This window comes from Nuphar pumila, chromosome 13 (assembly GCF_984573655.1).
Source record: "Nuphar pumila chromosome 13, dmNupPumi1.hap1.1, whole genome shotgun sequence".
Classification (NCBI taxonomy): Eukaryota; Viridiplantae; Streptophyta; class Magnoliopsida; order Nymphaeales; family Nymphaeaceae; genus Nuphar; species Nuphar pumila.
The window spans coordinates 5,968,352-6,029,576 of NC_143261.1; the positions used below are offsets into that span (position 1 = coordinate 5,968,352).

Below are 61,225 nucleotides of genomic sequence, written 5' to 3' on the forward strand. Positions count from 1 at the left end.
TTCACCTCCACCTCGAGTATCGTAGCCTGTTGTCCCTTAAGTTGCATTAGAGGGGGACGGGTTCACATTTGACCCTTGACAGAACCGTTGAAACGTATTCATGTCAACACATATTCCATGGGGTTGGTGTAGACGATTGTTCAAATTTGACAAGCTAGCTCGCTCACATTTGACGAGCAACGTCACCCCATCTTTCAAAAAGTGACTCTCAACCCATCTTTCAGGGTGTGACAATTTTTAGTGTAACTTATAATTAACTTTTAAATAACATTTTCTCAAATACATGTCATTTCTTGAAGTAAATATAACATACCACAATTCAAACCAAATTATCAAGTTAGATTTGAGTCAATACCCATAAAATTCATGTTATTCATCTTATATGTATCATACATCCTATCATATTTGTCATACTTACAAATTTTAAGCATGAATAACAAAATTTTTAGCATGCAAAGCAAGCATTCACATGAAAAGTATCCAACACATTATAACATGCATTAACTCCGTTCTATTCCAAATATGTCCCCAGGCATTTTTAGGATTATAGGTTTAACTTAACTATGACCTTTCATGCATATGCTATGCTTGCATACATATTTTGTTAAACTTGCAAATGCCTAACATGCTTTTCATAAAAATTTTACATTATACCATGCTTTAAAAAAAACATTTTAAATATAAATAAAACTTATTGCATGCTTAAACAGTAATTATAAAACCCATAGTTACAAAAAAATCACAATCATGGATCCTATTTCTTAGATCCAGAAATCCCCAATCCTAGATTTATTCTGGCCGAGATATATATATCCTAAAATATTAAAACATTATACCCAAGTTTAAACATGAACTAGAGTACTCTAAACCATCTGCAGAATTTCCTCTGTTTTAGATCATAAATTCCCTACAAATTTTAGCAGAGCTTACCCTATATCAAGTCATAAATTCTATACAAATTTTGCCAGGACTTGCTTTATATCAAGTCATAAATTCTCTGCAAATTTTTCAAGAACTTACTATATATCAAGCCATAAATTCTATGCAAATTTTGCCAAAACTTACTTTATATCGTCATAAATTCTCTACAAATTTTGTAAGAACTTTATACAAGTCATAAATTCTCTATAAATTTTGTTAGAAATTATTCTATATCAAGTCATACATTCTCTGCAAATTTTGCCAGAGTTTGCCTTAAGCGACCATACTAAAGAAATCATGCTAGAATCTAGTAAGTTTTGAGGGATCATACCTTATACACACCTCAGATTCATCGAAACTCCCTTTGTAGTTGGCTAAAACTCTCACACTAATCGGGTATGGCTAGGAATTAAAGGCCAAAGGAACTAAACTAACCTCCCTTTGGGTTTTCCAAGGGAGGAGGAGAAGAGAATGAGAGCTTAAGAGGAAGAGAGAGATAGGGAGAGTTAGAGAGAGAAGAGGGAGAGAGAAAGGGGAACTGTGTAGAGAAAGAGGCGAGAGGGGGGTATTTATAGGTAAGGGGGTGGGTTGCCCCCCTTGGTGTCGCCTAAGGAGGGAGGGTGAGAAAGGAGTGGTTGGATGACATCCTCTCATTTGTTCATTTAGGGAAATTTCATTTATCCCCTTTTTATTTTTTTGTATTTCAAAATAACCCCCTTAAAATTCCTTTTTTACCCTTCATCTATTTTATTATTTACTAACATGTCCTTGGTTTGGATTTGTTTGGATTAAGATTCAGATCTAACAAAAGATTCATATCCAACAAAAGATTCATATCCAACAAAAGATTCATATCCAGATTTTATTTGGATCAAATTTCTTTGGGTTTGGATCACTCCATAGATCCAATCTAAAATTATATCTTTGATAAATTTTTATTCTATAAAAAATGAGGTTATTACAAGCCTAGCCTACTGAGACTACCTAACCCAGCCTAGGATCCAGATCACCCGACATACCCCTTTTGGAGCTCGAACCTAGATCAAGTGTTGTTCGTGCTCCCCAAATCTAAAAATCTCATACCTGAGTGTTGGTCTGGACAAGAAACCTACCAAAGCCCTACCTACACTCTGTCTCAAAGCCATCAGAGAACCATCGTACCTATGTGAAGATGATGCCATACGAAAATGAGTGTAAAAGTTAAACGGACCCTCGAGTCTGAAAAATGTATTTTCTAGATCTCTAATCTGTTTATTTCAATTTTATTTAATCTTTTGATTGGTGCTTATACATATTTTTATTGTATTAACATACCTGAATCTGTGATGGTACGATTCAAACTACGGAGATCAAAAAACATGTTTTGACTTTACCTTTCTCTTGGACAAATGACGATGAAGACTTGCAAATGGTATCCCTATATATTTCAAAAAAAAATCGTGAACCTAGGTAAGTTATTCTTCCCAATATTACAAAATTTTTATCAACAATTTATAACAGCGAAATTATCTGGCCGTTAAATATTATTGTTAAAATACTTTAACAACTATTTTAACGGGTAGAAGATCTCACTGTTATAGATCAATAATGATGAGAGTTATATAGTCGTTAGACATATGTATAACGTTGAAATTCTTTGTCATTAAATATTATCGTTAAAATACTTTAATGGAAATAATTAACAACCACAAAATCTCGTTGTTATAGATCAATAAAGGCGAGATATGGATCATGTTGTTATAGAGTTTTACTTTATAGCGACGACAGTTATGTCATCGTTATACAGTCGTATTTAAAAAGAGCCTGGTGGCCTTCTCTCTCTCTCTCTCTCTCTCTCTCTCTCTCTCTCTGTCTCTCTCTCTCTCTCTCTCTCTCTCTCTCTCTCTCTCTCTCTCTCTCATTGTTGTATGTTATGTTTGAAGTGTGTTAAATGTTTAAGGATGTATGTTTGAAGTTAAATATTTGATGATGTATATTTAAAGTTTGAATGTCATTTAGTCCAAATTTGAAGTTGAATATTTGAGGATGTATGTTTGAAGTATATATTTGAAGTGTATTTGAAGTTTTTGTTGAATGTATGTTTAAGTTGCAAGTTTTTTTATGTAAAAAAAATTAATTTATTTTTAGTTTTCAATTTTCAAGTTTATAGCCTATAACGGGGACATTTCTTTCTCGCTATTATAGGCGAGATCCTTGTCTCATCGTTATAGCCAGCCTATAACGATGAGTCAATTCTCCATGCTATAGCCTACAACGATGAGTTAATGCTCGCCATTATAACGGTGAGCCAGAGATCTCGCCGTTATAGAGTATCTCACTGTTAAAACAACATTGTTGTTATAAGCTACCTCATCGCTATTAGTATTTTAAATTCCGATGAGATTCTTCGTTGGTATTGGTTCACCCTTTAATAGCGACCTATAAATAGTTTTTGGTCAACAAAGGACATTTTTTGTGGTGACTTATTGGTGAGAATTCTAGTCATTATGGGCCAATAGCGGCAAGAAATAGAGCAATAACGGCGAGAAAAATCGCCGCTATTGACCCTCATCCTTGTAATGTACCCATCTAGCAGCCAAGGCCCACCCCTCTACACCAACCCTTCTTGGGGCCATTTTCAGTCAGTTTCCAGATTAAAAATGGTTTTTCATTTATTTTTCTCTTTCTTTTTATTTTCATTTTTCACTTTTTTTGTCATCCTTCATTAGTACCAAATATACTTGTGCGACATAGCCATCACTTTTGAGCGTGTTCATTACTTCAGTTAGTTGAATGTTGTTAAAATACATTTTAAAGGGCTTAACGTTTTGTTGTGCTTGTGTGTATGCTTCTAATCTAAATGCTTTTAGAGAGAGAGAGAGAGAGGACTGTGAATGACCTATGGATTTACTCGTTATAACTTAATAGCAAGATATGCCATAATTCACAAGCTATTGTGCATCCCCCAGCGTATGATTGGTACCAACAGGAATCTAATAATGGAGCTCCTTCTTTCCAAGCCAAGTTTTAGTCTGAGCAATGCCAGAGTTCTTTTGAGAAGCGCCAAGTTTCGAATAAGTAAAATTGTGATACTTTGGCAAGTATGTGTCATCTATTTGTACCAAGTACCATAATCTATGGATATCCTATCTCTGAAATAACTGTGCGTGTATATGCATGAGAGAGAGTGTGTGTGATGATGAATTTATTGTGCGTTCTACAACTTTGAAATATATGCCAATGTTGATAAAAATTGTAGGGGAGGAAGATTCGACTTACCCGGAATTGCAAAATCTTTTTGAAAGCCTTTTATAGGCTGTGGGGATGCTTGTTTCAAGTCATAACCATCCTTTTTTCAAGAAAAAGATAAAGCAAAGGCCAGTTTTTTTTTTTTTTATCTCCGTAGATCGAAGCGCTACACCACAGATTCATATATGCAAATAAAGATAAAACGCGTATAAATATTTGATGATCTGACTATATGAAAAAAAAAAAAAAGGTAAAGGATTTGAAAAGTATTTTTTTTTTTAACTTGAGAATCTATTTCGCCCTTTTGAGGCTTCCTTTCGATTGAGCAATACCTCTACGTATGTTTGATAACTCTTTCCATAGCTTTGGCAGCACCTCCGGGTAAGTATGACAGTTTAGGGATCGAGCAGAGAGAGGGTCAGAGTAAAGGTAGGGCTAGGATAAACGTTCTCTCTAGGGCTAGCACTCAGACTAAAGATTTTTAGATCTTATTAGACTGTAAGGATGAACTCCTATTTATAAGAATTCAGGCTTTTTCTTGACTTTAATATAAAACCTAAATGAATTTATTCTTATCTTGATGGGGATCATAAGACTTATCCAGGAAGAGTCCCACATGAAATGCACATGATGAGTATGAGTTCAACTGGGACATGCCTCTTCCTTAGGCTTATCCACACATCAAATGAGACCTAATGACAAAGCTAGTTTGCCATCTCAGGCCAGACCGCGCAATGGTCTGTCATCCCAAGGTAGGACGACAAAGCTGGTTTGTCATCCAATAGATAGGACCGCAAACTAAGTTGTCGTCCCATATAAAATGGGATTCTTTTTTTAGTTCTTTCCCCAAATTCCTATGTTTGTCATCCTTAAGGATTTTGTAGAAAATTTTGGGTGTCTACAGCCAATAGCATAGTCATGGTAATATTAGACACAAGAATGTTATGAGAGAGAGAGAGAGGTTGCTCATTTGAATATATTGTGAAGAAATATTCAGATTCAGAACATGTTGAAATGGATCCTGGCCAAACATATACACATGTTAAGATGGATCCTAACGCACATGTTCAGGTGGATCTTCATACTAAAAATATGAATCGCAATCAGGACTCCTATCCGGATGACTATAATAAACAATTCACTCCTATACATAAGGCAATTGAAGAAAAGAATGACCCATCATTCAAGAAGACTTGTAAAAAAAAAGTTTGTAATCACAAGGAGTCTAATTGTATTTGGGTTTCTTTGTAAATGAAGAAACCTCAAAAACGTATCTCTTGGGTTCATCAATAAAAAGGAGAAAAACCCTCTCTCTCGAACGTGAATACAGAGAGAGAGAGACCCCACAGTGGACGTATGTCATATCTTGACCGAACCTCGGTTTTTTTTGTGTGTGTGCTTGTGTGGGAGTGAGTTTTTCCTGGGTTCCACGAATTTACATATATATGTCTTTCACAACCTTGAATTATAGTAGATAAGAGGGGTGTTATTGGGTAGGAAATGTTAAATAGCAAGAAGTTTGCACTTTTAAAATGCCCCAAGTTTGACATTTTTTATCTATTCTGCTGGATCAAGTGCTTTCTCTTTCAGCATTAAAAATGAAAGAAACCGACCATCTAACAAAAAACATTAATAAATTTGACTCAAATTGATATCTCATTTCTTTTTCATCGTACAAGTGACTGCACCATCGACAAGATCGCATGTGTTGGATTAGCCCGTGGTTTATGCAGCTGACCATTTAAACTAGCAAAGATTGATGTCACGCATTTATGTACAGGCACAAAATATAATGTACTGCAGAACTTGTGAAACATCAACCACTACTTTTATATGGTTAATAAGGTTTGATTGGCAATCTCTCTCTCTCTCTCATCAGAATATATATATATATATATATATATATACATATATATATATATATATATATATATATATATATATATATATGCAAAGAACTTATTAAAGTTGAGTATGTTGGTCATACATGACCGAGAATGGCCATGTTTAGCGCGGGTTCATGAGTTGAGGAGAGAGGTGGGACCACTCTCTCTACAATGCATGAACCAACCAGTAGTGGGGTTTATCCAAATGAAGAACATTTGAACATCTTTATTTGGATAAACATGACTAGAGGCAGCAGAGAAGAGAAAATCAGTAGATCTCTTGATGATGGGTAACGGCTACCCAGGGGGTGTGTTACCACTAGCAAACTCTCCTTTATTAAAGGAGAGGATCTCACATACGAAGATCCATCCAAATCAGAAGTGAGAAACCCCCCTAAAGATAGCCTGTTCCAATCATATACCTCTCTGCTCCTCATTTCTTCATTTGTGCACATCAGGTTCCCACATCCTTTCAGTGGTATCAGAGCCCAAGTTTGTGGTGTGCGCAGTTCTGTCCTCAAATCATTGTTCAAAGTTGTCGATCGTCGCTCAGAGTTGCAGAACGTCACTCAGAATTGCCTATCATCGATCTCCCAAACTCACAGGAAATCGAAACAAGAAAGCAACTTAATTGGTCAGTATTTATTTTTTTGTTTCTGTTTTGAAGATATTGCTTGATAATATGCCTCTCTCTCACCAAAAATTTTTATGAGCAGAGGAAATTCTTTTTTCTCACTTGATTTGTGGCTGCCGGTTTACAGTAGCAGAGGGAAACATCCCTCTCATCAAGTGGCTCCTGTACATACGTCCACTGTGGGGTCTCTCTCAGTCGGTCTTCGACAAGGGATCGACGCCCCTGATGCTACCTTTGACTAGGACAATCAAGAAAAAAAACTCTTATTATTATTATTATTTTTTTTGCTGTAACAGGAAAAAAAAGTTTGTAGGAATCCGATGGCCTACTAAGTTAGGAATTGATTGTCTTCCATTTTTTTATTTGCATGACAAATGTTGGACATATTTTTATCATACTTTAGCAACATAAAATCCTTAAAACAAGAAATTTGCCTAGTAGGATTTGTGCTACTGAGTTAGCCAAAACTGATAAATTGGATAGAATCAGTTTTTATATTTAGAAGAGGAGGATTCTTCTTGTTTTGACTTTAGAGGGCATCGATAATACCCTAACTACTGAAATGAAAGATCCTGGTGACAAAGCTACAGAAGCAGATAAAAATGCTTATCTTATGTATAAAAAGATAACATGTTTGTCAGAACTATTATGCTCACCTACATTGATGATGATCTCATTAGGGTGTTCGAAGATTACCCTACAACAAAGTCAATGTTTGCTGTTATTCTGAAAAAATATGATACTACCTCTGAAACACGCATTCAATTGCTCTTTGAGCAATATAATTCATGTAGGATGCAAGAAAATGATAATGTAGTTAACCATGTAAATAAAATGTTAGTAATGGCAAAGGACTTAGCAATCGTTGGGAATGTGATTCCTGATCGTATGCAGTTATCCACTATTCTGCATAGTCTCTCACTTTTATGAAAGATTGTACAAATTGCTCTAAGATTGAACTCTAAAAACCTGATACTAAAAAAGTTGCATGCTCAACTTAAAATTGAGCAGCAACATATGCAGCAAGACAAGAAAAGTGAATTACATTTCGTTAAAGATGCTCCAAACAATAGTCATAGCCCTTCTAGGCGCCCACATTTTAAAAGAAAGTTTTTTAAAAGTAATAGCAAATTTGATAAGAAAAAATGTTCAACATTCTGCAAGTTGCAGGCAGCCGCCTCCCAAGTGAAGTGCTTCATGTGTGAAAAACCTGAACACTTTAAGAAAGATTGCTGGAGTCAAACGAATAACAACAATAACAAGAACAATAAAAATAATAAGCAAAAGGAGAGACGTGATATAATCTGTGTGATATCAAAATGTTCATATGTAGACCATGCAATTTCTAGATGGTGGGTGGACTCTAGGGCGACACGTCATATAGCCATGAGCAAAAAAGAAACGGTAGACATTATCGAGTATAAACCCGAGAAACATCGGGTGTATATGAAAAACAACACCTACCCTAATGTTTGAAACTTCATGGAACAATGTTCTGTTATCAAATGTTTTGTTTGTACCGTCCATGAGACAAAACCTAATGTATGTTCTAGCATTGGTGGCTAAGGGTTTTGAAGTTAGGTTTTTACCTAGAAAGATTACTATAGGAAAACATAGTTAAGTTCTTTTTTATAAGGTTTTTGATAAACATGGTTTGTTTAAAATTTTTTATTCTGAGATGAATAAAATTTCATATATTTTTGCTTATATTAACAATATCTTTAATGTGGATGTGAATGTATGGCATCAAAGACTCAGACATATTAATTTAAAGAAAATAAAGAAACTTGTTGAATTAAATATAATACCCGACTTTGATGAATCTTCTTTTCATAGATGTGAACCTTATATTTATAGTAAAATGACAAGAAAATAATTTTTACATAATATAATTAAAGCATCTGAATTATTAAAAATCATTCACACTGATATTTGCGGTTCCTTCAGAACTCAAACTCATAAAGGAATGCAATATTATATATCTTTTATTGATGACTTTTTAAGATATAGCTATGTATATCTTATAACATATAAGTATGAAGCATTAAAAAAAATTAAAGAATATCGTAAAGAAGTTAAAAATCAATTTGGTAGAAAAATTAAAGTTTTATGGTCCAATCGAGGAGAAGAATATACCTCAAATGAATTTTTTGAATATTATAAAGCTAATGAGATCATACCTCAAACTACTACTCCAGGCACTCCTCAACAAAATGGTGTGGATGAAAGATACAATAGGACCCTTCTTGACATAGTTAGATGCATATTATCTAATGCTTCATTACCCAAAGTATTTTGGGAAGAAGGGATACATACAACAACATATGTTTTAAATAGAGTTCCTTGTAAGGCTATTGTCATTACACCAAAGAAAACCTAACATAAGTCACATTCATAAATGGGGTTCAGTAGCTCATATAAAGGTTATAGAGTGATCAAGAGATAAACTCGATACAATATCTATAAGGTGTATCTTTATTGGATATCCTAAATGATCCAAAGGTTATAGATTTTACCATCCAGATAAGGGTTTAATCGAAAATAGAGATGTTATATTCATAGAAGATTAAAATAAATAGAGATGATCCTCTTGATTTATATTATGACTCGCAAGAACGTTTAAGTAATGATTAACCATCTGCTAGTTCTTCGTCTTCTTCACATCAGACTTAAGTTGACCACAAGAGGTCTAGAGTTCTTCCGCCATACTTGGATGACTATTATGTCTACCTGTCGAAGGAACTGTGTTATGTATTAGACCTTAATGACATGAAAGATAACTTATCATATAATGAGATAATAAGATCACGTGAATTAACAGACTGGAAAAAAGCCATGGACGAGGAAATTAAGTCCATTAAAAAAAACTAAGTTTGAGAATTGACTAATCTACCTGAGAAAAAAAGACATTGGATGTAAATGAATTTTAAAAAAAAAATCAAGTTTGATGGTAGTATTGATAAATTTAAAGCAAGGTTGGTAGCTAAAGAATTTTCTCATAAAGAAGGGTTGGACTATGTTGATACATATTCACTTATAAAACGTGCCTTGATAAAGATAATTATCGCTATTGTAGCACATTGCGACCTAGATCTACATCAAATGGATGTTAAAATCATATTCCTTAATGGCAAGTTTAAGGAAACATTTTCATGAAACAACTTGAAGGCTATATTATTAAAGGCCAAGAAGATAAAGTATATTGGTTAAAAAAATCTCTATACGAACTCAAACAATCACCACGTCAGTGGTACTTAAAGTTTTATAAGGCAATTACGTCATTAGGGTTTATTCAAATAAATTTGACCATTGTGTTTATGTTTGAAAATGTGAGCAAATTTGTTATCCTTTCACTATATGTGGATAACATTATTTTGATTGTAAACGACAATGATATGATTGTAAAAACCAAATCATGGTTAAATTCTCAATTCGAGATAAAAGACATAAGAGAGGCATCATATGTTCTTGAAATTAAAATCACTCAAGATAGAAATTCTAAACTTTTAAGCTTGAGTTAAGAAAGGTATATAAATCATATACTTAAGAAATTTAAATTGAGTGATTGCAAGCCTGTTAGAACGCCTGTAGTAAAAGGTATCAAATTGAGTAAGAATGATAGTCCTGATGATGGACAAGAAAAACTAAATGTCGCTTATGTACAAGTTGTTGGAAGCTTGATATATGATATGCTATGTACAAGGCCTAATATCAGTTTTGTTGTTAGCCGTGTTAGTCACTACCAAAGTAATCCTAGTTGGTCTCACTAACAAGTAGTGAAAATAATATTTTGATATTTAAAAGAAACTATAAACTTAAAATTATATTTTCAGGGTGATCTGAATATTCTGATGTTGACTTTGCAGGCAGCAGAGATAATAGTAAATCCACTTCTGGATATATTTTTCTCTTCAGATGAGGAGCAATTTCTTGGGCAAATAAGAAACAAGATTGCACAGCTCAGCATACTCAGAAAGCAAAATATAATGTATGCAAGGTTGCTGCCACATTCGTTGTTTGGATAAGCCGCTTCATTAATGATTTAAAGTAAAATATAACCAACAAGTCAGTTCTAATTTATTGTGATAATCAAGCTGTCATCTTTCTTACGAAGAGTAAAGCAGACAATTCTAAAAGTAAACATATAACGGTAAAATATCATTATATTCATAACATGATTGAAAAGAATGAAATCAAAGTCAGTTACTTACCTACATCTGATATGATTGTTGATCCCTTAGCAAAGGACATATCGAAGAAAATATTCTCAAAATATATATCTTGTATGAAATTAAGATATGTCTGACAAGACATATGGCTAGATGAGTAACCAAAATATATAACTCATTCTAAAAACATTAATGCAAGTGAAATACTACAATAGTGGAAAAGCAAAATCCTGCATCATGATTATTTTCACATGGCCAAGTGAAAGATGTTGGTCATACATGACCGAAAATGGTCATGTTTCACGTATGGATTCATGCGTTGAGGAGAGAGGTGAGCCCACTCTCTCTACAATGCATGAACTGCCCATTAGTAGGGTTTATCTAAATGAAGCACATTTGAACGCACAATATATGTCTTCTTTCTTTGCCCTGTTTTGCAGAACTAAAAACCAATGTATGATTTGCTGATTTTTTTGTAATTTTTTTATGCCATTTTTCATCCATTGGAATGAAAAACCTTTTAAAACTAGCATTCAGTATTTAATTTTGTGTTGTTTATAGTATTGCCAACCATAGCTCAGAAGATTATGTGCCCAACATATTTAAGGGCTTAGCTAGTTAGCTTCAAAAAATACTCTTCATTGAGTCTACCAAGCTAAGCAAGCACACGAATTGAAATTTTGACGAGGAGAAAATTTTAAAACCAAATCATATCAAATTTAATTACAAATAACGCAAGCACACGAATTGAAATTTGATAAGGAGAAAATGTTAAAACCAAATCATATCAAATTTAATTAAAAATAATTAGAGCATAAAAGGCTCAATAGAACATGTTCCTTGATCACCTTGGTCGGAAATAAAGAACCCACTCGCTTTGCTTCAAAAAGTTAACTGGTTAAAACTTAAAACTCAACCAATTCCATGTTACACCATCTCTCCACCTCCAAACTATGGTTTCCTGCTAGAATAAAGTCATCCTTTTGATCCACATCTCAACATCAAAGATACTCAAGATTTCTGGTGGGCCCAAACACAGTGAGAGCATTCCTTTAAGCATGTACGCATGCAAGAATATCATTGGCTGCCAAGATTTTAAGATTTAGGTTGCACTTTGCTTTCCCTTTGTGCTTTAACAGACAAAGCAACCAAGAAAAATTTTAAATGGTATACACATTCGTGCTCAAACAGGACCTTTTTCCTCCTTATATCAGAGGTTAATCAGGTCTGGTTGTTAGAAGAAAAAAAGTCACATGTTGGGTGCTTGTATTCAATACAGGTTCCGAGGTTTGATAGGTTCACACAAACAGATGGGATAGAAAGTTCATGAAAGGACAGTTCTGTCACTCTCACTCAGTGAACCCCAAGACAGGTAATCAAATACATAGGCATCCGGTTTAAGAACCATGTAAACCAGAAACTGAATCCTTCTAACTATAAATGCCAACAAAGATTGAGAACAATATGAATCACATTACTAAGCATTGAAACCCTTTTAAGTTATTCATTTAACCTTACCCACTCACCCACGCCCACACCTGGAGGTGCTACTCTCGCTAATGTCTTTGAGCACAGATACTTGGGGTCAAATGAGATGGCTGGTTTGTTAGGATGTATTGGTTAGGTTGCACTATCATAAGTGAGGGGTCTCACTGGGGGTTGTCCCCCAGCCCGCCTATTCCAACCAAAAAAAAGTGTAGTTCATGCAACCATGGCTTTGGAAAATTGTGCAAAGCAAGAAACTTCTTTAAGTATAAACATGGACCTATAAATGCCAAATCTCTTTGCTTGTTGAAGCAGCATAGCTGCAGTATGTGATGATTCTCTGAACATGGAAGGAATGGGATCCGACTGTCCGGTGCAGCAAAAAGTAAACATGTTTGAGTGCATGACTAACCTGGTATGAATGATGCACATTCATACCACACAGTGGTCACTGAAGAACACGCATCGCAATAGCGTTATTGAGACAAAAGTTCCTATTCTTTGTACGGAGAGCATTCATCGCCTGCAATTGTGTTGGGAACTGGATGAGAGCCAATCGTATAGGATCAGGAAAACCAGCCCTACGCACATAACAACCATCAAAGTGAGTATTATAACCATTTTGAGGATTCCAGTGCTATACAACTAGCCTAACCTCATAATCATCTGTATGCTGGAGGCATCGTAGTTGCAGCCAGAGAGAAAACGCTCAACATCCTCAGGAAATGCATTGCGAGGAATGCCTTCTAAAACAACCTGAAAGGAATGCAAAATGATTTTCATGCAGATGATAATACTAAAGAATCTATAATGTGAACCTAAGCTTTCATTCACCTACTCTAGGAATATCAACAAGGTACTAGAAATTCTCAAGTACGAACCTGGGTTACAGCAAGTATATCAAGAAAGGCTTTTAGAAGGAACTGGTAAAGACAGACATTTCATCCTGCTCTCTCACGCATGGACACAACAAAAACCTTATAAATTTAAAGAAGAGCACAAAGAAAGGCCCATTTGATAGGATATCACTAAAACTACAATAAAAATTTAAATAAAGCAGTTAGAGTAGAAATCCTAAATCTCCTTCAAGAAAAGATAATGCCTCAATTCTTCTTGAGGCCACTTTATTGATGCACAGGTATATCTCACATGGAGCAAATGTGTAGGCTACAGATACATTGGTAATGTTCCAGTATATTCCAGGCCAAATATCCACCAAACAGATATGAATCACCAGTTCCAAATCATGATTTGTTCTTCCCTTTGACACTGATCCGTGATGAAAAAAGCCTTTGAGTTATCCATTCAGCAACAACCATGTGGCCCACTCAAGCTTAAATAGAAAAGGTGTAGCAAAATTGTGCAAGTAGTAAGTGACCCCTATCACGATGCATCTTCATGCATGATGCACTTGCAAGGCTGCAGGCCCTTCTTTTTAAGACACCAAAATAGGTGGCTTCTGACTGAAAATAATCAATGGGATAACATGTTTCCTACGCAAGTTCTGTATTCTGAATATCAATCACCACTTCTAGCCATATTTCAAAGAGGGTGAGATTTGTGGTGAAAAAGCATGTTTCTTTGCCAATGCATTTTCTTCATGAGATTCATGCATGGAGCTAATATTGCTAATGAGCATCTAGTATTGTTAATGAGTCTCCTAGTTCCTGATCAATCATTAACCTTAGATCTGAAAGAGGTCTGGCGGTTATGATTGCTGGCCACAATAAAAAACTCAGGGAGGCAAGCAAATCGTGGTTCCTCAGATGTCTAATTATCCCAGAAAACCATCTTCATCAAAGTTTCTATGTTGTAAGCCTTAAAAACTTTGATAAACCCTTTTCATAGACAGAAACCAAGTTTCCATTTGTTATTCCTGTGGAAGAAGACTACTGATGACATAATTGGTTAGTAGGACATGCCAACCACAAAACTATTCTGCTTAAAGCATAACTACTGCATAACAATGAGGGACTGATTTCCATTCTCATTCAAAACACTAATCAGGAGCTAACTACCGTTCTCCAATCAATCAAATATGTATAGTGAATAGGGCAAGTGCCCAAGAAGGTGAATAAAAGTTGCATAATAGATGTTTCATTTTCCTTTGTATGTGGAGCAGTGACCATATAAGATGCAAGGCTAAAACAACTGACTTTACTAGGGTAACTTTATCAAGTAGAGTGGAAATTGGATCGGGGAGCACAACAAAGACTGATAGGCATGAGAGAAGGACTGACCTGCCAGAAATCTAACCTGTCTCTTAGTCGAGCCCATCTATGTGGTTACCTATGTCACAGAAATACGGCATTTTTGCCAAAGTACCCAAGATGAATAGATTCGGTTCAGATATGGGTATGGATATGAGCCAGATATGGTAGGATGAAGCATGGTTGCCAGTTGAGGAAGCGGGAGCGGGAAGCGATACGGGAAGCGGGAGCGGGAAGCGAGGCACTTTCAAAATTTTAGGAAGCGGGGAAGCGTGGGACCACTTAGGACCGATTCGGGAAGTGTCTCGGAAGCGACCTAGGAAGTGTCTCGGAAGCGACCTAGGAAGCGTCTCGAAAGCGAGGGGGAAGCGAAAAAAATAAAAATAAAAAATAAAAAATACAAAAAAATTGAAAAAAACAGGGGAAGCGAGGGGGAAGCGTGGGGGAAGCGAGGGGGAAGCGAGGAGGAAGCGTGGGGGAAGCGAGGGGGAAGTGTGATGGGAAGCGTGTCCCCCATTAAAGGGAAACGCGTCCCCCATTAAAGGGAAACGTGCTTCCCAAAAAAGGGGGACGCTTCCCCCCACGCTTCGGAAGCGCGACGTTTCGCGCTTCCCCTTTTAGCTAGGCGCTTCCGGTAACCCTGGGATGAAGTCAAAATAGTATCAAATACAATTTTGACTGTATCATATAAATTTTCCAACCCAAAGAAAATAAAATTACTACTCTTGAGGACAATTTTGACCTTTAAGTCAAAATTATGGCTAAATGTCATGTTCACAATAAAAGGTTTAAATTTTAAGGTTATGCCACATGGAAAACATGCAAACAATATGCTTGTCAACTCCATGCCACATGGGCAATAAGCAAAGAATATGCGTTTTAACTACATGCCACATGCACAACATACAAACTATATGCTTTTCAACTCTATGCCATGTGCAACATGCAAATAATATGCTTTTGAAACTCCATGCTAGCCCAAGTCACACGGGCAGCATGGATCACAACATACTTACCAGGAATGGATACAGGAAGCGATGAGGGAAGTGAAAGCACAGAAGCAAGTGTTAGAAAGTATGAAGTGAAAAGTTGCATTCATTTTGGCAGTGTTATGAGTATCGTATCATATCATATGATACAATACGACATATTGCAGTATCGCTGGTCCATGTGATACGATACATCCCCCTGAATCTTTAATGTGATGCAATACGATATTCAGCTATTTTAAATTTTATTTTATTTTTGTATTATGTGATTGTTATAATTCATTAATTTGTTTACTCAAAACCTTTTTTTGTTTGTTATCTAATGTGACTTTAATAGTAAACCTTTTGTTTTTGTTAGTTGTTAGCTTGTTACGATATCGATTCACATGTTATAATAGTACATGTGTATTTAATTGTTCATAATGCTTAAATTTGATTTTTTTTATTTTATTCTATGATTTTTTATTTTAGAAGTTTTTTCTGTTTTTTTGTATATTTTTTATTTTTGTGATTTTTAAATAGGATTTTTTCCATATGATATGATACACCTGTATTGCCAGTCCTTCCTATACGATAATTACAACATTGCATTTTGGAAGCGATTGTGGAAGCATATGAGAAACGAAAAAGGAAACATGTGGGAGGGGATAGGAAATGAACATGGAAACACATGAAAACAGATAAGAATTAAGAAGCAATGTAGAATCAATCGAAGAAGCACACATAAGACTTGGTATAATAAAATATAATAAATATAAATATGAAAAGCATGAAAAACAAGGGGAAAGAGAGGAGGAAGCAATAAAAAGTGGATGGGAAGCAAGGTGAGAAGAAAGTGTAAAGCATGTTTCCTTTAACATAGGAAGTGTTCTTCCCATAATTGTGCTTTTCATTAGAATTACCGAAAACTTCTTAGACAGGTGGGAAGCCCGCTTCTCAGAAACTCACTTCGGAAGCACGATACACCTCGCTTCTGAAACTTGATGAGAATCTCGATTCTCCCACGCTTCTCCTATGCTTTTCACATGCTTCATCTATTCTTATATGTTTTCTCATTCTACTTTTCATGTTTTTTAGGTGTTTCCTTTCACACTTATCTCTCACTTCCATGTGCTTTCTTTAAATTGGCGGTCATCATTTTTAGATTTTTTTAAAAATTTAATTCTTACACTAAAATTCATGAAATTTAAGAATACTCGCTTTTTTTAGTTTTTATTTGTGTTTAATTTTTATTTTCATTCAATTCTTATATTGTTTTTTTTTATTCCTCGCTTCCCGCTTCCTATACATTTTAAAATGCATTGTTTCTCACTTTTGTTTCCCATATCGTTTCCCGCTTTTGCTTCCTAGTCTGGCAATCTTATTTTCCACATGAAGCTTCCAGGAACTATCGATTGCACTGCCCTGAGCCATTGCCAAAGGCTCCTTTTAATAGAGTAACAAATGAACCTTCTTCTACCATTCTCATTGATATGGGACCAACACTTTATTGGTAGTAGTACCAAAGAATTTATGTTGAAAATCTTGTTGTGTACCATTATTACATTTGTTAACTTTGCTAGTCTACTATTACTGTCAAAACTAACCCAATAATCAGCTACGTGTAAGTGCGACACGGTAAATTCAAAAAACATGGGTGCCACGATGCGTGTGTGTGTGTGTATATATATATATATCATAGTCACTTGTATTGTTAAAGGTAATTTCTCGGTGAGGGTATTTCTTAGAGAGATTTTCAAAAGCTGATAAATCTCGAAAAAAATGTGGGAGTTTAAAATTTTGAAAAAAAATATAAACAACAACAAAAAAGCTAAGAAAATAATAAGTTTTGCATTATTTTTCTTTCAAAAATATAAAGAAACATGTCTTAAAGGTTTTAAAATATAAAAAAACAAAAAAAATAAGAAATGCAAACTTAAAATTAAAAAAAAATCTCAAAAAATATCGTGATATTAGCGCGATAATATAGTGATATTTTGTTTCTAGCGATATTTTGAAAATATCGTGATATATTCATGATTGTGCCCCCCTCCCTCGACTGACTGCACCTCCTCGTTGTTGGAACAGGAGATGTGGTTGCTTGATCATGTTGGGTATGTGATCCAGATCCAATCCAAAGTCTAGATTTATGTTTAAGTTTTTTTCTTTATTGCCCTCTTATTGTATATGACTGTTGTATTCTATTAAGGAAAAATTTGTAACATTGCAAGTTGTAACTGTATCTGTTATATAGAGGAGAAAAGACTCACGAGTTTCCTGATTTGAGGGAATCACGAGACTGCAGTCCATATTCCATCTCCACCAGTCCTGCAAAAATCACATGGTATCAGAGCAACAAGGGATCTTCCTGTGCTCGTCGAGATCGATCTGAAATGTTAGCCTCTTCCTATTTGTTTCATCTACTTTTCCAGATCTGATCATGTCAGGTCTTCTTCCAGATCTGTAAGGTTAGCCTCTTCCTATCTATTTCTTCTTCTTTCATCTACCTTTCCAGATCTGATCACGTCAGGTCTTTCATCCCTTATTTCTTGAACATATTCCTCAAATCAGATCACATCAGATCTGATTTGGTTTCTTGATCGTTTCTTGGCCTAAAGATCTGATTAATCTTGTTCTCTTCCTATTAATCTCTTTACCTCCTCGGTCAGACCACATTTGATCTGATCTTTCTGTTATTCTATTTATACAGTCTCCACCCTTAATCCTTTAGATTCCTCTGCATTTGGGTTTGATTTGTCTTTCAAGAAATCTGGTGTCTGATAGTTTGCATACATGATCTTGATACAATTTATTTGGAGCCCAAGTTTGCTGCTGTAGTCGCTGTTATTTATTATCAGCCACAAAAAACATGGTTGAATATTCTAAAACTATTGGCAGTGTATATTGCCCTTTAAAATATGGATGCAAACTCTTCTCAATCCATCGTCTTCGAAATTTCTTAATCAGCTTGTATCCGAAAAATTGACCAACTCCAATTTTCTGATGTGGAAACGTCATTTGGAGTCATGATCTCTCGGGTCATCTCGATGGGTCAGTTTCGATTCCTCCAGTATACCTTATGCAAGACCAATAGAATGGGGTTGTACTGTCCACCACCACTGTCAGAAATCCAGAGTATGTTTCTTAAATGAGAAGGGATCAAGTCTTAGTTGCATACATTACACCTACATTGTCTCAAATAACAAAGTGTAGAACACTTACAAGTCCAATAGTGAACAAAAACAAGAGAAAACAAGCACTTTAAGTGCACACACAAATCCACAAAGGGATAATGACAAAAGACAAACAAAAAGTAAATATTATTGAGAATATGAGAGAAATGAATGAATACAAATGAAGGGGGAACACCCCTATTTATAAACAAGAAAAGAGAGAGGAGGCCCTTGGGAGCTCCCCACTCTTAGAGTCGTTGGGGAGCTCCCAACGGTCATATTTATGACCGTTGGGCCCTATGACCATTGGGGCCCCAACGACTCCAAGAGTGGGGACCCAAGGCTCAAAAAGGAAGAAATAAAAAAAGAGAAAAAAAAGAAAAGAAAAATAAAAAAAGAGAAAAAGTTGTTTTTAATAAACTCTAAGTACAAGTAAAAAGACCAAAATGCTCCTATCGGGCAATACAAAAGAAATATGTATATATATATATATATATATATATATATATATATATATATATATTAACACTCCCTCTCAAACTTTACGGGGAAAGAACCGAAAGTTTGCTAAGGAGAAAGAGAAAACGAGGAGTAGGAAGAGCTTTGGGGAAGAAGTCGGCCAATTGATACTCTGAGGTGACATATGGTAATGTAATAGTTCCTTTTAAATATTCATCATGAACATAATGACAATCCATCTCAATATGCTTAGTGCGCTCATAGAAAGTATGATTGTTTGCAATATAAATTATACTTTTATTGTCACAGCACATCTTTGATAGTGTTGAGATAATGATACCCATATCATTGAGAAGACTTTTAAGCCATACAATCTCTATTGTCGTTGTAGCCATTGCTCGATATTCAGCTTCAATTGAGGATAGAGATATTTTTTGTTGTTCCTTGCAACTCCAAGAAATCAGCGAATCTCCTAAAAACATACAAAAACCAATAGTTGAGATTCTATCATTTGGATTACCTCCCCAATCAGCATCAATATAAGCAGTAAAATCAAAAGATGGAAGAGAGGATAAGAAAAGCCCTTTTGAAATGGTGTTTTTAATATATCGCACAATCTTCATTACTATTACCATGCGTATTATAGTAAGGGCATGTTGAAACTGGCTAACCGTATGAACAACATGAGCAAAATCAAGTCGAGTGAACATCAGATCTGATTTGTTTTCATGGTATCAGAGCCATGATCGTTTGATTGTGGAAGAAGGTGCCCCAGCGTGAATAAGTGTGAATCGATATTGTTGCTTTGTTCTTGGATCATTTTTTCTGCTGATTCAAGATCAGCGAGTGTGTTGTGTTGTTCTCAGCATGAATCGTGCTTTCTGATTCAAGGTGGATCATGTTTTCAAGATCAGCGTGTGCGCTGTGTTGTTCTCAGTGTGAATCATGTGTGTTGATTCAAGGTGGATCGTTGTTGCTGATTCAAGATCAGTTGTGTTGTGTTCTATGTCACATGGGTGCGGATGCGGCACTTTCAAAAAACTTGGGTGCGGGGCTGCAGCAAAAATATAAAAAATTATATATATAAAGTCCAAAAAGTTGGAAAGACCCAATTAATTGACGATATGAAGTACGATCTTCAAGCAGTACACTATCTTTGAGTCTTAATTTAGCATTTATGACTTCTGGAGTCTCCACCTTATTTTCATCTAAAACTCCCGAATATATGTCTGCAGCTAATTTCATTTGAGAGAGAATATATCCTCTAGGGGAGTAGGCCACTTCAATGCCTAAAAAATATCTCAATAAGCCCAAGTCAGACATATCAAAAGTTTTCTTTAAGATTGATTTAATTTCAATAACTCCTTTATCGTTTCCTGTGATAATCATATCATCAACATATAGAAGAAAAATCACAATAGAAGTACTTATTTTCTTGACAAAAAGAGCAATGTTAGAAATAAATCCTAAATTAATCAAAACATTACTAAATTTGTCTTACAAAGCCTTAGGAGCTTGTTTAAGAACATATAAGGCCTTTTTTAGTTTTAAAACTTTTTTATTTAAATTCACCCCTAGAGGAGGTTCCATGTAAACTTTCTCACCAAGTTCTCCATTCAAAAAAACATTTTTAACATCTAATCGAAAAATAGGCCATTTTTTAATAGACGCAATAGCAATGAGAGCTCGAATACTTGTCATTCGTGCTACCGGGGCAAAGGTTTCCTCATAATCTATTCCATATTCTTGAGCATACCCTTTAGCAACTAACCTTGCTTTATATCTTTCTAATGATCCATCGCTTTTGGTTTTTATTTTAAATACCCATTTACATCCTATAGGTTTTTTGCCTAGGGGAGGATCAACTATTTCTCATGTGGTGGCTTTCTTAAGAGCATAAAGTTCAAATTCCATAGCTTCATTCTAATAAGAGTATTGTTTGGCATCATTATAATAAAATGGCTCATAATAAGAGTGAAAAGGTATTAAACATGCTCTAAAGTTCGGAGAGAATGAGTCATATGATACAAATCTACTTGGTGCACTAGAGATACGATTTGATTTTCTAGGTCGGGATTCTTCTAAAGATATGTTTTGGGAGAACTTGTCAAGGCAGAAGGATGATTACCTTCACCCTGTCTAGTATACACATGTGTATCATTTGATATATGTTCATTCAAGTTTTCATGTTGATCAATATCCTTATCATCAAGTGAATGCTCACTTTTAGAGTCATTATCAAAAGATTCAAATACCTCAATAGATTTAGATTCATCATTTTGTGGTAATAAATCAAATAGAAATGAATAATCAATGTTTTCTCTTGGTTCTTTACTATCAAACCCATTTTCATTTTCAAGAAAAGTGACGCTTTTAAAATATAAAGTTTGTTATTTATTAGATCAAAACATCGGTATCCTTTTTTATTTTCTCTATAGCCTAAGAAAACACACTCAATAGCTTTTGGAGATAGTTTATCATTTCTATGAGTAAGAACATAACACATACAACCAAAGATTCTTAGTCTTTTAAAATTGGGAGTCATTTTAAAAAGTTTTTCAAATGGAGAAACATTGTTTAATGAGGAGTTTTATTAATTAAGTTGAGGTTAGAATGGCTTCGGCCCAAAACTTTTTTGGAACATCCTTGGAAATTAAAAGAGTCCTAGTGGTTTCTATTATATGTTCATGCTTTCTTTTCGCTAACCTATTTTGTTGCGGAGTTCTAGGACAAGACCTTTAATGATAAATTTCATTTTGTTTTAAGCCATTTTGAAAATCATTAGACATGTATTCTCCTCCCGGATCCAATCAAAGAATAGAAAGGTTGCTTAGGAAATGATTTTTAATCATTATATGAAATCCTTTAAAAAAAGAAAACGCATCGGATTTATGATTTAGAAAATAAATCCATGTGTATCTAGTAAAATCATCAACAAAAATAACATAATATGAGTAACCTCCTTTTGATATGATAAGTGAGGGACCCCATACATCCGAACGTACTAATTCAAAAGGTCGTGTAGAAAGAAAAGTTATTTGAGGAAAGGGAATTGTTTCATTTTTCCAAAAATGCAATCTTTACAAGCTGTCTTTTTCATTACATGCATTTCTTGAAAAGGAAAAAAGAGACATTTTTGAAAAGTTAGGATGTCCAAGTCTCTTATGCTAAATATCAATACTTTTGACATTTACAAAATTACAAAATGACAGACAAAAAGTCCATAAAATAAAGATCGTCTCTCCTATGGCCTTGCTCAATCAGTTTACCTAACTGAAGATTTTGCACGATGCAATCTTTAGGTGAAAAAAAACTTTGCAACCGTGATCGAAAATTTGAAAAACAAAAAAAACATTTAAATTTAGTTTTGGAATCACCCTTATTTTTGGAATCAAAAAATTTTGAGAATGTTTTGAATCAAGTGTTTCAATACTTTCTATTTTTAAAGAAGTTTCATCGGTCGTTGAAACATAAGTTGAGAAAGAATGAGAATAAACTTTGGAAAGAACATTCTTATGAGGTGTCATATGAAAGGAAGCACCTGAATCAAGAATCCACATACCTGGAGGAAATGAGGACGATGCAATGGCGGCACCCAAAGTGGAGGATGATTTGAGAAGTTGTTGAAGTGCCTCTGATATTTGATTAAGCATGTCTTTAATATCTCTTCCATTTTTGCTTGTTTCTTCTTTCTTAGGTGTGATTTTATCAACGAAAGCAACTTTGACTTTAAGCTTAGGGCATACCAGCCTAATGTGTCCCGGTTTATTACAATGATGGCAAGTGACACCTTTCCTATATCCACTATTATAGTTGGGCTCACTACCATAGTTATCAAGTTTTACAAAGTGAGGTGGCTTATAGGTTTTTACATTGGAACCCGGCCTAGTAACAACCAAAATATCATCATTCTTATGGGTCATGCCAAAACGGGTTTCTTCTGGGATACCTCGACAAGAGCATCTTCAATAGGCATAGCTTTGGTCCTATGAAGGAGAGAAGCCCTCACTTGTTCAAATTTCAGTCTTAGACCATGAAGGAACTGAAAAAAGTATTCTTTCTCAATTTGCTATCTTCTCATTTCAATATCTTTGGAAGCCACCCATTTAAGCTCAAGAAGAGCTAATTCATTCCAAAGAGGGGATAAAATATTAAAGTAATCGCGGGACACACATGTCCTCTTGCTTAGTTGATCTAATTTTATCTTGACAAAAATATTATCCAGCAAGATCCTTTTGGGTATACATACCTTTAAGAAAGAACTAAACTTCATTGACTCTTCTGAATTTAGCAATGTTGGCACATATTTTTATGTCAACATTGTTCATAAACCATGCCAAAAATTTGGCATGGTTACTTTCCAAATCCTCTACCTTTATTTGATGATCATTAATGGCTTTAAGACGATCATCCCCAATGAGAATTTTTTTGACACCTTATTCTACTTTGGTGAGCTTCAATGATGATTCAAAAGAGGCTCTCATCACAAAACCCCAAAGTTTATTTCCTCTAAAATGATTTTCCATAGCCGAAGCCTACATCAAGTAGTTTGATTCATTAAATTTGAAGGAGAGCTTCACTCTTTATTAATGCTCCATGACGATAAGAAAAAGATTGAGACAAAGAAAGTGATAGCACCTTTGTCACGATCTTTAAACACTACAAGAAATGCTTCCAAGATCAAGAGAACCCAAATGGCTCTGATACCATGTAATAAAGTAAGTGGAATCACAAATAACAAAGTGTAGAACACTTACAAGTCCAATAGTGGACAAAAACAAAGAGAGAAAACAAGCACTTCAAGTGCACACACAAATCCACAAAGGAATAATGCCAAAAGCAAACAAAAAGTAAATATTATTGAGAATATAAGAGGAAGGAATGAATACAAATGAAAGGGGAACACCCCTATTTATATACAAGAAAAGAGAGAGGAGGCCCTTGGGAGCTTCCCACTCTTAGAGTCGTTGGGGAGCTCCTAACAGTCATATTTATGACAGTTGGGGCCCCAAGGCTCAAAAAGGAAGAAATAAAAAAAAGATAAAAAAAGAAAAAAATATAAAAAAGAAGGAAAAAAAGTTGTTTCTAATAAACAACTCTAAGTACAAGTAAAAAGACCAAAATGCCCCTATCAGGCAATACAAAAGAAATACAAATATATATATATATATATATATATATATTAACATTTCTTGCAATACCTGACGATTGTATTGCTGGGCAACTATGGTCACACTTAGTGCATGCCTACTCGCAGATTTCAAAATCCAGAATTATGTTGCTGAAAAAGGAGTTTCATAGCCTCAAGAGAGGGACCATGAGTATCATGGAATATATGAATAAAGTAAAGTCCGTTACAGATCAGCTTGCTCTAGTTGGTTCAAAAATTCAGGAGAATGAGATTGTGTAGCAGATTCTTCTCGGGTTGGGACCTGAATACCATGTGTTGTCCACTACTTTACAAAATCTCCCTGCTTTTCCTTCTCTCAATGATACAAAGGAAAAACTTCTCAATTATGAGAATACCCTTAAAAGCTTGGTAGAAGAGACAAATGCAGGAGACTCACATGAGGTATTCTCTATTGGTATGAGTCGTGGTAGGGAGAGAGGAAACCAAAGGGGTGGAAGAGGATGTGGTAGTGGAGGAAATCAGGAAGGCCGTGGATTATTTTCCTTACCAAATACTCTTCCAATCAACCAAGGCAGAGGATTGCTACATTTGTAAGAAATCTGGACATATTAAAACAAACTGTTGGTTTAAGAATGATCTTATAATCCACAAGTGCCTTCTCAGAACAAAAATCAGAATAAGACTCATAATTCAGGACAGCAAATTGGTGAAGGACAAAATTCAGGAGGGCAAGGCTCAGTAAACAAACAATTATTATTGGCAGCTCTCTCAGGCCTTAATCTCAAACAAAACGATTAAGGGGTATGATACATAGATTCAGGTGTTGCTAGCCACATAACTGGAGATAAAGGTAAGATAAAATTGATTTCTTATTCTGGTAATTCAAATATCATAACTGGTGATGGAACTCGCCATCCCATCTTACATATTGGAAGTGCTTCAATCCCTCGGTCAAACTTTGTTCCCCTTTATCTCTTTAATGTGTTCTTAGTCCTAAATATCAAGAAGAATTTAGTTGCTTTTTCCAAATTAGTTAATGACTAAAATTCATCCGCTGTATTTACACTTTCCTTTGTTTATGTCAAGGACATTCACATGAAGAAGACATTCACTGAGGGAGAACGTGTGGAAAACATGTACGTTTCCAGAGAGGATCCATCCCAGAAGCCTGTCACTCGTGTTCCAAAGCCTGAGTTGGAGTCCAAGATGTCTTGTCTTTTGAATGTGTCCGATGAAAATAAGTCAATTGTATGGCATAGTTGCTTGGTCATTGTAGTCGTTCCTTTGTCGAAACGTTAATCTCTAATGGTCTAATTCCTAAGTCTAGTTTGAGTTCTGAAACAAGTAATGTCATTTATCCTAGTTGTCAATTATTAAAGTCATGTACTTTCTCTTAATGTTTTGAATAAAAAGGCTTCAAAACTTTTTGAGATTGTCTATTCTGATGTTTAAGGCCCTACACCCATTGAATAACATTCTTACATGCTACATTTACAAGAAGAAAGGACATGTAAAAGCAAAGTGTTGGTTCAAAGATGATTCGAGGTACAATCCTGAAGCTAAAGGCAAAGATTTACCTAAGGATCAAGGGCAAACTGACAAGGAGCTTTTGTTGGCTGCCCTTTCCGAACTCAGTTTCAAGCAAAATGATCAGGGTGTTTGGTACGTTGATTCAAGAGCTGCCAACCATGTCACAGGTGACACAGGTAAATTCTTCAAACAGATTCCTTATTCTGATAAAAATAACATTGTTACTGAAGATGATAGATGTCACCTCATTACACACTTTGGAGATATTGTCTTTCATTTGTCTAAGTCACATTTTGTCCAGTTGTCTGATGTATTGTGTTCCCTTAATATCAAAAGGAATATAGTCTTTATTTTTAAGCTTGTTGATGATACCAATTCGTATGTTGAATTTACTTCATCTTCTGTGTATGTCAAGGATCTTCAAACGAGGAAGACGTTCGCTCAAAGAGAAAGATGTGGCAACATGTACATCTTCAAAGAAGATCCCTTGATTGCTCGAGCTACATTAGATAGTCACTCGAAGCCTTGAGTCCTTTGCGTGTGTTTTCATTATTTCAAAGTTCAGTCAATCAAATGTTTGGCACAGTAGGTTAGGTCATTATGGTGGAGTTTTTCTTGAGAGACTAGTTTCAAATAAATTGTTACCCAAATCTGTCTTGGGTGAAGAGTCTTGTGATAGTCTATGTCCTAGTTGTCAAGTTTGTTAGTCATGTTTTGTCATTTAATTCATATATTAAAAGAGCTTTGAAACCTCTTTTCTGGGGACCATCTCCACTTTCTTCCTTTGTTGGTAGCAAATATTATGTACCATTTATTGATGACTATTCTCGTTACTCTTGGATATTTTTTAAACCTTTTGGGCCTATGTTCATACTCAATTTTCATCAAATATTCTAAATTTCCAGTGTAATGGTGGTGGTGAATATTCATCAAAGGAATTTGTTAAATTTTTACAGAATAATGAAATTGGTCGAAAAGTTTCATACCCACATACACCTCAACAAAATGGCATTGTTGAAAGAAAGCATCGCCATATTATAGAGAGTGTGATGTCCATGATTCATGAGAGTAAAGTTCCCATGAAGTTATGGACTGAGGCATTTCATACAGTTGTATATGTCATAAACAGATTGCCCATGAAACTTTTGCAGAACAATTCTCTCTATTTTATGCTATACGGGAAGCACCCGAATTATAATGAGTTAAAGGCATTTGGATGTGTGTGTTATGTTCATGTGGACAGCCAACTGAGAAACAAATTTCAGGATAAAGCCCATGTTTGTCATTTCATTGGATATTTTGATGATTACAAGGTTACGGGTGATATGATTCCAAGTCAGGCAGAATTAAAATATCTAGAAATGTTGTGTTTAATGAGTGTAACTTTTCTAATGATCAGTGCAGTCATTATATTTTGCAGGACAAGAATAATATTGAAGTATATCAGCCTTGGCTGGATAATAGACTATTTTCAGCCATGAATGATAGGGTACAGCAGTCGGATCTTTTTCCTGATCAAAGCCAATATGTCTTAAAAGATCCACCAACCAAATTGGATTGTGACACAGAAATTGATTCAAGCAATGTAGAAAGCACATCAAAAAGATTCGAAGAGGGATGTGTTTATACAAGGCGTAAACAAAGCTAGTCAGTTCTGCAAGAACAACAACAATCGCCAAATCAAGAGAGACAACTTCAGTCAATAAGAAGATTAGGCAGGGTGTAAAACCTGTAAATTTTGGATATTATTAATAAATAAATAATTTATCTTTATCTTCGAGTTAAAAATATGTTTCTATCGTTTAAATCTCATTTATTGGTGTTTAAATGCTCAATTACTCATTTCTGGCTAATAAGGGTAAAATCGGTATTTTTAAAACTATTTCAGATAATTAACAATCAATTATATTACTTCTGATCAAAAACATGTTTTTAAGAGTTTTGTAAAATATTGGTGTGATATCATTGAATTTTGAAATTTACTAGATGAATTTAGCAAGTTAAAAATCTTAATTTTTAACCATGGGGCATTTTGGTCATTTTAATCAAAAATACTATTTAAAATATTTAATCTATGTTTTGCAGTAACCAAATTTGGTGAGCTGGAGATGTTGGTATATGCAGTGTTTTCTGCTCAGCAGTTAATATTTATTGGTGGTTCAACCTTTCTAGATTTTTTAGGATTTCATATTTTTAGAGCTTTTGGCACTTTCGACCGCACACCAAGTGTTCGGTGCATCGTTGCTTGAGCGGTCTTTGCGGATTTCGAAACCCCTCAATCTTTTGGGTTTCGATTTGTTGTTCTTCACATTATTAAAGTAAGTTTCATTAATTGAACTTGTATAGAGCATGTTTAGGCACTAATTGCGTAAGCATAATATGCTAAATACTTCACTGAATTGCAAATACAAGTTATGTGCACACACCACACGTAATTATGGATATCTAGAGGTGTTATGGTTGCCTATATATTTAACTTATTTGAGTGGAGGATATACTAAAAATGTGATACTTACGCTAAGTATCAAAATAGCTATAAGTCAATATGCATTGAATGTAATGCAATGCGAAATGCAAATCAGGTAAATGTCCGTGGTAAGAACGTGGTGCAAATGCATCACCCAATAAATTTATTTTTATTGTATGCAACACTTTCTTGCTCACACACACCACTTAGTTGTGGATATCTAGAACTGTTGTGATTGTAGTTCAGAGATCATGATGAGCATGATTTAAATCTATGTGAATAAAAGTGATTTTCTTATCGTAGTTCGGAGATCATGCTCATCATGATTTTAGATAAAGGAATATGGAGTGTGTTTGTTGCAGGTACATGTTTGAGCATGCATTTGTGTGAATGAATGTTGCATAAATTGATGTATTGTATAATCATATTGAATGCTAGTCTGAAATAATAATTGTATAATCATGCACGAAAGCATGAGTGATAGAATCATGTTCATGATAGGATTATGCAAATATCGTTATGCATAGATTGATGTCACGTGCTCTCATGAACGAACCATGATTTATGTGAATGCTATTAATATATATATACTATGTATGAGACAAATTATGCATGAAATGCTTGCTTTGCATATTGATTCATGTGGTGAAACAGTGCATATATGACTTGAATCCTATATGCATAACTCAAACTACGTAGGAGTTATGTATGTTGAGGTTTAACTGCTTCGTATTATGAAATGTATATATTCATGTATGCATCCATAGAACTCACGTTTTGTTTACGCATTCAATTTACGAAATGCAATGTTTCTTGTAGCGATGATATGATGCGTAGGATAATATACTTTTGTATGATATTATTTAAATGCCACGTGATATGAAGTTATGAATGCATGCGATAAATATTTAAGTTCAATAGTGAACTATGGTTCATGGAACCTTATTGGTTAAATGTGTGATTTTATGATTTAAAGTGTCATATGAAGTGATGTATGATGTGATACATATTGATTGTATACATGCTTGTGCCTGTGTTGGTGGCTATTGACCTGAGAGTGGTCAATTGTATTGATGCATGTATCACAATAGTTTTCACTGATATGGTACCCGTTGAGGATCAGTTCCCAAAGGATCTCTATGAGGGTGTACATGACCAGATGAGGTAATCCGGCTAGAGCGGTAAGTCGCTGTGAGAAAGTGCATTGTCCAAGAGCGGGAAGCCCACGAAGAGAGTATATTCCTGTGAAGATGTGTATTGTCCAAGACTAGGCAAACCATCCATTTAGGCAGTAACTCCTTATGAGGTTATACATTTCTCAGACCAGGCGATCCGGCGTGGATCTTGTGAATATTTATATAATTAACTAAGTCACAGGGACTCGGCAAAACAGGTGTCGCACCCGCGTCGGCGCGACGCAGGTGCGGCACCGGGTGCGGTCAATGCACCTAGGGTCATTTTTGTCCACTTTTTGGCGTTAAAAAAAAATTCCCCGATGAAAAGGAGGATTAGGGCAAAAAAAAAATTGCCCCTAATCTCTCCTCTCCTCTCCTCTCCCCCTGAGCTCGAGCTCTCTCCTACCGACGCCCCAGCTCCTCCTCTTGGCTCCTCCTCTCCTTTCGCAGGTACGTACCCTCTCTCGCTCTCTTCTTGCGTCGGCAGGGGAGGGGCCGAGCCCCCCATGCACCCTCTCGCTCTCTTGTTGGGTCAGCAGGGGAGGGGTCGAGCCCCCCCTCTCGCTCCCTCTGTTTTCAACAGGTGAAGGGCCGAACCCCCCCTCCCCTCTCACTCTCTTGTTGGGTCAGCAGGGGAGGGGCCGAGCACCCCCTTCCTTTCTCGCTCTCTTATTGGGTCGACAGGGAAGGGGCCAAGCCCCCTCCCCCCCCCCCCCCCCCCCCCCGTGCTCCCTTTGTTTTCGGCACAGGAAGGGTCGAGCCCCCACTCTCGCTCTCTTTTTGGGTCGGTAGGGGAGGGGCCGAGCCCCTCCCCCCTCTCGCTCTCTTGTTGGGTCGACAGGGGAGGGGTTGAGCCCCCCCTGCTCCCTCTGTTTTCGGCAGGGGAGGGGACGAGTCCCCCCTCTCGCTCTCTTGTTGGGTCGGCAAGGGAGGGGCTGAGCCCCCCCTTCTCCCTGTGTTTTTGACAGGGGTAGGGGGTCGAGTATAATTGATTTGAAAATTTGAATGGATTTTTTTTATGTGTTTTTAGGATAAAAATGACGGATAAAGGGAAAGGACTTACGTCATCCTCATCCCAACATGTGAGTTCTGCTGCTAGTTTTGCTGATAGTTGTAGTGGGATTGATGATGTGGGGCCACTATGGGTACATGTAGATAAACTTGCAAAAACTGGAGAAGGAGGTGGTGAAAACAAGAGATTTCGATGCAAGCTCTGCGAAAGAGATTTTGTTGTGTCTTACACAAGAGTGAAGGCTCATTTGTTGAAGATACCAGGACATGGCATTTCAGCTTGCAGAAAAGTTGATGAGGCAATGCGAAGACAATACAAGAAAATACAAGAAGAATATGAGAAGAGAAAGGCAATGGCCGATTCTTCTGCAGTTAGTGTGCCATTTACAAGCCACCAAGAAGATACTGAAAAAAAAAAGTCAATGTAGGAGGTAGAAGAACCATACAAGCAACATTCAATACATATGGAAGAGAAGAATTGGATAGAAAAGTTGGGAGGTATTTTTATTCTGGTTCACTCCCATTTAATGCGGCTAGAAATCCTTATTGGAAAGATTTAGTAACATCCTTGGCAAATTGTAATTTGAGTGGCTATGTGCCTCCAAGTTCAGAAAAAATATGAACAATACTTCTTGCAGAAGAGAGGGAAAATGTGGAAAGGTTGCTGGAGATTAAAAAATATTAATGGGAGCAAAATGGAGTTTCTATTGTGTCTGATAGATGGACAGATATTCAAAGGCGTCCACTGATCAATTTCATTGTTTGTTCGCTTAGTGGCCCAACATTCTTGAAAGCAGTTGATGCATCTGAAAATGCAGAGTATTTGAAGGGATTGTTTATAGAAGTCATAAAAGAAGTGGGTGATCAGAAAGTGGTACAAATCATTACAGACAACGCTCCAGTTTGTAAAAGTGCAGCGTTGAGTTTGGAGAGTGAGTACCCTCATATTTTTTGGACTCCCTGTGTAGCGCACAGATTAAATTTGGCCCTAAAGAGCATCTGCAACCCCAAAGAAGAAGAAAATTTACAAGCATATGCTTTATGTTCATGAATTGAAGATTTAGAAAGAATTGTCAAAAACATTAAGAATTTTGTTGTTAACCACCATCGTGCTAATGCTATATTTAATAGGCATTCTGATTTGAAATTGTTGAAGGTCGCTGAAACACGTTTTGCGTTCATCATTGTGATGGTATAGAGGATTAAAAGAGTGAAGAATGCTTTGATTAACATGGTGACTGATGAAAATTGGACATTCCATCGTACTCATGATGATATCAAGGCTCAAGAAATTAAAAAATTCATTCTTGATGATGAGTTTTGGGACAGAGTGGTATACTTCCTTCAATTTACGCAACCTATTTGGGAAATGTTAAGAGAAGTTGATAAGGATGAGTTCATGCTTCACAGAGTTTATGAAATGTGGGATAATATGATTGAAAAAATACAAGTTATAGTTTTCAAGCATGAAGAAAAAAATCTTGCATTGAATGATTCAGATTTTTTTAATAATATTCATTCAATTTTAGTCAGAAGATGGGATAAGAGCAACAATCCTTTACATTGCATGACACATTCTCTTAATCCAAAATATTATGCAAATAAGTGGTGGGCTGGTGGTATTGGTCGTGTCCCTCCAAATTTAGACCAAGAGCTATCAAGACATAGAAATATATGTATGACAAGACTTTTTCCAGAAGCATATCTTCTACATCAAGTCACACAAGAGTTTGAAAAATTTTCATCTTCGAGATTATATGGACCGGCAATATTCGAGAGAGAAGAAGATAATATAGATCCTATCACATGGTGGTCAACATTTGGATCAGAAACACCTCTTCTTCAACGTCTTGCATTAAGATTGCTATCGCAGCCTGCTAGTTCATCTTGTTGTGAAAGAAATTGGAGCACATATTCTCAAATCCACAACATGAAGAGAAACAAACTCACCAGCAAGCGTGCAAAGGATTTAGTATATGTTCATTCAAATCTTCGATTACTTTCGCGAACCAATGATGAATAGAGGTACTAATTTGCTCTCTTAGTTATTTGATTATTTCTTAATTTTCATTTAAATATACTTGTATTGTATTTAACATTTTCAAATTGGGTTTGTAACGCAGACAAGGAACATCCAAATTTTGGGATGTAAACCCAAAAGAGTGTGACTTCGAGGGAGAACATGATTTCAACATAACAAACATGGATTTAGCTGAGCCCAGTATTCCTTCTAATTATGCATTTGATGATGAAGAAGAATATTATTAACATCCATTACTTCATCAGGATATACTTTGATATGTAATTTAGTTATTTTATGCTTTACTTATTTGATTGATATTTAAGTTGATTTATGTAATTACTTTACTTATTTGATTGATAATTTGATATTTAGGTTGATATACTGCATGCATGATGAATGATATTATGACAATGTTAATTGTTAAATGTTAAATTGTTAAAACTTCAAAATTATATATATATGTATATAATTTTTTTTTTACATTTTTGCCCCTGTCACACCCCCGCACTCGGGTTTTTTGGAAGTGCCGCATCCCCGCACCCGCACCCATGTGACATAGCTCACGTCACTGTTCACGATGTTATTGTTCACGTCTTCTAGTTCTCTATTGTATTTTATTATATATTATGTTCCTAAAATACCTTTTATTAGTCTTCTTGTATTTTGTATTAATAAGGGTATTTTAGTAAAGATGTATAGTGTAAAGTGAATATAAATAGCCACAGTGAGGCACGATTTTCCCATATTGAGAATCGTGAGAGTTCAGCCCAAACTTTTCTCTTGTCTTCTTTCTCTGTCTAACAGGTATATTAACAGTTCATTTTTCAAATCTCCCCTTTACAAACTAACCCGCTCCTAAAACCCTATGCATCTAAAGGAACCAACAAACAAACTAAGAATGTGCACCAAAAAAGAAACTACACTAAGAACATTAAGATGGAACTAAAAGGGATAACATATGCACCAAGGACCTTTTGGATTGAAGAAAGAATTTGTGATGAAATTGCACTAAAAAGAAAAACGGCAAGGATGTGCAGCTAAAAGGAAGTTTGTGCTAGCAATGAAGGGGAACATGCATAGAAACAGCCAAGAACATGGACTAAGGGACCAACCGGCAGAGAGGCCAAATGGTGTCAATACCAAGGTCACATGGAGGCTCACAAAGGTAACTTCACGTCTTTCAATAAAAAAGATAATTCTTAAATTTCATGATCTGCAGTGTAAGAATTAAATTGTGTTCCTAAAATACCTTATATTAGTCTTCTTGTATTTTGTGTTAATAAGGGTGTTTTAGTAAAGATGTATTTAGTGTAAAGTGAATATAAATAGTCACAATGAAGCATGATTTTCCCATATTGGGAATCATGAGAGTTCAGCCCAAACTTTTCGCTTGTCTTCTTTCTTTATGCCAGAACCTCAGAAAACCTAAATCTAACTGGTTCATTAACAGTTCATTATTAAAATCTCCCACTTACAAACTAACCAGCTCCTGAAACCCTATGCATTTAAAGGAACCAACAAACAGACTACGAATGCGGACCAAAAAAGAAACTACACTAAGAACATTAAGATGGAACTAAAAGGGATAACATGTGCATCAAGAACCTTTTGGATTGCAGAAAGAATTTGTGATGAAATTGCACTAAAAAGAAAAACTGCAAGGATGTGCAGCTAAAAGGAAGTTTGTGAGAGCAATGAAGGGGAACATGCATAGAAACAGCCAAGAGCATGGACTAAGGGACCAACCAGCAGAGAGGCCAAATGGTATCAATACCAAGGTCACATGGAGGCTCACAAAGGTAACTTCACGCCTTTCAATAAAAATGATAATTCTTAAATTTCATGATTTTGTAGTGTAAGAATTAAATTCTTCTCAAAATCTAGAAATTATGATTGTCAAGTTAGAGAGAGAACATGGGAAGTGGGTGGGAAGTGTGAAAGGAAACACAGAAAATATGAAAAGAAGTGTGACATAAGCGCTACGAAGCATGTAGGGAAGCAAGAAAAAAATGTGTGAGAAGCATAGGAGAAGTGTGGGAGAATCGAGATTCCCATCAAGTTTCGAAAGCGAGGAGTTTTCCACTTTCGAAGCGAGTTTCTGAGAAGCACGCTTCCCACCTATCTATGAAGCTTTCAGTAACTCTGGATAGCCTTCCAGACTTCATAGAGATGGTGGAGGAATTTGAGGGAACACACAGAGAACAAATTGCTCATAATCATGTGCAGTGATTGGCATAGAAGTCATAGGACATAATGAAACCAAGGACTACATGAAGTCTTCAGCCTTTTTTCCTCAAGACCACACTAGGAGACTGAAACCTTTTATATAAAAGAAGGTAAGTGAATTTGCAGATTCAGCAATGTAGAAGCACAGCAATAACAAGAGCGAAAGAAATTATCCTAAAAGAATTTAATTTAAGAATTTATTCTGGCACCACAGTCTCCAACAAAGTCAACAACATACTCCACCCACAAGGTAGTGGCACAATGTGCAAAATTTGAGAAAAGGAACATCAAATTTGATAACATTGAGGAAATCACTGTGTCACTAAACTATAAGAGAATGATGAAAATCAAGTATGAGAATGATGAAATCCAAGTATGGAATTCCCAAATTTATAATTTTAAAAGAACAGAAAAAAGAGGAACTAGTGGAAAATTATATGATGGCTGGAAAGTAAGGGATTACCAAGAGTGGGACAGGAGATGAGATATAAAGAAGAAGCAGAATGTTGAATGGGAAGAATTGTTTAAGGGTATCATTCTTTATGGAGGACAGATGGAAGAATGTTGAGCAAAGAGAGAAAAAATCTCCAGATAAGTTGCAAGAATAGGTTAGACGAAAAAATCCAGTTTCATGAAAAGCGTAAAAAGGTGGCCCCTATAAAACTTGCATTCCTGAAATATCAAATTATAAAAGATGTGCCTTTTTAAACAAATAAATTCTATTTCTGCATAAAAATAGGCATATTTCTGCTAGACCATGTACAGAGTCATTCCTAGTATGTAATTTAGCCAGCCTGGAGGGGTCTAACTGATTCAATTGCCCATTTGTTTTAGAAAGACCTCATATTTCGCCTGTCCAGCAATCATGATCGATATTGAAACCAAAGGGTGTTAAATGCATCTCTGAAATGACACCATATAAAAGAGCATATAAGTTAATTATGGGCGCAGGAGAGGGTTGTTAGAGTACTAGCATTGATTTTGGTTTCCATCATGCTGCCATTTTTATCAGTTTCATTTGTTCAATGCTTTGTTTTACCCTCCAATGTCAACTACGTAATTATTATCCAACCACATGAAGTCAAACTTCCATGATAAACATTCGACCAGTAAAGTAAACGAATACAGAAGATAGGAAACTTCTTCTGAGCAATGAATATAAGCTACCACATGAGGAAATTAAAAACATAAATGACAAAAAACACGTTGAGATAACAAAAATATGCTGTGACATAAGAAGAACTCACTACAATTTTCACTTACAAATTTTCCATCATAGCATTTTAAAAGGTCCCATTGGCCCCGATCTACCTATTCAAACACAAAAAAGAAAAAAAAAGCCACTGATCACATGCAGTGACTATATAAGCAAACATAAAGCATCAAATTTGAAGGCATTTACCTTGTCAAGCCGGTACAGTCGACCTTTTCTAACTACCAATCTTACAGCTGTATCGAAAGCAACTCTAGAAGGAAACTGCAATATCCTGCTTGACAACATCAGGACCCATTTCATCAATATTCTTGTATAGCAAACTTTAAAACATGTAGAAACCATAAACCTCATCTCAGTATATAAACGATCACTTCCACACTACTGACTTCACAAAAATAGTAGACAACTTTACAGGAGCTGAGGGAAATGAAAGAAAAATAAAAAATAAAAATAAAAATATCAGCTGAAAGGACAATAAGTTAGGAACTCTTAGCTTCTTAATAGTCTAGGATGGAACAGAATGTGCAGCAAATACCAACATTACAAGCATCACAATGATATAAAAATTTAGCATGTGTGCGTACACACTTACACATATACACACATGACTATCAAGATTAAAGCAACCAGTCTTTGAACTATTAAATCCAACGAAAAAAACAATATAATCTTTGTAAACAAGACCACATATGCTGACAATTTGAAATTATAAACATGTTATTTACATAGAGCACCAACATAAACAGAAAAATAATGTACAGTAGCCATTACTTATTGAGGACAAGATGCAAGCATCAAACTCCTCTGCAGCATGTGAAAAAGTTAAGAATATCTACAAAGAACATAAAAAACTAAGAAGAATGTTAATAAATATAGATTACAATAATATGAAACTAAAAAAGCATTAGAAACATAAGGTAGTACACAAAGATATGTAATGAAATGGTGGTCTTCAACAAATGCACAAATAACTCACAAACAAGTGTCTATTGGAGACACTACAAGCATGACCCTTGAAAGGGTATAAAGGGAAGAACACTTGAAAAATAAATAATACTTTATTCATGAACAAAATGCTTAAGAAGCATGGTAATTTACATTGAAGGGGTTCACCCCTATATATACAAAAAAGTGGGAGAGAGAGGAGAGCTCATTTTGAGCTCTCCAAAAGAGACGTTGGATTCCAACGTCTCTTAATATAGCTGTTGGACTACAGTCCAACAACATTTATTATTATAGCTGTTGGACTATAGTCCAACAGCATTTATTATAGCTGTTGGACTACAGTCCAACAGCTATTTGCACAGTCAAGTTCCAACACGAACTTGATTGGATCAAATATCTAGTTTCTATTGAACTAGATGCTAAAAAGAAAATAAAGAAAAATAGAAAAAGAAAATATAATAATATTAAATAATATATATATATTACAGTTTACATTTTAACACTCTCCCTCAAACTTACGGTACAATGAGCGAAAGTTTGTCTAAGAGGAAGTGAAATCTAAGAGCAGCGAGAGGCTTGGTGAAGAAGTCTGCTAATTGATATTCTGATGTAACATATGGCAGATCAATGGTTCCATGTAAGTATTTCTCTCTGACATAGTGACAGTCCATCTCAATGTTTTAGTGCGCTCATGGAATGTCCGGTTGCTTGCAATGTAGATCGCACTTTTGTTGTCACAGCACATCTTTGAAGCTTGCGTTGCTTTAGCTCCCATATCCGCTAGCAATCGTCTGAGCCAAACAACCTCCATAGTGGTGGTTGCCATGGCTCTGTATTCAGCTTCGGTGGAGGAAAGAGAGACTTTCTGCTGCTTCTTGCACCTCCACGAAATTAAGGTTTCACCTAGGAACACACAAAAACCAGTAGTTGAGTGTCTATTATTGGGATCACCTCCCCAGTCAGCATCAGTATATGCAATTAAATTTAATGAAGATGAAGCAGACAAGAAGAGTTCTCATGAAAGAGAGGATTTTAAGTCCCATGTGCACGGAGGTGGGAGCATGCTGAAACTGACTGACTGTATGAACCGCATGAGTTATATCTGGCCTAGTAATGGAAAGATAAGAAAGAGCTCCAACAAGCTGTCTATAAGGAGTAGGATCATCAAGAAGTTCTTCATCATCAATTTTCATTTTTACATTGACAACTTCTGGAGTGTCTACTTTCTTATCATCTGTAATTCCAGACCTGGAAACGATATCAAGAGCAAATTTAGATCGAGATATCAAATACCCCCGAGGGGAATAAGCAACTTCAATGCCTAAAAAATATCTTAATAAACCTAAGTCAGTCATTTCAAAGTGAGTTTTAAGAAGAGATTTGATATTTGCAACTCCCTGTTTGTCGCCTCCGGTGATGATCATATCGTCCACATAGAGAAGAAGAATAATGATGCCTGCATAAGATTTCTTAACAAACAAAGCAGTGTTAGTTAAACAAGGTTGAAAACCAATATCAAGCATAACATGACTAAATCGGTCATACCAGGCTTTTGGAGCATGTTTAAGAGCATAAAGAGCTTTTTCTAGACGAAGAGCTTTACCCTTAGGGATACTAATACCAGGTGGGGCTTCCATGTATACTTCTTCAACGAGATTCCCATTCAGGAAAGCATTTTTGACATCTAATTGAAAGATAGGCCATGTTCTAATGGAGGCCAAGGCTATTAAAGTTCTAACAGTGGTCATACGGGCCACAGGAGCAAATGTTTCTTCATAATCGATGTCATACCCTTGGGCATATCCTTTTGCTACTAAACGGGCCTTATATGTAGGTGAAAAAGATTCATAAGACACAAATTTTTCTGGAGGTTTAGAGATTCTAGACGTTCTTATAGGTGAGACTTCAGAGTATTTTTGTAATGCATATGGAAGATTTTGCGGTAGGCCTGTGTAGTTATACACTGTCGGTCCCAAGCCCGGATAAAGGAGGAGGGTTGCGGTAGGCCTGTGACAGCCAGCATAAAAACTTTGTCATATCCTATGAAAATGAACCAATATGAGAATTTCGTTGGGGCGTTCCCTACTGAGCAACGCGCTGTACTCTCTAGGCCCGGAGGCAGTGATAAATGTGCAAAGGTTGCTAGGTCGTCGCCCAGAAGCGACGCGTCACACCGGCGCCCGGGTGTGGTGTCAAATAGGCAAGGGTTCCCTCACTTTGTTGGACGGGTGGGGGTAAAGAAGTTAGTCTAAGACCATAAAATTAGGTTAGCCACTTGGAACATAGGGTCTTTAACTGGTAAGTTGGTAGAGTTAGTAGATGTTATGTGTAGGAGAAAGATTGATATTTTATGTCTTCAAGAGACCAAATGGGTAGGTGAGAAAGCTAAAGTGATAGAACCTTGGGGATATAAGATTTGGTATACAGGAATAAATAGGAATAGGAATGGAGTAGGGATTGTTATGAGTCGTCAGTTTATAGATAATGTAGTTGAGGTCTGTAGGAAGGGTGATAGAATTTTACTTATTAAATTAGTATTAGGTACGGATATTATTAATATTATTAGTGTTTATGCACCTCAAGTAGGTTTAGATGATTCCATTAAGCATCAATTTTGGGAAGATTTAGATGGAGTAGTACAAGAGACATCTTATGGAGAAAAGCTTTTCATCGGCGGTGACCTTAATGGACATGTAGGCATTAGTAGGGATGGATTTGAGAATATCCATGGAGGCTATGGTATAGGAGAAAGAAATGAAAGTGGAGAAAGGATTTTAGATTTTTGTTTGTCCTATGATATGATCTTAGCAAACACTTGGTTTAGGAAGAGGGAGTCTCACCTAGTAACATTTAAAAGTGGGGTCAATACGAGTCAGATAGATTTTTTCCTACTTAGAAAGAGAGATAGGGGTTGTTGCATCGATTGTAAGGTTATACCAGGAGAAAGTGTAGCTACACAACATAGAGTCTTAATTTTAGATCTTAGAATTAGACAATGCCGCAAAAGGGATAGACATAGGATAGATCCTAGAATTAAGTGGTGGGCACTGAAAGGAGCTAAACAAGGAATGTTTGTAGAGCAGGTAGTTAAGGAAGTTGATTGGTGTCTCGAGGAGGATTCAGAATCAATGTGGAATAAGATAGCGGGTGGTATGAGAAAAGTAGCTAAGGAGGTATTGGGTGAGTCTAAAGGCGGTGCACCACTAGGTAAGGATACATCATGGTGGAACGAGGATGTCAAATTAGCTATTAAGGTTAAAAGAGAGTGTTATAGAAATCTAAGTAAGAGTCGTGATAATGAGAATTTGGAGAAGTATATGATAGCAAAGAAGGAAGCTAAAAAAGTTGTTCGAAACGCGAGGGCTAAGGTATATAAGGAGGTTTATGACAAGTTGGATACCAAAGAAGGCGAGAAGGATATTTATAGGCTTGCAACGATGAGAGATAGGAAATCGAAGGATTTGGGTATGGTTAGATGTATTAAAGATGAAACGCAAAGGGTTTTAGTCAAAGATGAGGAAATTAAGGAGAGATGGAAAGATTATTTTGATAAGCTATTTAATGATAGTCATGCTCAAGATCTTGGAGACTTCTCCATTCCTTTTCATGAGATAAATCGTGACTTCATGCGCAAGATTCAAAAGAAAGAAATTGCAGAGGCTTTGAAGAAAATGAAATCAAGAAGGGCAGTTGGCCCAGATGGTATACCTATCGAGGCTTGGAAATGCTTGGGAGAGAAAGGTTTAGAATGGTTGACAAATCTTTTTAACTTGATTTGGCGAACAAATAAGATGCCTAATGAGTGGAGGAAGAGTACTTTGGTGCCTTTATATAAGAATAAGGGTGATATACAAGATTGCACAAACTATCGTGGTATAAAACTCATGAGTCATACTATGAAACTTTGGGAGAGGGTGATTGAGTCTAGGTTGAGGAAGGTTGTCATGGTATCGGAGAATCAATTTGGTTTTATGCCTGGAAGATCAACTATGGAAGCTATACATCTTCTTAGACAACTTATTGAAAGATATAGAGAGAGGAACAAAGATTTGCATATGGTTTTTATTGATTTAGAGAAGGCATACGATAGAGTACCTAGGGACGTTCTCTGGTGGACAATGATGAAGAAAGGTGTTTCCCTAAAGTACATTAGTATAATTAAAGATATGTATGAAGGAGTAGTAACCAATGTCCGCACTTGTGGAGGGGTGACAACCAATTTTTCGATAACGGTTGGGTTACATCAAGGATCTGCTTTAAGACCTTTCCTATTACGAGATCAATTCAAGAAAATGTACCGTGGTGTATGTTGTTTGCTGATGATATTGTTTTGATTGATGAGTCTAGAGCTGGGGTTAATGCTAAGTTAGAATTATGGAGACAGACATTGGAAGCTAGAGGTTTTAAGTTGAGTAAGAGTAAGACTGAATATATGGAATGTCGGTTTAGTAAGCAACGAAGTAGTGATGGGAGTGTAGTGAAGCTTGGTGAGCAAGATATACCGGTGAATGATTATTTCAAATATTTGGGATCCATCATTCAAAAGTATGGAGAAATTGATGGAGATGTAAATCATAGGATAAAGGTTGGGTGGATGAAATGGAAAAGTGCTACTGGAGTGCTGTGCGATCGTAGAATGCCATTGCGGTTGAAGGGAAAGTTTTATAGGACGACTATTAGACCCGCTTTACTATATGGTACGGAATGTTGGGCTGCCAAGAGACATCATATTCAAAAAATGAGTGTAGCTGAGATGCGGATGCTTAGATGGATGTGTGGAAATACAATAAAAGATAAGATTCGGAACGAAGAGATACGTAAGAAGGTAGGTGTTGCACCCATTGAAAATAAGATGCGAGAGAATCGTTTACGGTGGTTTGGACATATTCGGCGAAGGCCTAATGATGCTCCAGTTAGAAGGTTGGAGAAATGGGAAAATATATTAGTTAAAAGAGGTCGGGGTAGGCCTAGGAAGACTTGGATGGAGATGATAGGAAAGGATATGAATGCTTTGAACCTCACCGAGGACATGACGTTGGATAGAAATGATTGGAGGAAAAGGATTCATGTGGAAGACCCAAAATGAATTTCTTTTTTGGTTCATATCGCTGACCCCAATTGTTTTGGGATGAAGGCGTAGTTGTTGTTGTTTGTTGTTGTTGTATATGGAAGATTTTGTTCTCTACGTCTTGAATATTGTAGACTAACATCCCTATGGATTTGCTCTTCATTATCATCATGTTCAACAACAATAGGACTTTGATCATTGTCAAGGTCACATCCAACATCACATTCATTGGATTTTGAAGTTGGATCAATTAAAAACGAGTATTCAGTGACATCCTTGGATTTTTCAAATTCAAAGAAGCTTTCTTTTTCCAAAAAAGATACATTTCTTGACACATATAATTTATCATTTTGAAAATCGAAACACTTGTAGCCTTTTTTATTATCAGCATATCCTAAAAAGGCACATGGGATTGCACGAGAAGAGAGTTTGTCATTTCTGTTGGTGAAAACAAAACATTTGCATCCAAAGACTCTTAATCTAGAATAATCTGAAGTTAAATTAACAAGCTTTTCTATTGGAGTTGTATTCTTTAATGAGGAAGATGGCATCCTATTAATGAGGTAGGTGGCAGTTAGGACCGCTTCAGCCCAAAAACTTTTTGAAACTTGATTTGCAATTAGCAATGTCCTAGTAGTTTCCATAATGTGCCGATGTTTGCGTTCGGCTAGGCCATTCTGTTGTGGAGTGTGTGGACATGATCTTTGATGTGTAATACCATGTAAATTGAGATAGTCTTTGAATTCGTTGGACATAAATTCTCCCCCTGAATCAGTGCGAAAAACAGAAATATCATTTTGAAACTTATTTTTAACCATTTTATGAAATATTTGGAAGTTCGCAAAGACATCAGATTTATGTTTAAGAAAATAAATCCAAGTATGTCTAGAAAAGTCATCAACAAAAATGACATAATATGTATAACCACCTTTGGAAATAACTGGTGTGGGGCCCCAAACATCTGAATGTATTAACTCAAGTGGTCGTGAGGAAATAAAAGTTCTACTAAGAAATGGTAACCTTTTCATTTTGCCAAGAATGCAGTCTTTACAAGAAAAAATTTCAGAATTACAAAATTTTTCCAAACTTGGAAAATATTGAATTTTAGACATATGAGGATGGCCAAGCCTTTTGTGCCATAAATCCAATTCTAATTTCTAAATATTATAACAAAATGCATTCTTGGGTAATTCCAAAAAGTCCATGTAATAAAGTCCTCCTTCTCTATGGCCTTCCCCAATCAGCTTCCCTGACTGACGATCCTGTACCCAACAACCATGAGAAGAAAAGGAGATATTACATCCATAATCAGATATTTGCGAGACAGATAAGAGATTCAAATTAAGTTTAGGGATATATCTAACTTCTGGGATAAAAAATCTTTTGGATTTTTGAAGATTTTCAAAATATCCTATTCCTTTTACTTCGAGAGATGTGCCATCGGCTATAAAAACCTTTGACATACTTGAGTTATTTTTAAGACATTCGGATAGACTATTAACATTTGGGGTCATATGAAAAGAAGCACCAGAATCTAAAAGCCAAGGAAAGTTACCTGGACCGCAGAAAGATGCAACTGCCGCTCCAGTTGAGGCTTCGGTTGAGGAGGATACCCCTTTGAGAAGAGGTTGAAGGATTTCCATCAGTTGAGCCATAGACACAGGTGCATCTTGATCTTTTGACTCAGATTCAACAGATGCAACTCTTTTTTCTTCTCTTCTTTTTAACTTTGGACATTAAGGCCTATAGTGCCCCGGTTCATGACAATGATGACAAATAACTTTTCTTTTATCAAAGTCACCGTTTTGCCTTCCAAAATGAGGCGGCTTGTAAGTACGAGTATGATTCTCCGGTCTAGATACAGCTAAAACGGAGTTATCATCAACTTTTGGAGTACTTTTTCTAAGTCTATTTTCCTCCATAGTGTGCTCTTCTATAGTATCAACAATAGAAGGAATTTTTCCACGATGTAAAAGGGCCGATTTGGTGGATTCAAACTTCGGCCTTAGACCATTCATAAATTGATAGAAATGTTCCATATCGAGTTGCTTTTGGCGAAGCTCGATGTCTTCGGCACAATGCCATTTGGGCTCAAGAAGAGCCAACTCTTCCCAAAGTTCGGACAACTCATTATAATATTCTCGAATAGTTTTATCTTTTTGGGTCATTGTCCGAACTTTATCTTGTAAATTGCATACATGTGCAATATCTTTAAGGGAATACATGTTTTTGAGGTATTCCCAAGCCTTATCGGCATGCTCAAACTTAGCTAGACTAGAGCATTTTTTAATGTCTATGCTATTGATGAGCCATGACATAATTTTTGCATGCCCTATCCTCCATTCTTTCCATTTCTTTTCATAAGTGGCTAACGCCTTACTCTTCTCTTCTTCCGTTAGAGGAACCTCTTTATCACCCTCTTTCTTGGTAAGAGATAGTTTAGGTTCCAAATCGGAACCATCCACTATACCCCATAAACCTTTTCCCCAAATGTGGTGCTTCATAATCGAAGCCCACATTACATAGTTAGTATCATTTAGCTTCATAGGAATGATGGTGATCTTATCATTGTCATCCATCTTTTACAAGGGTAAGAGAGGAATAAATAGGAGGAGAGAGAGAAAAATAAAAAGAAAAGAAAAAGAGTAGACAAAGGAATAAGAGGATACAAAACCAAAATTTTTTGTAGCACAAGTTCGCCTTTCTTCAAACAAATCTTCTTGAGCCAAGAACAAGGTGATGAAACACCTTTTGTAAATGTGGCACGGAAATCGAGGCGGAAGCACTTCAAGATCTAAGGATTTCGTAGCTCTGATACCATGTAATGAAATAGTGGTCTTCAACAAATGCACAAATAACTCACAAACAAGTGTCTATTGGAGACACTACAAGCATGACCCTTGAAAGGGTATAAAGGGAAGAACACTTGAAAAATAAATAATACTTTATTCATGAACAAAATGCTTAAGAAGCATGGTAATTTACATTGAAGGGGTTCACCCCTATAATATACAAAAATGTGGGAGAGAGAGGAGAGCTCATTTTGAGCTCTCCAAAAGAGACGTTGGATTCCAACGTCTCTTAATATAGTTGTTGGACTACAGTCCAACAACATTTATTATTATAGCTGTTGGACTATAGTCCAACAGCATTTATTATAGCTGTTGGACTACAGTCCAACAGCTATTTGCACAGTCAAGTTCCAACAGGAACTTGACTGGATCAAATATCTAGTTTCTATTGAACTAGATACTAAAAAAGAAAATAAAGAAAAATAGAAAAAGAAAATAATAAAAGAAAATATAATAATATTAAATAATATATATATATATATATATATATATTACAGTTTACATTTTAACAAGATATGATATGTCAAGGAATAACTGACACACCTATCGTATTAAACAAATTTACCAAGAAATCGAAAAATCCATATCTTGTCTTAATCTTTGAACTTATGGCTTTTGACATGATATAAACTGGATCGGTTTCTACAAAATCAGCATAACGAGCCTCATTAACCATAACCAGTGTTGTTAAAAGCTCGCTTTGAGGCACGCTTTTTATGCCTCAAAGCGAGGACATGTATGCCTCAAGGCACACATAGAAAGCCCAATAGGGGCTGAGGCGTGCGCCTCATGTGCTTTGAGGCACACTTTTGCCTCGAGGCGTGCCTCACACACAAGGCGCGCGCCTCATACTCATGTGGTCAAATGGGATCAAAGGCCCCCATTTGACCTTTTTATGTCATTAGAAACAAAACAAAAACAAAAAAAGAAGTGAAAGGGAAGGGAGTTCCGATTGAGTAGGGAAAACCCATGATCCATCTTCCCCATTTCATCCTCCACCTCCCTTCAACCAGCGGCAACATTCCAGCGACCCAGCAGCAACCTTCCGGCACTTCACAAACGGTACTCTCTCTCTCCACCTTCTCTTTCAGTTGTTCCTTCTTCTTTCATGCCCTCTCTTCTTCTTTTCTTTATTTCATTATTCTTCTTCTGTTTTTTCCCATCTACTTCTTTCTTTCTTCTTCTTCTTTTCTTTTTTTCCCTTTCTTCTTTTTCTTTTTTCTTTTCTTTTCATTTTTAATCTTTCTTTCTTCTTTTTCTTCTTCTATGTTCCTGTCATCTATCTTTCTTCTTCCTTTTTTTCTTTTCTTCTTTTTCTTCATTTCTTCTTTTCCTTCTTCTTTCAGTTTTTTCCCTCTTCTTTTGTGCCCTCTATTGTTTCTTTATTTCATTCTTCTTCTTTTTCTGTTTTTTTTTTCATCTTCTCCTTACTTTCTTCTTCTTTTCTTTTTTTCCCCTTTCTTCTTTTTTCTTTTCTTTTAGTTTTTAATCTTTCTTTCTTTTTCTTCTTGTTTGTTCATGTCATCTATCTTTCTTCTTCCTTTTTTTATTTTCTGTCGCTGTGTGTGATGAATATCATGCATATACATGTATGTGTGCTTTATGATGAGTGCATCTGATGTGTGTAGGTGAACATGCAGTGTGTGTATGTGTGCTCTGTTTGTATGCATTGTCTATGCATTTGTATGTGGATGAGTGACTATGTATTACTATAGTGTATATGTAAATGTAGTCGAGTGTGTGTGTGTGTGTGTTGTTGTATATATATGTGTGTAGGGTGAACATACAGTGTCTATGCCTCTGAATGGCATGCCGTGTATTGTGTAATTGTATTTTTTATGTGTAATTATATGTTCTTGTTAATTAATTAATTGATTATATATTGATTTGGTTGAAGATTGTTTTTTAGTTTCTCATATAGATTCTTCAATTAATATTCAATCATTCATTAACAATACATAAATGTTGTATCTTGATTTTTGTTTTTTTATTTGGTCAATTTTTTATATTTTTTGTGAAGATTACGCTTTATGCCTCGTTTCATGAGCGAGTCTTACGCCTCAACGCTATTCACAACATTGAGCATAATTATGCTATCTGGGTTCTCATTTTCCTATCTCTGCAAGGGTTCCCTCACTTTGTTGGACGGGTGGGGGTAAAGAAGTTAGTCCAAGACCATAAAATTAGGTTAGCCACTTGGAACATAGGGTCTTTAACTGGTAAGTTGGTAGAGTTAGTAGATGTTATGTGTAGGAGAAAGATTGATGTTTTATGTCTACAAGAGACCAAATGGGTAGGTGAGAAAGCAAAAGTGATAGAACCTTGGGGATATAAGATTTGGTATACAGGAATAAATAGGAATAGGAATGGAGTAGGGATTGTTATGAGTCGTCAGTTTATAGATCATGTAGTTGAGGTCCGTAGGAAGGGTGATAGAATTTTACTTATTAAATTAGTATTAGGTACGGATATTATTAATATTATTAGTGTTTATGCACCTCAAGTAGGTTTAGATGATTTCATTAAGCATCAATTTTGGGAAAATTTAGATGGAGTAGTACAAGGGATATCTTATGGAGAAAAGCTTTTCATCGGCGGTGACCTTAATGGACATGTAGGCATTAGTAGAGATGGATTTGAGAGTATCCATGGAGGCTATGGTATAGGAGAAAGAAATGAAAGTGAAGAAAGGATTTTAGATTTTTGTTTGTCCTATGATATGATCTTAGCAAACACTTGGTTTAGGAAGAGGGAGTCTCACCTAGTAACATTTAAAAGTGGGGTTTATACGAGTCAGATAGATTTTTTCCTACTTAGAAAGAGAGATAGAGGTTGTTGCATCGATTGTAAGGTTATACCGGGAGAAAGTGTAGCTACACAACATAGAGTCTTAATTTTAGATCTTAGAATTAGACAATGCCGCAAAAGGGATAGACATAGGATAGATCCTAGAATTAAGTGGTGGGCACTGAAAGGAGCTAAACAAGGAATGTTTGTAGAGCAGGTAGTTAAGGAAGTTGATTGGTGTCTCGAGGAGGATTCAGAATCAATGTGGAATAAGATAGCGGGTGGCATGAGAAAAGTGGCTAAGGAGGTATTGGGTGAGTCTAAAGGCGGTGCACCACTAGGTAAGGATACATCATGGTGGAACGAGGATGTCAAATTAGCTATTAAGGTTAAAAGAGAGTGTTATAGAAATCTAAGTAAGAGTCGTGATAATGAGAATTTGGAGAAGTATATGATAGCAAAGAAAGAAGCTAAAAAAGTAGTTTGAAACGCGAGAGCTAAGGTATATAAGGAGGTTTATGACAAGTTGGATACCAAAGAAGGCGAGAAGGATATTTATAGGCTTGCAAAGATGAGAGATGGGAAATCGAGGGATTTGAGAATGGTTAGATGTATCAAAGATGAAACACAAAGGGTTTTAGTCAAAGATGAGAAGATTAAGGAGAGATGGAAAGATTATTTTGATAAGCTATTTAATGGTAGTCATGCTCAAGATCTTGGAGACTTCTCCATTCCTTTTCATGAGATAAATCGTGACTTCATGCGCAAGATTCAAAAGAAAGAAATTGCAGAGGCTTTGAAGAAAATGAAATCAAGAAGGGCAGTTGGCCCAGATGGTATACCTATCGAGGCTTGGAAATGCTTGGGAGAGAAAGGTTTAGAATGGTTGACAAATCTTTTTAACTTGATTTGGCGAACAAATAAGATGCCTAATGAGTGGAGAAAGAGTACTTTGGTGCCTTTATATAAGAATAAGGGTGATATACAAGATTGCACAAATTATCGTGGTATAAAACTCATGAGTCATACTATGAAACTTTGAGAGAGGGTGATTGAGTCTAAATTGAGGAAGGTTGTCATGATATCGGAGAATCAATTTGGTTTTATGCCTGGAAGATCAACTATGGAAGCTATACATCTTCTTAGACAACTTATTGAAAGATATAGAGAGAGGAACAAAGATTTGCATATGGTTTTTATTGATTTAGAGAAGGCATACGATAGAGTACCTAGGGACGTTCTCTGGTGGACAATGATGAAGAAAGGTGTTTCCCTAAAGTACATTAGTATAATTAAAGATATGTATGAAGGAGTAGTAACCAATGTCCGCACTTGTGGAGGGGTGACAACCAATTTTTCGATAACGGTTGGGTTACATCAAGGATCTGCTTTAAGCCCTTTCCTATTTGCGATAGTGATGGATGAGCTTACGAGATCAATTCAAGAAAATGTGTCGTGGTGTATGTTGTTTGCTGATGATATTGTTTTGATTGATGAGTCTAGAGCTGGGGTTAATGCTAAGTTAGAATTATGGAGACAAACATTGGAAGCAAGAGGTTTTAAGTTGAGTAAGAGTAAGACAAAATATATGGAATGTCGGTTTAGTAAGCAAAGAAGTAGTGATGGGAGTGTAGTGATGCTTGGTGAGCAAGAAATACCGGTGGATGACTGTTTCAAATATTTGGGATCTATCATTCAAAAGAATAAAGAAATTGATAGAGATGTAAATCATAGGATAAAGGTTGGGTGGATGAAATGGAAAAGTGCAACTGGAGTGTTGTGCGATCGTAGAATGCCATTGCGGTTGAAGGGAAAGTTTTATAGGACGACTATTAGACCCGCTTTACTATATGGTACGGAATGTTGGGCTGCCAAGAGACATCATATTCAAAAAATGAGTGTAGCTGAGATGCGGATGCTTAGATGGATGTGTGGAAATACAATAAAAGATAAGATTCGGAATGAGGATATACGTAAGAAGGTAGGTGTTGCACCCATTGAAAATAAGATGCGAGAGAATCGTTTACGGTGGTTTGGACATATTCGGCGAAGGCCTAATGATGCTTCAGTTAGAAGGTTGGAGAAATGGGAAAATATATTAGTTAAAAGAGGTCGGGGTAGGCCTAGGAAGACTTGGATGGAGATGATAGGAAAGGATATGAATGCTTTGAACCTCACCGAGGACATGGCATTGGATAGAAATGATTGGAGGAAAAGGATTCTTGTGGAAGACCCAAAATGAATTTCTTTTTTGGTTCATATCGCTGACCCCAATTGTTTTGGGATGAAGGCGTAGTTGTTGTTGTTGTTGTTGTTGTTGTTGTTGTTGTTCTTTTTTTAATAGGGTGGCTGATTAACATGTCTATCCTCTTATAATGAATATCCTACTACGCGTTTCAAAAGGTGCAGGGTATATTTTGATAACCAGGTAAGATTTCTCAGCATCGGGAATTATATTTCATGATGCAAGTATTTCTTCATGTATAACAAAGCCTGCCCTTACACTACAAGATAAAAGAATGAAACAACATTAGATACATTGGACAATATAGAGTAACATTCTTGTGGAGTTCGCAGTTCACTTGTGTGTGTGAAACATGCAAAAGTGTGGAATGGTATCAGAGCTCCATTATATTATCAAAAACTGGACAAATTTAACCTTTCAATGGTATTTAGAATTGCCACCTATAGATGTTGTAATCTGATTCCTTGGAAATTGCATGGCCCACTGCGCCTGACTCAACATTTTAAAACTCGGGGAGTCAACTAATTGACTCATTCAACCAAAGTCGGATTGTCCATTTACTGGGTTAACCCAGTGAATGGACTCAGGAACCATTAAAACCAGGTAAAACTCAGCCAAGTCTAGCTGAGTCACAGTATGACTTGGCCAAGCCATACTGCATTTTGTTAGTTTTGCATACATACATACATACATACATACATACATAACAATAACAATATATATATATATACCAAGTCTCATGCTACATATATTATACATAAAAGATAATCTAACATAAAGTAACCATATTATATGTGCTCACAATTTATATAAAATATAAAAATATAAACTTGTCATGAGTCGGCCAAGTCACGACTAAACTCATGCCGAGCCAATTCACAAGTCATTCAGTATTAAAAGTTTAAAACACTTCAACCTGACAATTCCATGACAGAGAGTTGAAGAAACCATAGTTAATGAGAATTCATTTTTGCCGCCAATTTCCCTCATATCCAAAACGAACTCATAATCATTAGTAAAACAAAACTAGTCTGGCAAAAATATTGATTTCATTATTTTAGAAATCCATGATTGGACTTGTCATGCATTTTTCATATAATAATAATGAAACCTTCTTACAATAATAACTGCAATTACAAAATAAAGTCCATTCTCTAGACTCTATATGAAACAGAATAACCATCATCAACAGCTTAAAGAGCTCTTTCATGGACTCATGCCACATCACTTCGGTTATTACTCCCTAATTATATCCTATGGATCAGAGTGTGTCAATTCTGAATGATTTCGACCTGAATGCATTATACTGGGACAGTTTGAATCAAGACAGACGCATCTTGGTCAGGCTTGGCGGATTGGTTATGGGCAGGCTAGAAGTTCCTATCCATCCTCACACCCATTCCTACCAGACGGAATCGGTTTCAAGTTCAAGCACTTCTCACAAAATGCATACCCTTTCAAACCCATCAACAAAATTCTTCCCCGCTATTCTTGCTAACAAATGTTGTCATCAAAAGGATATCAACGCAAGCTCCACATTACCCAAATAAAAGCTGATTGCATTTCATCCGGCGAACAAAACGCAAATTTGAAATAAATGAACAGAAAAATAAGTAGCAACAAGCAAAAATAAGCATCTGATTGAGAAATGTTTTAGAGATGTCATACACGCCAAGCGGATTATATGTTCTATTGTAATCGAATCTGACGTCGGAAGGTGTCAAATTGCATCCGTCAAAGAAATGAACAACGTCAGTCTTCAGAGTGTTCCTCCCCAGGCCGAAACCGGTCAGCTTTCCATACACGAGACCTGGACATGTGCAACAAGATCAATCCAAAGAGTTGGGAAGACGAAAAGGGAGAGAAAGGAAAGGTACCTTTGGAGGGAGCGCTCACGAACGCCTCGGTGGCAGCTTCCTGCTCGTCGCTCGTGGTCGAGAAGGGCTTGAATCTATCGCCGAATGAGGGGGGACGGAGAACGGGCTTTTGGACGCACAAATCCCTCGAAATCGCCATCATCGCCAGAAAATTCTTTCTCCACATTCTCGATTTTGGAGGACCACACAAGAACTCGATCGATTTTCGGAGGCAGAAGAAGCGCAGAGTCGGAGTTCTCCGCAGTGCACTCTCAAGCTCCAAGCGGTAGGGCTGTAGAGAACAGACTTGTTGGACTCGGGATGTATTCGTGCGTTCACTTCCGGATCCGAGCCTCATGTATCCTTTTAAGTTTTCTCTTTTCTGGATCCTGGTTCGGGTCGCTAACGTCAACGGTTCGGATTTGGGTCGATATTTAGTAAGAAACATCTGCAAAGTAAACGGATTCGGATTTGGTTTAGAGTTTTGAATCTAAGGGTATGGTTGGTTGCATTTAAATGTGATTTGAAGTCATATAATTTCAAATAACATATTTCACCATGAGATTTAGAATCACATGAGAGACTTCCAATGTCATTTCAAATCACATTCAGGGTATGTTTGGTTGGAGACTTCCAATGTCATTTCAAATCACATTCAGGGTATCTTTGGTTGCATCAAGGGTACGTTCAGGTGCCTCAAATCATTCTGATTCTAAATCCCAGGGCAAACCATGAGATTCTACTTATAGGGGTTATCGTGATTTTGAATCAGAATGATTTGAAATCATCGGCTGCATGAAATCTCATGTTCAGGCTTTTAGAATCGCTTTCTTAGGTCCGTAGGAGTGAACCAAACGAACCCTGAATGTGATTTGGAATCTCATGCAAATGATAGAATGAGTTTACACATCTAACCAAACATGTAATTTGAAATCTCATGCAAACGAGAGAATGGATCTCATTTGCACATATAACCAAACATGTGATTTGAAATCTAATGCAAATAAGAAACTAGGCAGTCTTAGCTTTCAAATGTAACAAAAATCATGTTGTTTTTTATACTGGAGTGTGAAGTTATAGTCAAAACAAGTCGATTTATTTAGTTGAAAACATAAGGTTCACTTTGAATCTGATTTTGACACTCAAATAGATTGAATTTGATTTTTTTTCTAAATTGATGAATTAAAGTAGAGGATGTTAGCCTTTCAACTCATCAAACCACATCTTAAAAGAATGCCTAGTTAGGAAGACATGGCTAAAACAAATTAACTTGTCATTACAGTCAAAGTCTAATTGTGGAACGATAAGTCGGAAAAATGAATTGTTGCCATACCTTGTTGTCATCAAACGAGATCAACCAATTGTTGTCACCGCACAATCCATTTGTCATCAGACTGATCGATGTCAAACAAAATTTTTCTTTTTGGCCTAGGGATGTGAGGAAGTGAGGATAAGCCCTAAACCTTCCAAAAAGCTAGGATTTTGTGATTAGACCTTTCATAAGCAAAAATCTATCTTGTATTATGTCAAAAACTTTACTTCGTATCATTTAAGAAACCTATCAGACAATCATAGCTTGCCACCTCAAATCATCAGCCAATTAGAATTAGGCATTGCATAGATGTTAGATCTGGATACTTGGATCCAGAATCCTCCAATTAAGATCCAAGATTCAGTCAAAAACCTATAAATATGGGTCCTTTTTTTTCTTTTTAGTATCTAGCATCTTGTGTCTTGAGCCTAATTGTGAGAATATTGATGCTGTGAGAGAGTCATCCTAGCCCAGGTGCCCTCACCTTGTTGAGCCTACTAACTGTTCCCTAGGTCTAAATCCACTACCCCATTGGGTTCACCCTACTAGGGTCAAACCGTTTAGAGTCTTGATCCTGCGAAAACCCTACTTGATTCATCATGTGCTTCTCTAAGTCATTGGAGGGCTACATAAACTTGTGGTAAGCTTTTTTTCTTTATTTATTATTATTTATTTCATTTTATTTTTATTTTTTGGATGTATTTATCTCAAATTTCCTTATTTTCTTTGGTTTTCATGTTTTAGTGTGTTGATGGTGCCCGGGAATATCAACCTCACTTTTCTTTTTAGGAAATTGGATCAAGGTACATCAGACTGCATGCCAGGAACTGTAAGACGTAAAGTTGCACCCTTGAATTAGTTGATCCCTGCTCACTTGAGGAGTAAAGGCTTGTGTTCTTGATGAACAGAACCCTTGTTTCTTAGAAGTCTATATCTGGATCCAATTTTAAAATGTCTATTTTAAAATCTAATTAAAAAAACTTTCCAAAATCATTGGTTTTTATGTTTTTTGAGTGTTGGTGGTTCCTTGCACATGTTGAATCTTCTACTCTCCATGATTTTATATGTTACAAAGTTGATTTCATATTATTTATTTTTTTATATGTTGATTCTACATGTGTCCTATAGATTCAGTTATTGGTGTATGCATTAGCCTTTGATTTATATCACGACTGGCAACTTATAATGGAGGAAGAAACCCTTATAGCAGCCAAATAGGTAAGCACACAATTTTAGAGGTTTGCTTTTGTGCATGCATTGGTTGTTGTACTGAGCAATTTAGTTGTTAATATATATGATGTAGGCATGACTGTGAAGTATTTATTCCAAAGGAAATTAACTGTGCGTGAGGGAAGAACTAGATTTCAATTAGGTACTTTGCAATAGTATCATTGGATGTAGTTGATGTCTCTTAGGGATTCCCCATGTCATCTAACTATAGCTTTAATTCCTAAAAAAGTTTGTACATATACATGGTGGATATACTTCAACTTTAGGCTAAGGGTTTCCGTGGATGGTAGACCACGTTAACTACTTCATGTTCACTCTAACCTGATATTTTATTTATATATGAAGAACATGTTGGGTTCAGCCATATCCCTCATTAATGGTGTGGGGAAGTGGAATAGCCACCCACTATTTCCCATTAATGCAAAAGAAGTTGAAGGGCCAGCCCTATCCCTCTATTAATGATGTGGGGAAGTAAAATAGCCACCCACTTCCCATTAATGCAGGAAGTTGAAGGGCCAAAACCCTTTCGATTTCTAGAATGAGTCTAGAAGGCTCTATGTCATCTATAAATAGGGGTGCAGTGGCTGTGTGCAACATGCAGAGAGAGAAGAAGAAAGAAAGAGAGAGTAAAGAGAATAACAACAAAGAAATCACAGGAAGAGAGGGATACAAGATTACCTCTCGGGTGCACAACCCGAGTCAAAACCCACACCACAACCAACACCTCTCTCTAAGGATCAATGCGTGGTGACGAGCCTTCTTCCTTCATCTTCTTCTCTCTACTCTCTCTCTTACTTCTTCTCTCTCTGCACGCAGCTACTCTGCTCTTCTCACCCCAGCACACAACCTCTACACCGCTATTTATAGATGACATAAAGTCTTCTATATGTGAGCCTTCTAGACTCAATACAAAAAACCGAAGGGGTTTTGGCCCTTCAACTTCCTGCATTAATGGGAAGTGGGTGGTTATTCCACTTCCTCATATCATTAATGGAGGGATAGGGTTGGCCCTTCAACTTCTCCTGCATTAATGGAAAGTAGTGGTGTCGGCATGGACTCCAGTTGATTAGTTGAATTGGAGTATCCCCTTGGGCTAGAGGGGGAGATTTTTTTGTTCAGCTCTATCCCTCATTAATGGTGTGGGGAAGTGGAATAGCCACCTACTACTTTCCATTAATGCAAGAGAAGTTGAAGGGCCATCCCTATCCCTCCATTAATGATGTGGGGAGTGGAATAGCCACTCACTTCTCATTAATGCGGGAACTTGAAGGGCCAAAACCCTTTTGGTTTCTGGAATGAGTCTAAAAGGCTCACATCTAGAAGGCTCTATGTCATCTATAAATAGGGTGCAGAGGTTGTGTGCTGGGGTGAGAAGAACAGAGTGGTTGTGTGCAGCGTGCAGAGAGAGAAGAAGTAAGAGAGAGAGAGAGAGAGTAAAGAGAAGAAGATGAAGAAAGAAGGTTTGTCACCACGGATTGATCCTCAGAGAGAGGTGTTAGTTATAGTGTGGGTTTTGACTCGGGTTGTGCACCCGAGAGGTAATCTTGTATCCCTCTCTTCCTGTGATTCATTTTTTGTTATTCTCTTTAGCTTTGGGTAAGCTATTGGACGTTGTACTCTCTATATTGTAGTCTCTACTCTTATTATAGTGGATTATTCTCTTTGTGCCACATGGATGTAGGTCGTGTTGACCGAACCACGTAAACCCTTATGTTGTGATTTGATTATGCCTTTATTAGATCCTATATTGCTTTCGCGTGAATATTTTTGTTACCCTCATTTCTCTACAAAACATTTGTTTTTGGCTTCTACCCTTACTTCCAATTTGTCATTTATTTAATAGTTTTGTCTTCCAATGCAGCAAAAACACTTGGCTTGAACTTAATGTTCCTAAAATTAGCTATGGCAACTTAACCGACAAATCAAAGTGACAAAAAAAACATGAACGAACAAGTTTTAATTTTCGATTATCATTCCCTCATATAACCTATATAATATGATCCTACATGTTCTATATTTTAGTACAGAAAAGACAATTGCCTTCAACTTAATCTTCATAAAGTTTCCACCTTTTATCTCTAATGCACTCTATATTATAATTATTATTGACTACAGGTTATTGGGAAATTATCAATTATGTTTCTTCTTGAATTTTGGCTTTTAGCAAAAATTTGTCTATTACAGCCATCCTCAAAAGAGAAACAAGCAGTCAGCTACTAAAGATGCAAATACAGTATTCAGGTTCTCTAATGCACCATACATTAAACTTGTGCAGATAAATTTTGGTTGAACCCTCTCTCAGTGTGCAGTAATCCTATATAACTGAGAAGTTAAATCAACGCAACTCCATGAAGATGGTCCATGTGCGGCTCTTCCCTTCCTTCTCCAACAGTGCATGATACTGCATGTTCTTCATGCTGATGAAACTGGAAACCTTTGCACTGGAATTCCAGAGGCATGTTTGTCAGGGAGTTTAAAGTTGGTGCAAGTTGTGATATACATTGTAAAAAAGGGAACTTTGTTTGCTGGGTGTCAAGAAAGAGAATGGTTTTTGGAGATCGAATTTCATCTATAATTAGGTTCCAAACTCATGTATTAACAACTCTATTAGTATATTTGTTAGTTGCATGGACCTCTATTGTACTATTTTAGATGTTCAAGCACTTTTAACTTATTTGTTAGTTGGATGGACATATGTTGATTATGACTATATATGTCTCAATTATTTCATCCTATTGTACTCTTGCCTTGCAATCACCAATTCATGTACAACACAAAAAACAATATGCATCACCAGCCCCGAAATTTGCAAAAGTTAACGTTGTCATGGTTTTTGTTGGTTGTAAACTAAACTTCCCATGTTTTTATTGGATTTTAATATGAGACTCTCATTTTCTTGGTAGCAAAGTTAAGCATGTGCCACCAAGCATATTTTTTATAGTGATATACAGTAACGTCCCAAAAAACATAACCTTTTAAAACTTTTTCCAAAACCAAAAATTTTGGAAAAATTTTAAAAAAAATATTTGTTATAAAGTTTTATATGACTCCCAAAAGTAACGTGTCAACGAATTTATATAGGATCACGTTTCAACCGTTCTAAATACTAGACTGCTCGCCTGAATACAAGTGCGAGCGCATATTAGCCTCACATTATGAGATACAATACATAACCATCCGTAGACACAACCTAGTTGAGTTTATTACTCTAGGGGAATTCATATATTAAAATGCGAAAGATGGACTTCATTTAAGGGTTAAGACATTTGAAAAGTTACATAAAAGTTGAGATTCGCAATCATATTTTAATTATTGCATAAAAAAAAGACATCAACGAATTTATCTCATTCTAAAATATTTATAAGTCATTTAAATGATAATGATCCAGAATAAAAGTTTACTGTATACAAATCTGAAAAAGAATAAAGTCTGGATCTCCCATGGATTGTAATGGGTAAGAGTGTTTCTCTGTGTGCGCATCAACCCATCCTTCGCTCTAATATTTCAGTATGATATATGTAATGTGGTAGCGCATTAATAATGTTCTCGTAGCAAAACCTAAAACCAAACTTAAAGAATACAAATCAAGTTTGTAATTGTACAACCATAGAGTGATTCTCATAATTTATAAAATAAGGTTCAAGAGAATCCACAACATAACAGCCATTCACATGGCATTCGTCAATATAAATGAATAATAATCAAGCAATTTCATATATAATTGCATAAAGTAATACGTCAAATCTCATTGACTGTGTCTAACGTGAAACACACGCACATGTTTTTTAAACAAGGGCATAGGAGTCTCTTACAATCATAATATATGCATTTACACAATATCACATATAATAAATAGGTCAAAATCCCATTCAACAATTCCATAATACTTTATACATGCATGCTTTTTAAGTAAATAAGACATAAGTCTATAAAATTTGAGGCATTTACATTCTTTTCTCAAATGAGCATATACATGTTCATCCCATGATTATGATATGCACTCTTATTTTTATGTAATCACTAGGTCCGTTCTTAAATCCATATGTGCACTTTTGCATTTTTATCATATGAGAAATAGGTCATTTCTCTCGACCTTTTTCGTGTGTCTCACACACACATGCACCTTATATGCATTCTATCAAGAATAAGACTTGAATAATCAGGTCAATCACATCACCTTATACATATTTTTTTCATTCTCGTGTATACTCATATGCAATGACATATGTAAACATAAGAAATTTTACATGTCTACTTCTATATATTTATGCACATGATAAAAGTGATTATATGAATCTAATGCATTGCTTTTCTTGATTATTTTAAACACGTTTAGTACAATAGAGGGTATAGCTGCCTAGAAACAATCATAGGAGTATTTATTATTCTATGTATTTTATTTTTTTCTATTACTTAACTAAGTCTATGCGAGGTTGTCAATCCTACAATGCAGTGATTGGGAGATGGACATGGAGTCCTTATACCAGCCTATACCCACGTACACCGCCCAAACTAAAAACAAAGAAAATATCTTTTCTTACTCAACGAAGATTTTGGCCTACCCTATGAATCCCTGGGTAGGCCTATCTCCATAACCTTCATGGGGCGGAGACAAAGCATACGTAGTCCTCCAACATCATAATACCTCACGAGGTTTATACCTTAATTCTCTCACCAAGAAAAACATGAGATCAGGATAGACCCAGATATGTCTTTGATATTGGGATTGACTCAGTCATCTCTAAGAGTCTGGTTTCACTGATGCCTAATTTGAACTCGTGGTCTTACGGTTATCTTTTATTAAAGTTATAGATAACATTTTAGTGTTATTATTTCATAAGATAACTCTCTCATGCCCTTATGCATGATTCATGTCATATTTAATTCATGCCCTCATGCATGATACATGACTCATTTAACTATGCTTCGATGCATGATACATGTCATGATTCATTCATGCCCCTACACATGAATCATTCAATTCAAATTCATATGCTTGATATATTCATTGCGTACATGACATGCTTCACATGTAAACATCTGCACAACCACTCAATTTAGCCATGCATTCATATCAATTCCGCAACATTCATTTCAATCATGCATATACACATATGTACCTACAAAAGTACTCTATATTTCGTTGTCTAAAATCATGTCAATCATGATCTCCTGAACCACAACAAAAGAATACTTTTATTCTTATACATTCAAATCATACTTTACATGATATTTGAACTACATTTCAAGGTTTGCATAATGCTTTTGCATCACACATACTCACCATGGGTAGTTTACACGATTTCTTAAATATTGCATTCATTTTCTTTTTTGAATGCACATTGGCTTAATGGCCGCTTTGCTATACTTAGCATTAAGTATCACATTTTTTGCGGTACTTGGATGAGAATTCATATACATGTATGGTTTAAGCATTTAAACATTATATATATATATCAAAGATTGAATTAACACGTGCATCTATGCACTCACAATTATGAACATAAATGATACATGAGCACTTGCATCAAACTGAAAGTTACGATGTGTGTGTTAACGTAGTTAACCACACATTCACGCTTTTTCACATGCATTTTTATGACCATTTGATATTATTGAAATCAAGACATGAAAGTGTCTAAAATCATTTAAAAATTTATTTATAAATACACATGATCGACTTTTAAAAACTGATTTTAATTCTCGTTCAAAACCACATCTAAATTTGAGAATTTCTCTCTCTTGGGCATTTTATCGAACACTTGGTGTGCGGCATATTTTCCAAGGTAAAACTAAAAATCCAGAATTACTAACATGCAAAATATATTTAATTATGTTAAATAATCAATTCTAATTATATACTCATATTGCTAATTAATCAAGACTCAACATAATTCAAATGTTAGACATGTCAAAACCAAACTACGCTAACATGATACTACACTACATGCTTAGACTAAGATAACACTAAAAACATGCTTGATTGTGACAAAACAAACAAGACAACATTCTATAAGTTTAGTTAAGGGATCCTATCTTTGTAGATCCAATAAAAATAAGTGGCAAAACCCAAAAATCCAAAGGGTTTCGCGAATCCCGCAACAAATCATCACTTTGGCAAAACATCGAACACTTGGCGTGCACGTGCAACACAAAAGAAACAGTGAACAGGGTTCAACTGGAGTGCTCTCTCAATAAATAGAAAGTGATACAGAGTGTCACGCAAAACGAGGTGTCAGAGAGTAGATCCTCACCCAAATCAGGAATCGGGTAGGTCGATCTACTCTAAAATTGACTCAAACAACCCAATCAACGACAACTAAGGTGGGTCGACTATGATTGGGCTCCCTCCACAGTCTGCACACACTCCAAAAATGCCCACAAAGCTGCATGGTTTCCAATAAGCTTGATTCCCAAGGTGATAACCAATTTTCTTTAGAAAAAATTGATCCAAAATGGAGGAATAGAGGAAGAAGATAGAGATGATGAGATCAACATTGACGATGCTGTAGGGGATGGCGTCAATCCTGCTTGGACATGATTTTCAATGCTGACAAAGACACGAATTCCGAAATAACCCTATTTTAGGGAAATCGACTAGGAGACCTCCCCCCCCAAAAAAAAAAGAAAAAGAAAAAAAGAAAAAAAGAAAAAAAGAAAAAAAGAAAAAAAGAAAAAGAAAGACAATAGGTGAAGAAGATAGAGATAGGGAACAACTCACTCTAGGCATCAATGGAGGGTTGTGGGAGGCATAAATCCCCAAAAGATCAGGCATGAATCCCAAGGTCAGGCATTGGGCACAAATCCCAAAAACAAAACACAAGGGGTCAGCTATTTAGGAAGAAAGATAGATCGATTTTTTTTAAAACCCAAAAGAAGGAAGATTGAAGAGGACGAAGATGAAGGGATGAAGAGATTACCAAGGGAAGGGCATGAATGCCAAGACAGATGGGAGGTTGCGGTTGTAGTATGCGCCAATCCCAAAAACAAGGTAGTCGGCTATGGGAGAGAAGAAAAA

General features: G+C 36.0%; 1 protein-coding gene across 1 annotated transcript; it reads right to left on the reverse strand.

Moving 5' to 3' along the window:
- Positions 1 to 12,589: 12,589 nt before the first annotated feature.
- LOC149817612 (Ribosomal protein S24e family protein) lies at positions 12,590 to 52,003 on the reverse strand. Its single transcript, XM_089985855.1, has 6 exons — positions 51,687 to 52,003; positions 51,478 to 51,619; positions 36,099 to 36,183; positions 35,960 to 36,007; positions 12,979 to 13,079; positions 12,590 to 12,904 (listed from the first exon to the last, which is right to left on the reverse strand). The coding sequence occupies exons 1-6, from the start codon at positions 51,850 to 51,852 to the stop codon at positions 12,772 to 12,774; spliced, it is 675 nt and encodes a 224-aa protein (XP_089841981.1). The 5' UTR covers positions 51,853 to 52,003; the 3' UTR covers positions 12,590 to 12,771.
- Positions 52,004 to 61,225: the final 9,222 nt, after the last annotated feature.

Bases quoted from the DNA above. Each gene is read 5' to 3' on its own strand.
- LOC149817612 (XM_089985855.1), bottom strand. From the start codon at position 51,852: ATGTGGAGAAAGAATTTTCTGGCGATGATGGCGATTTCGAGGGATTTG. The intron at 36,008-36,098 runs GTAAATGCCTTC...GTGTTTGAATAG, and splicing joins GACTGTACCGGCTTGACAAG to GTAGATCGGGGCCAATGGGA. The intron at 12,905-12,978 runs GTTAGGCTAGTT...TTATGTGCGTAG, and splicing joins AGCATACAGATGATTATGAG to GGCTGGTTTTCCTGATCCTA.